The sequence below is a fragment of the Schistocerca piceifrons genome, chromosome 1 (genome assembly GCF_021461385.2).
Source record: "Schistocerca piceifrons isolate TAMUIC-IGC-003096 chromosome 1, iqSchPice1.1, whole genome shotgun sequence".
In the NCBI taxonomy this organism is placed as follows: domain Eukaryota; kingdom Metazoa; phylum Arthropoda; class Insecta; order Orthoptera; family Acrididae; genus Schistocerca; species Schistocerca piceifrons.
In genome coordinates this window covers 25,310,785-25,382,873 of record NC_060138.1, presented here as the reverse complement: position 1 = coordinate 25,382,873, position 72,089 = coordinate 25,310,785, and positions in this window count along the sequence as shown.

The window sequence follows — 72,089 nt, the reverse complement described above, 5'->3', positions numbered from 1 at the left end:
AATAAATGATGTGATGTAAAACATCAGGAACTCCACGTGGCTGTCCGGGAGAGATGCTGTTCAACGCACAAAAGACGCACCGCCGGAAAATTCCGATGAAAAGCAGGACACCCTGCAATCGAAACTTCTTGTAGGCAGTTCACACTCGAAATAAACAAACGTAATGCACTGCGCAAAGTAGCGTTATTACGCGATTACACGACTGTCGATCAATCACAGGAAATAGTAGCCTTTATCTAGAACTAGAGTGGTAAAAAAAGTAGTAAAGCTGCCCACAAACAAAAGATTGGTCTAAGCATCACAACGCTCTAGAAGTAGTGGTCCTGTTGGAGGTGGTGTGTCCTCGTCATTCTTCGACCTGTGAGACGACTTGTCGAGACAGTTATAGAGGCTATATGGTTTCATGTCGACTCCGAATCTTGGAGCTGATTGGAATTTTCACATCGTCAGAGATAAAAGAACTGCGGTTTAAATCTGGACCTTTTCATTATTAGCCGCACTAGTCAAATCCGAACGACGACATAAAACGTGTTCTAGGGAATCATATGGCAGTGAAATTCATCGTAAGAATCCTATGAGTATATAATTTACCCTCGGAAGATGATGCTCACAAAAACCCTCAGCCAATCTATGCATGAGTGCTGCTGGTTAGTGTGACATCGTTACCAAGTACGATTAGTAGAGGAGATAGAAAAGATCAGAGGAAGGATGTCCGATTTCATCACTGGTTCGTTCAGTAAGCAAGAGAACGTTACGGAGATTCTCAGTAGCTTTCATTACAACAACATCGTCATGCACTGCTGGAGAGCGATTGTTCGGAGATCAAACAGATAAAGTATAAGGAAGTTTCATATCAGCGCACACTCCGCTGCAGAGTGAAAATCTTATTCTGGAAACATCCCCCAGGCTGTGGCTAAGCCATGTCTCCGCTATATCCTTTCTTTCAGGAGTGCTAGTTCTGCAAGGTTCGCAGGAAAGCTTCTGTAAAGTTTGGAAGGTAGGAGACTAGATACTGGCAGGAGTAAAGCTGTGAGTACCGGGCGTGAGTCGTGCTTCGGTAGCTCAGTTGGTAGAGCACTTGCCCGCGAAAGGCAAAAGTCCCGAGTTCGAGTCTCGGTCGGGCACACAGTTTTAATCTGCCAGGAAGTTTCATATCAGCGCACACTCCGCTCCAGAGTGAAAATCTCATTCTAGATAAAGTATACTTCGTCAACACACACACATGACACATGTCGCGAAATGACCAGACAAGTAAATCGGAGAAATTCTGGCTCATTAGGAGGACTGCGACGGTCGTTCTTCTGACAAAATATTCGTAAGTGTAATAGGGTAAACGGAAGAGATGACTGTGGTTCGCAAAGCACTCTCCGCCACACGCCACTACATACCTTGCACCTATTCACTGACGGATGAGAAATGCAACACCAAAATAATTAGTGTAGAGTAATGAAATTTCGGGGATACGTTTGTCTAGGTAACATACCGTACTTTAGTGATTAATATTGCAAGGTAGCAGGTTAATGTAAGTGCGAGATAAGCTCTAACACGGAAACTGCAGATAAAATACCTTCTGCACCATCCAGAATTTTCGCCGTTTAATATCCGTTTATGACTTGTACCGTACTTCTGGATCTGAGTCTGTAAGCTTTATTACAGAAAGTACATTTAATATGTTATCGATGTAATAGCGTATTTATTTCTGATTGCATATAATTGATTGTAAATATAATGAAAATAATGTCAATGGCTGGGTATTAGCCAGGCGAACTTTATTTAAATGTATCGACAGCAACGAAGAATTGGCAGTAGCTGTGCCGTCGTTTATCCGTGCTTATGAAGAGACTCTGTCGCTGTGCAAGCAGAGAGGAGCCAGAGCATCTCGAGTGATGAAAGAGCGCGGAAGTGTTGGTTGGGCGCTCCCACAGACGAGCCTGGTACGTTAACCCGCGGCTATTGAGAGCACAGGAGGAGTGGACAGGCGGAGGCAGCTGCAGTTCTTACTGCTGCCTGGCCCGTAAGTATCCGTGGCTCTGGGGACGACTCGTGGTTCTCAGACAGCAGCAGTAGCAGCAACAGCTAGGGGACAGATGACCTCAATAGTTAAGTCCCATGGCGCTCAGAGCTATCTGAACATTGTTTTCAATAAAGAAAAGTAAATTTCTGGTCTTTCTCTAAATTTTGCATCACGTTACACTGAGGTTACTGCATGTCATCTTTCGTACATAACAAAGTTTAAGTTAAGCCAGTCATTTATTTAACCATTGAACTTATTTACTTTACTTTCAAAATTTAGTGTCTCCGAATAAGTAACTGCAAACTTAGTTGTTTCTGATTCATTTATTTTCTCGTGAGCTGTTGCGCCTTCTGTTGCCACGCCAGTGATTATTTGCTCAAATTTCTTTGCCATTAAATTTCTTAAGATTCTGGAGACTCATTGCCCTAGTTAGCTGGCGACCGTTTAATTATCCCCTATTCAGCTAATCAGTACATTTTTGTATTATTAGTATTTTTTTTTATTAAATATTACGAGGTACCCTTTCCCTCATGTGTGGTTCGTGAGTGACTGCACAATATTCCGTCCATTCCAAAATTGTCATCAATATTTAGCTTAAGTTTAGGATAGATTATTCCTTGGGAAAGGTCTGTTGTACACTTTCCTCCAACTAACCGGTGTTATTTTCCTTCGGTAGCGATAGTCTTACTCAATGTAAAATTTCGTTAGACATATGCGATCACGGTCAGTTATATTGCAATCAGTAGGTCGATTAGGGAAAGGGAGGTTACAAAGCCATTCTAAATGTGAAATGTTGGTAAGTTAATAACCGCTGTAAGCGACAGAATGTTGAATTCAGGCAGGCAGCCGTGCATGAATTGTGTTGTACAGGTGCCGCATGCCAGTTTGAGGGATGGAGTTCGACAGATGTTGCACTTGGTCAGCCAATACAGGGACGGTTAAGGCTGTTCGTGGATGACGATGGAAGGCTCGATTGGAGTCGCATCTGGTGATCGAACAGACCAAGACATCATGTAGATACCCTGGAGGCCACGTTGTGCAACAACAGCGGTACTTGAGCGAGTGTTATTCTGTTGGAAAACACTCTCTGGAATGGTGCCCATGAATGGCAGCACAGAAGGTCGAATCACCAGACTTGTAGTGTGCGTACTGCAAGACCTTCGGTACACACACCATCAGATTATTTCACTTGTCGCTCTAACGAGGTAGGCGAGTGTCAGCATTATGTCTCGTGGTCTTATTGTGGCGTGTTCATCTTCCGCCGTTAGGTCAGACGATAGAAATGCCACTTGCACGCTTAGAGTAGCAGATTGACGGTGACCAACTTTAAACAGAACTTGATTAATTTTCACACACATTTATTACAATAGTCACAAGCACAAACCTTACGTAACTTGATTCTGGATGCTATTTACAGTTGACAATCTGAAGTTCCTTTGGTCTTGGTACGTCAATCTTATTCTCACATATCTCTGATACTTGACAAAGTGTCTATACATTTATCTTCATGGCTATGTACAGGAATATGATAATCTTCTTAGGTGCAGGCTGAAACTTGACTATAGACTAGTACCGACTAATCCAGACTGGTATAGACTGGTGCAGACAAATGCAGACTCGTACAGACTAATGCAGACTGACTAATCGGAGGTCTGTACACTCGTTATAATACCTCCCATGTTCAGGTATCACTGTGCGAGTGTGACCCGCGAGGAGAAAAGGTTCTACGTTAGCAGCAATCTCATTGGCAGCGTTACATATTAATACGCGGATCGGCGGAAGCAGAATTTGGTCCGTCTCTAAGACAGCGCCATCTCGTAGTGCGGAGACGGACGAACGGTGCGCCTGCGCTGTTGTGCTTACAAGGGGAGGCCGCCAATTGTGAAATTCAGATTCGATTCATACTGCGTATGATAAAAGCTCATGGCCAGAGGTGTAATGTGGCAAAGCACCAAGATGCACTTCTCACCCGTTGTCGAGAAAATCGACAATTAAAAGAAACCGTTGCGCTGAAATATTCTCTACGATTAATAGTTTTTCTACAGCGTCGTGGCGCAGCGGTAAGCGCTCGGGTTCGTAATCCGAAGGTCGCCGGATCGAATCTCGCGCCATGCAATTTTTTTATTGTTAGTTTTTGTAATTCAAATTCATCCATTCATTCATTTCATTGTTGCCCTTATGGACAGTGTTTGAACTCGAAAATCACATGATGACACAATTTTCACTTCTTTCCGTTCTTCCTCTTCTCTTCCCAAAATCTCATCATCCTTTGGCTGTGCTCCTGTTTCCTTTGCTCTGTCCATAATGTTCCTGTCTTCTTTCTCTCCTTTACAATAAATTTTGCACTCCTAACTTTGTTTCTGAAGTATTTCCTGTCTCCTATCATTTGCCTGTTGATCCCTATCTGCCTTAAGTCTTCTTCTATTTCATGATACCAATTTGTTTTCTTGCTTGAGCTGTTTACTACATCAAAAATTTTCTTTGTAAGTCGGTTGTTGTCCATTCTCTGTATGTGCCCATAGAAAGTTAATCTGCGTTTTCTGATCGCGTCTGTTAGTCTGTCAGTGTGCTGGTACAGCTCTTTGGTAGGTCGCTTCATCCATATGCCATCTCTGTGAATTGGTCCAAATATTTTTCTGAGAATTTTGCGTTCTATTTTTTCTGTGTCTATGATGCCTGATGCTCCAATTGTGGTTGTTTCTGACGCGTACAATGCTTCTGGTAATACAACTGTTTTGTAGTGCCTAAGTTTGGCCTGCCTCGATATGCTTTTCTTATTATAATGTGACCATGTGAGTTTGTATGCCTTCTGGAGTTTCTTCGTTCGTTCCATGTTAGCCGCCTTGTTTGATCCTCCCATTTGTATGTACTCCCCTAAATACTTAAATTTTTCGACTCTTTCTACGGATCCATATACCGTATGCATGGTGTGTACATTGTTGGTCTGTCGTTCCATATATTGTGTCTTCTCGTAAGATACCTGCAGACCTGTTTTGGCAGCTATTTCATGCAAGCATTCCAGTGCTTCCTTTGCCTCCTGTGTATTATTGCTGAGTATGGCTATATCATCTGCAAATGCCAGACATTTTATGATTGTTTTGGTTTCACGTGTTCTTCCCAGCTGTATTCCTTTAACTTGTTCCTCCCACTGCTTGATAATTTTGCCTAACACCATGTTGAACAGGATTGGTGAGAGCCCGTCTCCTTGTCGGACACCTGTGTGTATGTGGAAGGGTTCCGAAATTTCTCCCATGAACTTAATCTTGGAGGTAGTGTCTGTAAGCGTCTGTTGTATAAGTGCCCTGGTTTTTCTGTCGATACCATATTCTTCCAGCACGTCAAAGAGTGTCTGTCTGTCTATGGAATCATATGCTTTTTTAAAGTCCACAAAGGTAACTACAGTGTTTCTTGCCTGTCTGACTTTCAAAAGTGTTCTCAAGTTCCAGATCTGTTCGATGCATGATCTCCCTTTTCTGAAGCCTGCCTGGTATTCCCCAATTTGCAGATCTGCTTGTGGTTCTAGTCTGTTTAATAGCACCTTAGAGAAAATTTTGTATGTAACTGGTACTAGCGAAATGCCTCTGTAATTGTTTGGATCTGACTTATCACCCTTTTTATGTAATGGATGGATCAATGCACATTTCCATTCCTCTGGCACTTTCTCTGTGATCCAAATTTCGGAGATAATCTTATGGATTTTTTTGGTGATGTTTTCATCTTGGAGTTTCCAGATCTCGGCGATAATACCATCTTCTCCGGCAGCTCTGTTATTTTTCATTTGTTTTATGATTTCCTCTACCTCTTCTATTGTGAGTGGATCAGAATCGGCATTAGGTGTGGTCTTTTGGAATGTTAATTTTCCTGTAGGTTTATTGCAATTAAGAAGTTTATCAAAGTAATGTTTGAGAATTTTACAGTTTTCTTTTGTGTTTGTTTCCAGGGATCCATCTGTTCTTCGGAAGCAGAGGCTAGGGGGTTGATAGCCCTTAATATTTTCTTTGAAAGTTCTGTAAAAATTTCTTGTGTTATTTCTTTTGAAATCTTCCTCAATTTCTTTTAGTCTGTTATTGTCATATGCTCGTTTTTCCCTTCTGATTTCCTTCGATGCTAGTTTCTGAACTTCGTGAAATTCTTTCCATGTTTCTGAATTTCTGTAGCTACTGAACTTGTCCCATGCTTGCTTTCTTCTCTCAATGGCTTCATCACAATTTGCGTTCCACCACCTATGTTTGCGTTTTCTAGGTGGTTGTCCCCAGCACATAGTCTTCTGAACTGCCTTCGCCAGATCTGTCCATGTGTCTATTGAATGCCTATTAATTTCTTCAACGATTTTATCCCTGTTTATCTTCAAGTATTCCGGATCAGGTTTGACTATTTTGTTTTGTGCTGTCTGTTTCAGTCTTGGAATTGGCCTAATCTTAACTTGTAGCAAATAATGGTCAGACTCGAAGACTCCTTTACGTGTTCTGACATTTAGAATTTCCCGCGAATTTTTCTTGGATATGGCCACATGATCAATCTGAAATTCTCCCCACACTGTGTTGGGTGCTTTCCATGTTGTAAGTTTTCGTCTTGGTTTTTGAAATTGTGTTGACATGATTTTGAGGTTAAAGTTTTGACAATATTTTATGAGGTGTTCCCCATTTCTGTTCGTGCGAATATGTGCTGAGTATGGGCCTGTTATTTCTCTGAATTTTCTCTCCTTACCAAGCTGCACATTGAAATCACCCATTAGAATTTTCACATGTCTTTCTGGTACTTTGTTAGTTACTTCCTCCATGTCTTCCCAGAAGTCTTCAATTTCTTGTGGCTTCTTTCTGTTATGGTCATTTGTAGGTGCATGTGCGTTGATAATTGTGTATGCTTTATTACCTGATTTGAAGGACAGTGTCGAGATACGTTCTGATATTGAATTGAAGTCTATGATGTTATCCATGACTGATTTGTGTACTGCAAACCCTGTACCAAACAATAATGGTGTTCCTCTTCTGACAGCAGGTTTACCTTTGTAAATCCTGTAATGTTCTGCGTCGAAATGGTTTTCATCTACGAAGCGCGTCTCTTGGATGGCAAGAATTTTGATGTGAAATTTATCTAGCATGTCTGTCAGTTGTTTTAGTTTTCCAAGTTTGAACAGAGTGTTTGCATTGAGAGTGCCAAGGTAGTGCTTGCGAAGAGGCTTTGAGAAGCTCCGACTCTTCTCCTCATGATGTTCCCGGTCCCCCAGAATCCGATGACCAGGAAAGTCCAGTCCGTTGACTGGGGCCTGGGGTAGCGGATTTCTTTCCATTTGTTCCATCATGATTACTTCAAGTTGAAGTTGGTTGTAGTGACCTTTAACAAGGTCACGGTAATTGCAGACTTGATTGTTGAGATCAAGCCATATTTCACTGCCGCACCAACTAGGTAAACAGACGCAGACCACTAGTCGCTGGATACCAGAACAGACACTAATGGATTTCTTGATGTTGTGTGTTTTGTCCGCGAGAGCTATTTTATTTCGCTCAATTCCACCGGCAAGCCGGTGAGGACCCCCCTATCCGCCACCTGGGACGCGCCACGTCGGAGTATCACCTCTCCGCCTCCTTATGCATGTTGGTGAAGGCGGATCGCTCTCCAATTGTACAGCCTCCATTTTTCCGTTTTTTTAACAGGGTGTACCAAAACTCTCCCGTCCGCACTGATTTTCGACGACGTTATAAGTTGCGCTAGGGACCGCATCTACCTTCTTTCGAAGTTCGCAGGCAACTACGCTGTTATGCGGCGGCTCGTTTTGGCCCATTCAACATCTGCCCTACAAGTGTAACGAGCGAACGAGCGAGTAACGGAGTTTATATTTCATACCTGCCACAGCGAATTTGTGTTCGTGGGGTCTCATTTCTAATTCGAACGTTTGACTTACGTTATACGTATTCGTTTCAGAATATCGTTTCTACGTCTTCCGTTAACTATACGTGGTTAACATTATGAGGACAATTAATAACATTTGTGAAATACAACTTTGTTTGCGGAAAACATAATGATGTTCGAAGTCGCCAGTTTTTCCACGACAAACGACTTTCAACAACTTATTATATGCATAATTGTTGCAACTGATTGCCAGGAATATATATATATATATATATATATATATATATACACATCTGAATTACAAAAAACAAATACTAAAAAAAAAAATTGCATGGTGCGAGATTCGATCCGGCGACCTTCGGATGACGAACCCGAGCGCTTGCCGCTGCGCCACGACGCTGTGGAAAATTATTAATCGTTGAGAGTATTTCACCGCAACTGTTTCTTTTAACTGTCGATTTTCTCGACAACGGCTGAGAAGTGCATCTTGGTGCGTTGCCACATTACACATCTGGCCATGAGCTTTTATTATGCGCAGTATGAATCGAATCTGAATTTCACAATTGGCGGCCTCCCCTTGTTAGTGGGGCGCGCTCTGGTGGGAAAGTTGTGTACGCGCTGACTACGCGGAACTATGTACACAACATAGATGTAGCTCTAGAAATAATTGCCGGCCGGTGTGGCCGTACGATTCTAGGCGCTCCAGTCCGGAGCCGCGCTGCTGCTGCGGTCGCAGGTTCGAATCCTGCCTAAGGCATGGGTGTGTGTGATGTCCTTAGGTTAATTAGATTTAAGTAGTTCTAAGTTCTAGGGGACTGATGACCACAGCAGTTGAGTCCCATAGTGCTCAGAGCCATTTGAACCATCTAGAAATAATTGAGAAGGATTCTTCGGCCAGAGTCAGTCTATATCTCTGTTTCCTCAATATGATGGAGCGACATACTGTAAAATAACAACTGTCGCTGAACAAAGCCGACGTTATGGCCTCTGTTGCAGTGGCCTTCGACTGGACCTCCTGGTCGCGATGAAAGTTTTGTGGGAAGTTTGTCTTGCAAAATAATTTATAGTCTTGGCAACCACAGCCATGTTTAGAAATAAAACTGCTTCACCTCTAAAATCATTTTATCCTTAGGCACTACCGGTTTTACAGCACTTAAACGTGCTTCTTTAGGTGTAAAGAGGAAAGCAAATCATTTAGGAAAATAAACAATGTCGAACCTGTGATGACACAGTAACGAAAAATGTACTTACGGTTGTCAAGTAGTGATATACGTACATAGCATGCTACGGGAAAACCCTGTATTCATAGTGAATCCCATGCAATAGATTATCCGCAAAACAGGCGTGTCTCCTACAAGTAAGGAAGATATGGTAGAGAACGCTCCCTCAAAACTAATGGAAAAGAATGAAAAACAATGGATAAGAAGGAGATGTAAGAGGCATATTAGACACATCAGTATGAAGAGTTGAACACCCTCTATCACGTGATATCTACGCTACTGGCCATTAAAATTGCTACACCAAGAAGAAATGCAGATGATAAACGGGTACTCATTGGACAAATATATTATACTACATCTGACATGTGATTACATTTTCACGCAATTTGTGTGCATAGATCCTGAGAAATCGGTACCCAGAACAACCACCTCTGGCCGTAATAACGGCCTTGATACGCCTGGGCATCGAGTCAAACAGAGCTAGGATGGCGTGTATTGGTACAGCTGCCCATGCAGCTTCAACACGATACCACAGCTCATCAAGAATAGTGACTGGCGTATTGTGACGAGCCAGTTGCTCGGCCACCATTTACCAGACGTTTTCACTTGGTGGGAGATCTGGAGACTGTGCTAGCCAGGGAAGCAGTCGAACATTTTCTCTATCAAGAAAGGCCCTTATAGGACCTGCAAAATGCGGTCGTGCATTATCCTACTGAAATGTAGGGCTTCGCAGGGGTCGAACGAAGGGTAGAACCACGGGTCGTAACGCATCTGAAATGTAACGTCCACTGTTCAAAGTGCCGTCAATGCGAGCAAGAGGTGACCGAGACATGTAACCAATGGCACCCCATACCATCACGCCGGGTGATACGCCAGTATGGCGATGACGAATACACGCTTCCAATGTGCGTTCACAGAGATGTCGCCAAACACGGATGCGACCATCATGATGTTGTTAACAGAACCTTGATTCATCCGAAAAAAATGACGTTTTGCCATCCGTGCACCCAGGTTCGTCGTTGAGTACACCATCGCAGGCGCTCCTGTCTGTGATGCAGTGTCAAGGGTAGCCGCAGCCATGGTCTCTGAGCTGATAGTCCATGCTGCTGCAAACGTCGTCGAACTGTTAGTGCAGATGGTTGTTGTCTTGAAAACGTCCCCATCTGTTGACTCAGAGATCTGGACGTGGCTGCACGATCCGTTACAGCCATGCGGATAAGATGCATGTCATCCCGACTGCGAGTAATACGAGGCCGTTGGGATCCAGCACGGCGTTCCGTATTACCCTTCTGAACGCACCGATTCCATATTCTGCTAACAGTCATTGGATGTCGACCAACACGAGCAGCAATGTAGCGATACCATAAACCGCAATCGCGATAGGCTACAATACGACCTTTATCATAGTCGGTAACGTGATGGTACGCATTTCTCCTCCTTACACGAGGCATCACAATAACGTTTCATCAGGCAACGCCGGTCAACTGCTGTTTGTGTATGAGAAATCTGTTGGAAACTTTCCTCATGTCAGCACGTTGTAGGTGTCGCCATCGCCGCCAACCTTGTGTGAATACTCTGAAAAGCTAATCATTTGCATATCACAGCATCTTCTTGCTGTCGGTTAAATTTCGCGTCTGTAGCACGTCATCTTCGTGGTGTAGAAATTTTAATGGCCAGTAGTGTAGGTTTTCTTTGCTTATACGGAAAACGCTAGAATTAGTAATTCCCACTTCACACTTTTAAGGCAGAAATGAAAATGTGTTATGTGCTTTCTTTGCAGTCCAGTACTTGTTCCGTTTAACACACGTTCATGCAAACATTGTTGTTGTTGTTCACAGTGAGTTTTCCCGGCGATGCAGCGTACCGCGACATTTCAGCTGCAGCTTTCGAGTCGTTCCGGTTCGACAGTGAGCGAGAGGATTCCAAACAGTCGACGTCTCAGGTCAGCGTCGCTTCCTCGACTATGTCACTTATGCGTAGATACGGTAGGACGCCACTTTGACTAAATATTATGAATATGAATAGACAAGCAAAATATATCTACTTCGATTATTAACGAAGTGAGCAGACCAACGGTATATCTGAAATTTTCTCGTTTTCTGTCGAGTCGGTCGCTTCCGTAAGAGGGCTGTCTCTCTGAATTGATCTACTGGACTTCTTTCACCTCCCCCTGAAAGTTTGTACCGTCGTCACTGGCACATCATGTCTATGAAGCTGCAGCTTGTAAAACATGAAAAAAATAACGATTACATCTTCAAAGTCCACTGCTTTTACAACGGCTCGAGAATAGAGATGAACTCCTGTCTACTTTTGTATCACATCTGTTTTCCAGTACTGCAACAGTAGAGGTAACGAGCGAGGTGCACAGTGGTCAACATGTGGAAAGTCAGCAGTTCGAATCCCCATCCAGACTTAGGTCTTAGAGGCATATTCCAGGATTTCACCTCAGGAAAGGTCGCGGCTTATTTTCTTCACCGATCTGAGCTTTTGCAGTTGTTGTATACGACTTCGAACACAAGTGTGGAGGATGTGAGCAACAGAGTGCTGTGGCAATTGTCCTCGTATTGAAGCTGCAGACGAACATAAATTGTTGGCGAACAAGTTGGCACAGCAAACAGAAGATTTACTTAACTTTTATCTCTCCAAGCGAACAAAGGCTCATTACAGATTATGCAGCAGGAAACGGAGTCCAACTGTCATAATGTCAACTAAGACGAAGCCCGAACGAAGGTGTTGTAGCGTAGTGCCAACGAGCGCAGGTGCGCTGTGTGGCTGCCGCCAGCAGGGGTCACTCGCAGTACAGAGCTGCTGGGGGTACGGCTCAGCGGGCACGCACCACTGGGTCTGCCAGATCCTGTACGACTGCTATTGATTTTAGGCCGAAACTTAATGGTCATTTACGAGCCTTGATACGCTGCGGGTTAGTATCGATACAACATATCACAGCTGCGTTTCTAATGACCTTGTCGTCGACGGGACGTTAAACACCACCATCCTAAAGAAGAGCAGACTGCACTGGTTAAGATACTAGACTCCCACCCCCATTTGGGAAACTTCGTTCCCCTAAATAACTTCATCTGATGCCGCTGTAATTCTGACATCAATCGCGCAATAGATTCCGTCTGCCGTCCAGCACAGCGTCGCTGCGACGACATTGACCCAGAATCCTCTCCTAGCTGCCGTCCCGCGACAGACACAGTCGGGAGGCGCAGAGACCCTCAGTCCAGGAGTGTGGCTGGGGTCTGGTCGCCGTGCTGCGCTCACGTGTTTCCGGTTTCTGCCGATGGGACCTCGTGACGGCTCCCAAATACCGGTTCGCTCAGTCTCAGAACGAGGCAATAAGCTGTGGGGGCCGCAATTTCTGCTGGCAGGTGTTTTGCTAGTCGAGGTCGTTCTCGTTCTCTCACCAGGTGGCTACGCGGACTTTCTACTACCGTATTGTAATTCCCTGTAGGATGTGTGTAGTGGAGAACCAAGAACGACGTTTCACTGCCGAGGCCTAATCATCATCATCATCATCATCATCATCATCATCATCATCATAGACATTAGCTGTTTGACGTGCACTGCTGCATGAAGCCTTCCTTCAGACTTCAGCGACGCCCGTCTGGGTCGGACCACACGACATTTTGCAATGTTATCTACACACCTTAAAGTAGTTTGATGTTCTTGTCGCCATTCTGAACAGCGGTCGAGTGATTTTTGGGAACTCTCTCATTAAAAGTCCGTGTTTCACTGTCGTAAATAAAAACTGGACACTGCTTGTTTTACTTTTCAGACATATTGTAAACTTGATGTGCATCTTCACGTTTTAGTGGCACAGCAGTTGATCCATTTCTTTTCGGAAGTGCAGCCGTGTAAATTCTATTTCTACTTCTTCTAATATGTCAGCCCTACACCTTTCCGCCAACTTCTGAGTGAGCCGACAAACGAAGACTACAGCATTCGTTGCGTCGTTCTAAATCACAGACACACAAGCAGAGACGTTGATCGGCGGCAAAGAGTATGCATAAATAGAATGTATGGGTACGCGACCGATCCGTGCTGGGATGTCGATGTATCGTTATTAGCTGCACTATAGCGGCGTCTTTGCGAGTTTATTAAAGGAAGTGTCTGATTCCTCGAGTCGTCTATGCTACGGCGTAAAGTCAAGCGCCGGCACGCCAGTCGGGAACGATAGTGAAAATATGGCTGTGAGGAGACGCCAACCAATCGCACGCTGACCGACCCGTCTCCAGGACGACAACGCTGCAGCAGCTGTCCCTAGGGGAAGAACCTATAAGCTCCGCGCCCGACTGGTCGCGGCCCAGCTGAATAAGGCGCTTGTATAGCAACGACTTAGGATTTTTTGTACTGAAGAACATTGCTTGCTTTGTATGTCGCCCTTTACTAGCGACACATCTGTGTAACTGACAAAGATAAGTTTGGTAATCTTTCCCTTTTGTAATAAAACTCGTTAATACGATTTGCTTGAATGTTGTCTAGCTTTCCGAGAAAACAGGTTTCCTATACACACCATATTTGACGACTAGGCTGGATTTAACAGTCTGACTGTTAAATAACTTCTCCGCCAAACATAATCGAAGGCGCTTCCTTCAGGAACGACTCCCAAACAGAAGAAGTCGACGCTAGAATTTCAACATTTTCATACCTCGTCGAGTGACTGGTGTGGAAGCAGTGTTGTGCTACAGCCTATTTATTCAGCTGTAAAATCTAGCTGGTTAATTGGGAGTGGGGACCAAACAGCGAGGTAATCGGTCCCATCGGATTAGGGTAGGATGGAGAAGGAAGTGGGACAGCATTTGTCTGTTGCGATTTACGGAAATCACGGAAAACCTAAATCAGGATGTCCGGACGCGGGTTTGAACCGTCGTCCTCCCGAATGCGAATCCAGTGTGCTAACCATTGCGCCACCTCGCTCGGTGGGTGTGGTATGTTCCATTCATCTTCCATGGACTGTAAGAGTCATCTGTCTGATGTACGAAAGGCCACACTCGCAGGAGGTCTTGTAAGTTGTGGAGTATCGAGTCACCCTTGACGGAAGCCAAAAGTACTGCTGCCTTAGGTGGAGGGCGCAAAATCACTTCAATCTGGTGTTCAGTGAGATCCGACCTGTTTTCGGCGACAACTTTCACACATATGGCACGAAAGACACGGATTCAAATCTCTCAATCTTATTTCTCGTTCCTTACATCCACCTAATGTCTTATTTGTCTGTAGGGAGGACAGATTGACGACAAATCCACAGATTCAGTTTGTGCATTTACCCCAGTCACCATCTCTGGCGTTTCGGTACCTGTGGTTTAAAACGACGGAACTAGTGCTGTAATCTTTAGTCAGTCTGCTCACACTGAAGATGACCGGAAGGTACATGAGCGGATTATTAGAAGAAGAAAAAGAGAGAGTTTTTGAGGCTGCACTCTCGCAGTGTAGTGGATCAAACTGGAAACTTCCTTTGAAACTTCTGTTTATTTTGGCTAAAGTAGTAGAGGCTATTTTACCCCGTCTTTATTTTGTTTGCTGTGTATCCCGTAACTGCATTCAACGGTGCTCAAAATTTCAGCAACTGGGTTTGTGACTTCGATGGGAATTTATGAAATATTATTTTGTATGAGTTCACTCTACATTATTTTTGACTGACTATAATTGAGTTTCAATTCGTTTAATAGCACTACAGGTAACTATTTCCATGTCGTCATCAAAGTGACATGTTTTCTGCTTCATTTTGGCAATTTAAGGTTTTCGGGAATTGCTCTGTGGCTTGTGAGAATAATTTTGATGAGAGTCCTTGTACGATAGTTACAGCTACATCTTCATACATTCTGTGCAAGATACCGCTCGGTGCGTAGTGGGCGCTACCTTTTACTGCTGCTAGTCATTTCATTTCGTGCTCCACTCTCAAATGGAACGAGGGAAAAACGGCAGTTTATATGCCTACATACGAGCCCTAATCTCTCTTATCTTCGCTGTCCTTCCGCGAAATGTACTACGGTGGCACTATAAACGTTCTGCAGTGGCCTCAGATGCCGATTTTCTAAATTATTCAATAGTGCTCCTCAAACAGAACGTCGTCTTCCATCAAAAGATTCCCTTTCGAGTTCACAGTTGCCTTTTGAGTTCACGGAGCATTACCTTAATACTCGCGCTTTGATCGAACCTGCGGGCAATCTAGCAGCCCGCCCTTGAATTTCTTTGAATTCTTCCTTTAATCCGACGTATTAGGAATCCCAAGCACTCCAGCAGTATTCAAGAATGGGTCGCATTAGTGTTCTGCATGTAGTCTCCTTTACAGATGAGCCATACTCTCCTAAAATTATACCAAAAAATCTTTGTCGACCATTTGATTTCCCTCCTACCGTCCTTATGTGCTCGTTCCATTTCGTCTCGCCTTGCAACGTTACGCTTACAAGGGGAGGCATCGACGTTGGGATCACAGATTTGCTTAAAACTTTGCACACCTTTAGTAGACCATTAAAACAACGTAATGTACACGTAGTAAGGTGCGCTACTCTGGCAATTCAGAGAAAATCGCGAGAGATGGTTTACGCGTCTATTATACGGCTTATGCATCTATGCGTAGGCGTCGGACCTTAAAAAGAGTCCATCGTGGTCAAGTAAATAGCATTCGAGCTTCGTAAGACGAACGTGTATGAGGCGGCGTTTCGACTCACCTTCAATTTTAATTATTAATTTATTTTTTGATCACTAGTCATTATTTAATTCATATGACTTTGGAGAGGTAATATGATGAAAAGAAAAAAAAGGCGCGTATTTGTATCAAGTATTTGCATGAAGTTTCAGTTTATGTTTTCCATGTCTGTCTGACAAATAACGTGCTGCAATGTGTTATGTCGAGAGCACATCCGAAGAGTAATTGTAGATTACTCTTGTGGTATGGCACACTGTGACTTACTGTCTTATTGATTGTGAATAACGTCACTTGCATCATTGTTTGAGGTTTGACTTTGGCTTTACAAGCCTGTCCCTCGTCCTTGAAAATTTAGTTACAAATACTGAATAATCAAATAACATATGAAATTCACTAAAACTTCATGAAGATGCACGTGGTTTTTTTCATTACATTGCCTCTCAAATGCCATATAAATTAAATAATGTGACCAATGATGAAAAAAATAGCTTAAAAAGTAAGTGATTCGAAAGGTCCACGAGTCACTTGCGAAGCGCGAACGCTAACCACATAACAACATTGATACTTACAGCCACCACATTCGTGCAGGTACATCACGTACGTAGTAGTCGGGTGAGCCTTCTCTTGCGATTTTTTCGGAACTGCCAGAAGAGTGCACCCGACTGCTTGCACATTACGTTCTTTTAATGGCCTACCGAAGGTGTGCAAAGTTTGAAGTAAATCTGTGAGCCCAACGTCGCGGTCCTCCCCTTGTTAGACATTTAATGGAGGTGACTGTGTCAAGCGGTACACTGCTACCTCTGTATTCAAACTTCACTGGGTAATTTTTCCTACTAATCTGCACAGGAAACAAAATCCAACTCCTCGAAAGACTTGACATAGCAGCTCCATACTTCCGTGACATACTTGAGAGAAGGCACTGGTGGTAATTATTCAGTGTGCTGTGGTGTCGATGGAAGTACTGCATCTGTCTAGATGGAAGACTAGTCTGAATTCTTGAGGATCGTGCTCTTTGAGGAAAAAGAGCTTATAACACCTAATGGCGCCTGTGGACAAAATGGTTCAAATGGCTCTGAGCACTTTGGGACTCAACATCTGAGGTCATCAGTCCCCTAGAACTTAGACTTACTTGAACCTAACTAACCTAAGGACATCAAACACATCCATGCCAGAGGCAGGATTCGAACCTGCGACCGTAGCGGCCTCGCGGTTCCAGATTGAAGTGCCTAGAACCGCTCGGCCACTCCGGCCGGCGCCTGTGGACACAGACTGCGCAATTAACTGGATTTTGTCGCGATTGTGTTGCACTCCGACGGCGGCTGGACGATGGTGGGATTCGCGAGGTTTCAGCGGTGTACGCCCGCTGCTGTTGATCCAGGTGGTCGAGACAAGACGCGCTTGCTGGTTCACGCTTGAACCGCCAAGTCGCGAGTTCGCAGCGGGACGCCGCAGTAGCTGATTGGATTGTGTCAAACGGGCATATCTGATTACTGTGCATCCTGGCAGTTGTTTTTATTCTTGAATCACACACTTCATGTGTGCAATTTCCAGTTGGTTCACTTGGGATATGGAGACCATTAAGATCTCAAATTGGTATTCCAGTGAAGAAAGCCATTTAATGGAAAGAGGCATTTATTCAGTGACTAGTTTCCAATATTCGGTACGGCAGGGCAGGCAGATGAAACGGTCAACCCGGCGAGTATATCGTCTTGGAGGTCACAGTCGGAGGGCTATAACTGGCGAGGAAAATGCGTAATGCATAATGTCTCTGCACAGACATCCCCTGCGAGGTTGAGGTCACCTGGTATCTCGAAATAATGCTATCTATGACAACTAATTACAGTATGATAAACCACATAATTTTTGTGCTGCTCAAGATGCTCTTCGTCAACACAAGATTTAGACTAGTTTCCAATATTCGGTACGGCAGGGCAGGCAGATGAAACGGTCAACCCGGCGAGTATATCGTCTTGGAGGTCACAGTCGGAGGGCTATAACTGGCGAGGAAAATGCGTAATGCATAATGTCTCTGCACAGACATCCCCTGCGAGGTTGAGGTCACCTGGTATCTCGAAATAATGCTATCTATGACAACTAATTACAGTATGATAAACCACATAATTTTTGTGCTGCTCAAGATGCCCTTCGTCAACACAAGATTTAGAAAAAATTGCTAAAATTGTTGGTGAATAACGGAACAAACCTTGTGGCTTGCGCTAGAGATCATCAAATGTACAGAGAGGAATGTGAAATCAGGATAGGGACAAAAGAAAACAGCGGGAAAGGGACTTCTCGCCGTACTGCAGCTGCTTCCGTCGAAACTTGCTGTGCGATTATGCTGGGACAACAAACAGTTAGAAGAATTCTTAAAGTGATGCAGCTACATGCTGCAACAAGAATGAAATTTGAGGCCTCCTTCCCATTATGGGAGAAACTAATCCACAGTATCCGATTGTAAGTGAAAATAGCGGTTGCACGAGAACAGGAGAAAGGAATACAGCAGAAGGAGAATGGACAGCTTTGAGAGATGAAATTATGAAGGCAGCAGAGGATCAAGGGCTAGCAGAAATCCTTAGTTAACACAGGAGTTATTGAATGTAACCGATGAAAGGAAAAAATATAAAAATGCAGTAAAAGAAGAAGGTGGAAGAGAATAGAAACGTCTAAAAAACGAGACTGACAGAAGGTGCGAAGTGGCTAAGGAATAATATCTAGAGAACAAATGTAGGGATTTAGAAGCATACTGCAAATCACCATGAGAAAGATGGATACCACCTATAGGAAAATTACAAAGGACTTTGGAGAAAGGGAAACAACCAGTATGAATAGCAAGAGCTCTGACGAAAACTTGTCCTAAGGAAAGTAGAAAAGCTGAAACCTGGAAGGACTATATAGAATTTGATAGAGCACTGAAAGAGTCTAAAAAGGGCCCCGGGAACAGACAACATTCCGTTAGAAATACTCACAGCGTTGGGAGAGCCAGCCATTACACAGTTCTTCCATTTGATGAGGAAGATGTATGAGACAGTCGAAATACCCTCAGACTTCAAGAAGAATATAAGAATTCCAATTCCAAATAAAGTAGATGCTCACATTTGTTAAAATTACCGATCACTTTGGATGCCGGAGAAATGTAGGAATACACAATGCAATACTGGCCCTGCGAATTCTCACAGAAGATAGGTTAAAGAGATGCAAATCTACATTTGCAGCATTTCTAGACTTAGAGAAAACTTTTGACAATGTTGACTGGAATACTATCAAATTTTAAAGGTAGCAAGTTCCGCATTATAAGTTATCCCAGGATGCGAAATTTTATGTATTCTATTCTCTACAACATTTTGTAGTTTGTCGCTTACAACGAGCAAAGCTTCAGCAACACTTTGAAAACATTTAGAATTTTGCCATGTTGAATACGCTGCAATAAACTGTGAAACCTTATTTCTTAGTTTATGTGATACTTTCCGCTGTCAGCCATTGGAAGGACTGATTTCCTCTCACAACCGAAAAAGCAATCTTATATCCCTGTCTGCCGTTTGTGTCAAGTGAACTGGTTTTACGTATTCCACTGTCCTGATGGAAGAGGCACAGTTCTGAGTTGTATGGTGCGTATTACTGGTAGACCGTGATGAAGGTAAAGTCTGTGAGGCAAGGCAGACGACAATTTTTGCTCACTGCGTGTTCGCCTTTCCCTCACGTTGTTCGAGAGTGGAACGGTAGAGAAATAGATATAAGATGGTTCGATGAACTCTCTGCCTTGCATTTAATTGTAAAATGTAGAGGAATCTTGTAGATGTAGATAAACACAATTAAATTTTTTAGTGTTTATGAAGGTATTAAGTAGTTCATGTGAAGGCATTGCTTTACTAACCCGCCAAGCAAGCTGTAGTTTCTTGTAAGCTATCGTCTCAGACTGCTATTGCCATACGATTAAAAGAGTCCTTACCAGAAGCTTTTATAGAATATTGTAACCACGTTACAAACATCTTAAATTCTACCCACGTTTTACCCTAGAACACTGGGGGCGGGGGGCAATATGTCACATTGTTACAAAAACCATAGTAAATTTTACTATTACATTCTTTATTCAAAGAAAGTCATAATTTATAGTTTATGCACAAGTTAATTATAATTATAAGGTCTCCAACGGTATGTCACCTACAAAATGAGTACAAAATGTCCTATTTTACATACAATAGCAGACTGGCGGCAATCGCAAATTGGTATCAACTGCAATAGTAAATTTTACAAGCGTTTAATAATTTAGGGTAAGGTAGAAGGATGGCCATAATTTTTTTGTGTTCACTGCCTGTACGGAACGCTAACCGGAGTCATTCGGAGAAGACTGTCGATCTCAAGCACGCTGTGAGACTGTAATTTTAATGATCCCAACGCACTTGTGCTGTCATCACAGAGCAGTGTATATTTTTATCGTCACAGTACAGTCCAACTGATCTTCTCTAGGTCGACCATATGCTTCTGAATTCAAGGAGCGATAATCCGTTCAATTATCTCGCATCTTCGACAAAAAAAATTGCGAAACTGCGTGTCAGAGGTTTATTTGTTGGACCGGTCAAGCTAGGATGGGAACACTGTGCCAACCTAGTAGTACATATTTCAAGTAGCACACTATCACTTTCTTCCGTATTATGCCAAAGTTCAAATGATGCTACGCTGTGCAGTGGTACAAAAATTGAAGAACGACAATTCTGATTTATCCTTGTTGACTAGAAATATCGTTGCCTTGAACCTTCCAATTAAGCTCCCGACTGTGCAGCGACAGCTCTCCACATTACCAGGCCAGAAAGGCTACGCGAGTGGGGTGATGACTCAGCAAGGCGGGGTAGTTGAGCGGTAAAAAGTGAGGTGTTTCTTTTTTTCGTATCGAGCAGGTGAGGTTCGAGAATAAGGTGCAGACGTCAGCCGCACATTCATAAAGCGCCAGAAACATGGCACACGGTAAGCATTAATTGTTGTTTATGATGACTACTTTAACAGAAAACTTTGTTGATATCCGTACTGCATCAGGCTTTAGAAATGAAGGAATGACAAATGAAGGTGAGTTAGCTCGATGTATTACAAAGCAATGCACGTGTATTTATTTACATGTAATACAAGAACGTACCATCAGTATACGTACCCTCATTCGTCACTAAAACATTTGTGCCTCTAAGGTTCTGGTGGAAAGTCTTCCTTCGAACTCGCTCTCTTGCATTCTCTTTGTTTCAGTTTCGAGAGGGAACTTGAGGAGTAATGGATTAGTTTTGAGTGTGGTCGTCCACGAGACTATCACAAACATTCTGCTGCCGTTACCCAAGTAGTTTCACGGAACAGGGAGCGGGAAGTTCATTCAGTAATGAGGCGCATCTATAATTCATGTGCGTCCAGCAACCCTACTTGTGCTTCTGTATACGTATAGTTCTCTTCGTACAGGGAGTTTTCGTGATGACGATAAGAACCTTCAGATACTGAACCCTGGTCTGGAGACGACTGAGTTGATCGCTAACAAGTATCCACTGCTGGTCACAACAATGAGAGTACAATTTTACGACGTTTCATGTAACAGGCGAAATTTATGCATCATTATTACTTATTCTGTTCAGGCTTGCAAACACACGATAGTTTCCGCCGTAGTTAGTAGCCGTTTACGTATCTACACTCCTGGAAATGGAAAAAAGAACATATTGACACCGGTGTGTCAGACCCACCATACTTGCTCCGGACACTGCGAGAGGGCTGTACAAGCAATGATCACACGCACGGCACAGCGGACACACCAGGAACCGCGGTGTTGGCCGTCGAATGGCGCTAGCTGCGCAGCATTTGTGCACCGCCGTCGTCAGTGTCAGTCAGTTTGCCGTGGCATACGGAGCTCCATCGCAGTCTTTAACACTGGTAGCATGCCGCGACAGCGTGGACGTGAACCGTATGTGCAGTTGACGGACTTTGAGCGAGGGCGTATAGTGGGCATGCGGGAGGCCGGGTGGACGTACCGCCGAATTGCTCAACACGTGGGGCGTGAGGTCTCCACAGTACATCGATGTTGTCGCCAGTGGTCGGCGGAAGGTGCACGTGCCCGTCGACCTGGGACCGGACCGCAGCGACGCACGGATGCACGCCAAGACCGTAGGATCCTACGCAGTGCCGTAGGGGACCGCACCGCCACTTCCCAGCAAATTAGGGACACTGTTGCTCCTGGGGTATCGGCGAGGACCATTCGCAACCGTCTCCATGAAGCTGGGCTACGGTCCCGCACGCCGTTAGGCCGTCTTCCGCTCACGCCCCAACATCGTGCAGCCCGCCTCCAGTGGTGTCGCGACAGGCGTGAATGGAGGGACGAATGGAGACGTGTCGTCTTCAGCGATGAGAGTCGCTTCTGCCTTGGTGCCAATGATGGTCGTATGCGTGTTTGGCGCCGTGCAGGTGAGCGCCACAATCAGGACTGCATACGACCGAGGCACACAGGGCCAACACCCGGCATCATGGTGTGGGGAGCGATCTCCTACACTGGCCGTACACTACTGGTGATCGTCGAGGGGACACTGAATAGTGCACGGTACATCCAAACCGTCATCGAACCCATCGTTCTACCATTCCTAGACCGGCAAGGGAACTTGCTGTTCCAACAGGACAATGCACGTCCGCATGTATCCCGTGCCACCCAACGTGCTCTAGAAGGTGTAAGTCAACTACCCTGGCCAGCAAGATCTCCGGATCTGTCCCCCATTGAGCATGTTTGGGACTGGATGAAGCGTCGCCTCACGCGGTCTGCACGTCCAGCACGAACGCTGGTCCAACTGAGGCGCCAGGTGGAAATGGCATGGCAAGCCATTCCACAGGACTACATCCAGCATCTCTACGATCGTCTCCATGGGAGAATAGCAGCCTGCATTGCTGCGAAAGGTGGATATACACTGTACTAGTGCCGACATTGTGCATGCTCTGTTGCCTGTGTCTATGTGCCTGTGGTTCTGTCAGTGTGATCATGTGATGTATCTGACCCCAGGAATGTGTCAATAAAGTTTCCCCTTCCTGGGACAATGAATTCACGGTGTTCTTATTTCAATTTCCAGGAGTGTAGAAGCGCTCAGCCGATAGTTTCATATCACGTGTTCGTGAGAACGAGAATCCCAGGAGGTGATGCTATGGCAGACATTGTAACTTTAGTTGTTATGAATGCCAATAAGCAGACTAGGATAATCCTTGCAAATCGCGTGTCACTTTGCGTAAGCAGACGCACTAAATGATACTATCAATACATGATAATCACGCCATCGACAGGTACAGTTATTCGCCAGTGTACCGTTTTATCCGGTTAGGAGAATGCGGTGTTAGTGATTTCGGTTTGTTAATAGACAATGCTTCGTACAAGACCTTGATTTTCATGTGGCTCTGAGTACTATCGGACTTAACATCTGAGGTCATCAGTCTCCTAGAACTTAGAACTACTTGAACCTAACTAACCTAAGGATATCACACACATCCATGCCCTAGGCAGGATTCGAACTTGCGACCGTAGCGGTTGCGCGGTTCCAGACTATAGCGCCTAGTACCGCTCGGCCATTCCGGACGGCTTGATTTTCATACAGTGATAAAATCCACTTGTAACAGTCACACCCTTATTTGTTTTATAATTAAATGTTATGAGGTTAAATCGTTTATATTAGTAAGAATACGTTGTCTGAGATCACTAAAAGAGCACTGAAAGAACTGAGTCGAAACGAGGCCCCGATATCTACTATGAACTACTGAGATTCTCGAGAGCCAGCTACGACAAAATTAATCCACCTGGTTTGTAAGATATATGAGACACGAGAAATGGCTTCACACTTCAACAAGAATGTAATAATTCCAATTCCAAAAAAGACTGGTGCTGAAAGGTGCGATCAAACATCAGTTTAATAAGTCATGGCTGCAGTTGTTTATATAAGAATGAAAAAACTGGTAGAATCCGACATCGGGGAACATCTGTGTGACGTTCGGAGAAATGGAGGAAATACGCGAGGCAATCCCGAGCCCGAGACTCATCTTAGAAGTTAGGTTGAAAAATGACAAACCAACAATTATATCTTTTGTAGACTGACAGAAACCTTTTGACTCTCTTTTAAAATCTGGAGGCAGAAGAGATAGAGTGCAGGGAGTGAAAAGCTTTCTAAAACTTGAATAGGAAAAAAGACTGCAGTTATAGGAATGAAACTCAGTAGTTGAGAAGTGCGTGAGACAGAGTTACGATCTTTCCCCGACGTTATTCGATCTGAACGGTGAATGAAACAAGGCTAATAGAATGAAGTCGAATTAAAAGCAGTCGATCACTTCTGCTATTTCAGCAGCAAAACAACATTATCGCTGAATTACTGGAAATCAACTGACGGAAAAAGAATGCAGCACCAAAAAAAAATTAACATAAAATAATGAAATTTCGCAAATGCATTTATCTAGGTGATATAGTCAAGTGATTAACATTGCAAGATCACTGGTTAATGTAAGCGCTAGATAAGTCATTACAAATGTGAAATTCTGATATATTAATAACCGATTTTAGAGCCAGAATATTGAATGTAAGCATGCAAACGTGCATTCATTGTGTTGGGAAGGTGCCGGATTTTGGGTTGGAATTCGAGGTCTGTAACATTTGGTAGGTCAGTGCTAGGACGGTTAATGCTGTTTGTGCTGACGCAGGAGTTGTCGTCCGATGGTGTCCCAAATGTGCTCGATAGGAGACGTATTTGATGATCCAGTACGCCAAGGCAACTCGTCGAAAATCTGTAGAGCGCGTTGGGTTATAACAGCGATATGTGGGAGAGCGTTAGTGGCGGACGGCAGCCCGATGACTTTCATAACCCCACCAACTGAGCCCTGGGATGGAAATACTGTACCCACCCATTTGCGTCTAGAGTTACCCATGCGCAAGACGTGGGACCAACCCACGAATCATCTAGAGGTATATAGAAATGGCCTAAAAATCATATACAGGCTGGCCAGCACATTTATTTATTTATTTATCGTAGACCACTGTCTTCATTACAACAATGGACCGTTACAAACAGAACTACATGTGTGTGAACTTTCATGATAATCTACTTATTTTCTCATCTCCCCCTTTTTTTTTGTTTAGAATATGAATTAGTTCTACATTGTCTATAATACGATTTTTCCCTTATTTTTTCTGCTAGTATCAATCTCTCATTTATATGGCTACCAATCGTTTCCTTGTGGCACCTCTGTTCACCCTTGGGCCTTCCTTTACTGTGAGCGATAATTTTTCGTTATTTAAAATTAACTTGAGAAATTTGCACTTATTACTGTATCTACTGCTATTACTACTGTTACAAGGCCGTGTCCTACTTCCACAATGACACAATGTTACTCTTACAGTTTCAGGCAGCAGCAGCCGTCCGAAACAGGCGCAGCAACAGGGAAGTAACGATTTTTACGAGTTCCTAACCAGGAACGAATTTTATAATATCATCTGGGTGCTTTAATAGTTTAGTTTATTGAGTTTCTGCATGTTAATTTAACATCTAATAGCCATACTTCTTGCGCTTCCGTTTGCGTCAGAAAGCAAACCTATTTTGTGATATACAGTATTAAAAGTTCCTTATCACGGGCGAATTATTTAGTTTCACATGAGTGCTTTGGTAGTCAAGTTTTTGAATCTCTGCGATTTAATCTAATTTATCAGACACAATTCCTGCGTTGCCGTCAGTGTCTGCAGTAGAGGTCCGCAGTACGTGCCGTTAGTCCGTTTATCTGGGTATCTTAGTTTGCTACTGTCTTTAGTGTGGATAGGGACTGTGATTGTTGTGTGCAAATGAGAAATGAGTTGGTGACACTTCGCTCTCAGGTTCACGCTGTGATGGCTTCGGTTACACAGCTTGAGGCTGCAGTGCATGGGGACCACTGTTGCGGGCCGGCCGTGGGGATCCAACGGACGCCCAGCGCGTCCGAGTCCCCCGATCGGTCCTCACCGCTGGCCAGCCGAGTTACTGCTGGCACTGAGGCTGACCCCTCACCTGTGGTCGAGTGGGAGGTTGCCCCGGGGCGAAGCAGGAGGCGAAAGACTTCCCAGGCGGCTGCCCGTAAGGCCTCCCCGGTTTGTCTGACAAACAGGTTCCAGGTGCTGTCTGTGGCTGACGCTGTCGCTGAGCCGGATTCTGTCGCCTGTCCTGTTTCAGAGGAAACCACTCAGCCTGCAAGATCCGGGCAATCCGAGAGGGTGGGACTATTGATAGTTAGGAGCTCCAACGTTAGACGCTTTATGAGGCCTCTTAGGGACATGGCTGCCAAGAAGGGGAATAAACCCAATGTGCACCTGGGTGCATACCGGGTGGAGTCATTCCACACGTGGAACAGGTCCTCCCAGATGCCATGAAGAGCACAGGGTGCAGCGAACTCCAGGTGGTGGCTCACGTCGGTACCAATGATGTGTGTCACTTAGGAGCTGAAGAGATTCTCTCTGGTTTCGAGCGGCTAACAGAAGTGGTAAAGGCTGCCAGTCTTTCTTGAGTGCTGACCATTTGCAGCATAGTCGACAGGACCAACTGCGGACCTTTGGTAGAGAGCCGAGGGTCCGAATCAGATGCTCAGGCAGTTCTGCGGCTGCAGATTCCTCGACTTGCGCCAAAGGGTGGTTGGCTTTCGGGTTCCGCTAAATAGATCAGGGGTCCACTATACGTAGGAGGCGGCTGCAAGGATAGCAGGGGCTGTGTGGCGTGGACTGGTTCGATTTTTTAAGTTAGAGAGTCTCGGGAAAATACAAAAAGGGTTTCAATCACAAAGGGTGCGAGCCGAACACAGGAAGAACGTAGATACAGTAACCATCGGTATAACAGTTGTAAATTGTCGTACCTGTGTTGGGAAGGTAACAGAGCTCCAAGCTGTAATAGAATGATGCACATATCGTTACAGGCACTGAAAGCTGGCTAAAGCCGGAGACAAGTTCAGCCGAAATTTTTGCGAAGAACCTAACGGTGCTCCGAAAGGATAGGCCAAACACCGTTGGCGATGGCCTGTTTGGTGCTGTCTGAAGTAGTGCATCTTGCCGCGATATTGGAGTGAGTTAGTATGGACAGAGGTCAGTGTTGGCAACCGGAACAAAATAATAATTGGATCCTTTTACCGACCTCCCAGTTCAGATGATACAATTGCTGAAAGGTTTAAAGAAAAATTGAGTCTGACTTCAAATAGATGTCGGACTCATACGATTATGGTTCATGGTGACTTTAATTTACCCTCGATATGTTGGCGAAAATATATGTTTAATTCCGGAGGTACGCATAAAATATCACCCGAAATTGTCCTAAACGCATTCTCTGAAAATTATTTCGAGCAGTTAGTTCATGAGACCAGGCAAATAGTAAACAGTTGACCTCTTAACAACAAATAATCCTGAGTTAATAACGAGCATCAAAAAAGGATACAGGGATTAGTGAGCACAGGGTTCTCGTAGTGAGACTGAATATTGTAACCCCCCAATCCTCCAAGAATAAACAAACCTTCCTGAGAGACAATCTCTGCTCCTTCCAAATTTACAATATAAGTGCAGACCAGATGTGGCTTGAATTCAAAGAAATAATATCGGCAGCAACTGAGAGATTTATACCAAATAAATTAAAGAAATGACGGAGCTGATCCTCCTTGGTACACAAAAAGGGCTAGAACACTGTTACGGAAACAACGAAACAAACATGCCAAATATAAACAGACGCAAAATCCCCAAGACTGGCCATCTTTTGTAGAAGCTCGGACTTCAATGCAAGATGCTTGTAATAGTACCCACAACGAAACTTTTGTCTCGAAACCCGGCAGAAAATCCAAAGAGATTCTCGTCGTATGTTGAAGTATTTTAGTGGCAAGAAACAATCAATGCCTTCTCTGCGGGATAGCAATGGAGATACGATCCAATACAGTGCTGCCAAAGCAGAGTTACTCAACACAGCCTTCCTAAATGCACTCACAAAAGAAGACGAAGTAAATATTCCAGAATTCGAATCGAGAACAACTGCCAACATGAGTAACGTAGAAGTAAATATCCTCGGAGTAGTGAAGCAACTTAAATCACTTAATAAAAGCAAGTGTTCTGGTGCAGACTGTATACCAATTAGGTTCCTTTCAGAGTATGCTGATGCATTAGCTCCATACGTAACAATCATACCCAACCGTTCGCTTGATGAAAGATCCGTACCGAATGACTGGAAAGTTGCACAGGTCATACCAGTATTCAAGAAAGGTAGTAGGAGTAATCCACTAAATTACAGGCCCATATCATTAACGTCGATGTGCAGCAAGATTTTGGAACATATATTGAGTTCAAATATTATGAATTACCTCGAAGAAAACGGTCTATCGACACACACTCAACATGGATTTAGAAAACATCATTCATGTGAAACACAAGCACCTCTTTACTCGCACGAAGTGTTGAGTGCTATTGACAAGGGATTTCAAATTGATTCTGGATTTCTGGATTTGCAGAAGGCTTTTGACACTGTACCCCGCAAGCAGCATGTAGTAAAATTGCGTGCTTATGGAACATCATGTCAGTTATGTGACTGGATTCGAAATTTCCTGTCAGAGAGGTCATACAGTTCGTAGTAATTGACGGAAAGCCATCGAGTAAATCAAAAGTGATTTCTGGCGTTCCCCAAGACAGCGTTTTAGGCCCTTTGCTGTTCCTTATCCATATAAACGATTTGGGAGACAATCTTAGGTTTTTTGCAAATGACTGTGTCGTTTATCAACTAATAAAGGCACCAGAAAATGAAAACAAAGTGCAAAACGATTTAGAAAAGATACCTGTATGGTGTGAAAATTGGCAGTTGACCCTAAATAATGAAAAGTGAGGTGTCATCCACATGAGTGCTACAAGGAACTCGTTAAACTTCGGTTACACGATAAATCAGTCTAATCTAAAGGCCGTAAATTCTGCTAAATACCTGAGAATTACAATTACGAATAACTTAATTTGGAAGGAATACGTGGACAATGTTGTAGGGAAGGCTAATCAAAGTCTGCGTTTTGTTGGCAGGACACATAGAAAATGTAACAGATCTACTAAGGAGACTGCCTACACTACGCTTGTTGTCCTCTATTAGAATACTGCTGCTCGGTGTGGGATCCTTACTAGGTAGGACTGACGGAGTAAATCGAAAAAGTTCAAAGAAGAGCAGCACGTTTTGTATTATTGCGAAATAGGGGAGTTAGTGTCACTGAAATGATACAGGATTTTGGGTGGACATCATTAGAACAAAGGCGTTTTTCGTTGCGGAGGAATCTTCTCACGAAATTCCAATCACCAGCTTTCTCCTCCGTTTGCGAAACTATTTAATTGACACCGACCTACATAGGGAAAAACGATCAGCATGATAAACTAAGAGAAATCAGACCCTCCACAGAAAGATATAGGTGTTGGTTCTTTCCGCGCGCTATACGAGATTGGAATAATAGAGAATTGTGTAGGTGATTCGATGAACCATCTACCAGGCACCTAAATGTGATTTGCAGAGCATCCGTGTAGATGTAGATGTTTCCACCACTTAGATTTTTAAGCAAATGCTACTACTACTGAAAATTATAAAAATAATAATATTTCGATACGTCTACTATGATTACGAATGATCACTATTTGTGTTATTATAGTCTGAAATGGACACGCATACAATTTAGTACTCCCTATGGTCCGTACCTGACTGGCCAAGCTGTCGAGTCCAGCAATATTTTACTGTCTCCAGACAACATGGCGACGGATCAGTGTGTATCTCTTATATGTCTCTGATCCCTCTCGGTCTTCTCGCATACAGTTGTGACCACCTCCGTTCCCTCATTCCATTACAGCGACACGAGATCGTAGAGCTATCGGGCATCGTTCACGTTCCCTAGTATCGTATACAGGGCTTATTCATTTTTGCCTTGTTTTTGTGAGACAGCATCAGCTGGCCGGCTGGAGTGGCCGAGCGGTTCTAGGCGCTACAGTCTGGAACCGCGCTACAGCTACGGTCGCAGGTTCGAATCCTGCCTCGGGCATGGATGTGTGTGATGTCCTTAGGTTAGTTAGGTTTAAGTAGTTCTAAGTTCTTGGGGACTGATGACCTCAGATGTTAAGTCCCATAGTCCTCAGAACCATTTAAACAGCATCAGCTACAAGATTTAAGGTATCAAAGTGCTCTTTCACTCTCATTTCGTCATAAACAGTTTTACCTCTTGAAGGGTAGATATCAGTCCCAGGCTACGTCTCGAAGTAGGGGACGTTGCCGTAGCACATGTCTGACGTGCCGATTTCGACACAGTCGCAGCTGGTCGTTGCCTTTTACCAACTCTTCTCAGACATGAAGGATGTGGCCCACGCCCGTAAGGCAGTGAGCGAGTGCTCTGCTTGGTTCAAAATGTGTCATCTGAAGCCCTTCAATTGATACTGGAACAGACTGAAAGGTTCATCTTCCAGTTCCTGATGAGTTGCATCTCAGCTGCCATTATGCAAATATTAAATTCCTTACTGCTTTTTATTTGTTGCTGGTTCTCCGAGAATTCCGTTACAGTTTCTACGGTATCGGGCAAAGATCGCAGCGCCACGCGAAAGACTGCAGTGCACATCGATACCACAAATGTTAGCGAGGCTTCGCTGCAGTCTGCAACGACGAATGGAAGGCGCTGCTCAAGACCACGCCCCCTGCCCTCACACAGAGGTACATACAGAGCCGAGCCTGCAAGTGCTCTGCCCAGTCCTTGGCCCCAGCTGCAGCAGGCAACAAGTAGGACTAATGTATCATTCGAGTAACTGGCGGAAATGTACGTTTGTAAATGTTGAACATTGTACTTTGTTGTGGACTGACAAGACAGCCAGTCCACAGTGACGGGTAACCGAAAGGCACGCGTTTAAACTCCCGCAGGCTGGCATGAGGTCTGAAACAGGATACGTAATGAATGCTATAAAGAAAAGTACGTAGCTTCTGGAATACTTTCATCCACATTTGTAGAACATCGCTCTTGATGATACATGTTATAACCACTATATGTATAGCAAAGGATTATGGCGCCTTGCTAGGTCGTAGCAATTGTAGCTGAAGGCTATGCTAACTATCGTCTCGGCAAATGAGAGCGTATTTGTCAGTGAACCATTGCTATGAACGTCGGCTGTACAACAGGGGCGAGTGCCAGTACGTCTCTCTAGACCTGCCGTGTGGCGGCGCTCGGTCTGCAATCACTGATAGTGGCGACACGCGGGTCCGACGTATACTAGCGGACCGCGGCCGATTTAAAAGGCTACCACCTAGCAAGTGTGGTGTCTGGCGGTGACACCACATACTTCATGAGGAGAGTTTGTTAATAAATACATCAAGTGATGGCTCAATAGTTAGTTGAAGTGACTGTTGTATCTTATCAAGCACTGCTGTGGCAAAGGATTGCATAAAGTTATGTAAAACTTTTTATCATTCATGTAACAAAGTGAAGTAATGTTTCACATACAAGGTGAACAGTAATAAAACCGACAAACTGCAGGGATGGATTACTAACTAGAACTGGAGAGAAAAAGATCATGTTAAGTCCGAAAATGCATCGTCGTCGTAGTAGGCGGCGCTAAAGAATGCAAGTTCCTTTGACCATGTGCCATGTATTCTTGTGTGTTGCAAGATGCGCGATTGACGCAGCGTACGGTAAGCAGCAGAATGGTCCAGTATTCATATTGCTAACAAGCCGACATGGTGTTTATGTATGGCCAAGCAAATGGAAACGGTAAAGAGGCTGAGCGTGGCGCTCCAAATCTCATGTACGCACACTCTGCCGCCTCCCTGCACGTTCATCTGTGTGAAAGGTCCCACGATCACACAAACTCCCAAAAAGGGCTCGAAATTTTGTGTGTTGTTGTCTGTGAGGATACTTTTTCGGAATGGCCGTGCTGCCTCTCGACCATTCCCAACTGCTCAGCAGTACATAGACATCATCTCGGCTTGTTCCCGACACGACTGCCGGACTATTCTCCTGCTTGCAGTGCGCTGCGTCAATCACACAGCCTGCAACACACTAGAAACACACGCCCCGTGCTCAGAGGAACTTTCATTCGTCAGCGCCATCTACCGTGGCGCCATCTGCAGTGGCAATGATGCTTTTCCCGACACATGATCACAGGACCTTTTTTTTCTCCATTTCCAGTGGGTAATCCGTCCCTGCAGTTTGTTGGTTTTGCTAATGTTGACCCTGTACTGTAATTCAGATGAGCCATCTCCCAGAAGAATGCACATTTATGGCCGGACGCTTGTAGTTTCATCAGGTGATAACAGTTTCTTCTTAAGTCAATAGAGAGCAGCCGCTTTTCTTATTTGTAGGATGTAGATGTCATACGCCTCTTAATACAGTTAGGAGGTCTGTAGATGTGATGCTGAAGACGCTGCAGCGTCGTAGAAGAATTTCTTGCTATACTTTCTTATTCCAGCGACAGATTTGAACAGCTGTAACCTGTTTGTCCAAAGCCTGACACCATAGACCACAATTGCAGCTGATATAGACTCGGTGTAACAGCACTCAGGGGCAAACTAACCTCCTATATCCCAAAAAATGGCTCTGAGCACTATGGGACTTAACTGCTGTGGTCATAAGTCCCCTAGAACTTAGAACTACTTAAACCTAACTAGACTAAGGACATCACACACATCCATGCCCGAGGCAAGATTCGAACCTGCGACCGTAGCGGTCACGCGGTTCCAGACTGTAGCGCCCAGAACCGCACGGCCACTCCGGCCGGCTCCCTATGTCCGAAGTTAATAATTTTACTCACTACAGAATTACTTTTCCTTGATACAGTTTCTGTGTGGGTATTGAATGTCGAGCACACCGGTCCTCGTAGTTAGCCCGCCTGTCGGACTCGATACATGAAAGGCGCGGCTCCCCAAACCCCAGAAGCGGGGTGCTAACGCGCGCAGCTATCCGGCTGAATCAGTAGCCTCAACTTTAGGATAAAGTAATTACGCTGCGAGTGGTGTTTCGTTTTGGACACAGGAGGTGTCGTGTATGAGGGAGTAAACTGTAAAAGGCACAGAAGTTTGTTTTGAGTGCAGCATCCTCTCGACAAGGGGGCCCATTCGCGATGCAGCACTCGCAAGATTTGGACAAGAGAGGGGAATAATCTTCGTTAGGGCCTTTCCAAATGAAATGTCATAGCCTCAGTTACTGATTTTGGGTAAAAATCAGACACAAATCTGAGATTTGTTGTGTTTGGTTTTTAAAGATCCTCCCTGTGGTATCACATATAGATACCACCGAACGATCGTTGCCTGGTTTGTAACAGAACAGCAAGTTTTCTTCAGATGCCGACAGCTATCGTGCGGGATCCGGCGGACCCAATGAAGCACGCCCACTGAGCCACGCCCCCAGCAGCTCCGTACCATGAGTGCCCTCCGCCGCCATGGTATAGAACAGCCGGTTTCACCAGCTCAACCACACTTGCACTGGGAGCCACTGTGCTACGACATTTTCGTTTGTGTATCGTCCTTGTTGAAATAGACATAGCTGGACTCTGTTTCTTGCTACATTATTTGTAATGAGACTTTTTGTTGTGTTATGTTGATCGCTAAGCACTTCTGCTCCTGCCCTGCTTTCCTATGACGACAGTTGTTGCACCACTCAGTAGCCCACCTGTCCTTACTGTCGTATACGAAGTGGCACACAACTCTCGCCTTTCCTGCTCCTTCTAGTGCACCAGTGTACCCATCTTGCTAAAGCACTGTGGGAACAAATGAGCCCTTTATTGATATTAGTAACTTCCAGTATTAGTTATCGGAAGCGCTACTGAGTCGTAAGTTGTTAGCTCAAACTAGAAACACCTCCCTTGTCCTGATTCCACAGGTCTACTTTTTTTCAGGTCAATAAATAAGGCACTATAGATAATTTCCTAGCTGTAACAATTATGTTTGCCTTCCGATTTTTGCCTGCACAAGACTCACTAGTCTGTGTTTTGATTCTTGCGATTCGCATGCGGTACTGAAAAAAATGTTTTTCTTAGCGGGAAACGTTGTTAATTAGAATGTACACCTGCCTGCAAAACGATTTCCCCTTGTTGTTGGCCGGCCGGTGTGGCGCTTCAGTCTGGAACCACGTGACCGCTACGGTCGCAGGTTCGAATCCTGTCTCGGGCATGGATGTGTGTGATGTCCTTAGGTTAATTAGGTTTAAGTAGTTCTAAGTTCTAGGGGACTGATGACCACACATGTTGTCCCATAGTGCTCAGATCCATTTTTTGAACCCCTTGTTGTTCTCGGATAAACAAGAATTCAGACTAGCACATACATTCTATCCTTGTCAGACAGATCATTTGCACACTAAGTTGGTTGGGTGACTAAGGGAGGGGGTCCGCAGCTCGAGGTTTAGTGGCTAGCATTGCTGCCTCTGAATCATGGGGTTCCGGGTTCGATTCCCGATCGGGTGGGAGATTTCCTCCGCTCTGGGACTGGGTATTTGTGTTGTCATCATCTCATCATCATTCAGGCAGTGGCGAGACTGGAAATGCAAAGATTGGAACTTGTAAGGGTCTGATGACCACGAAGTTGAGCGAGCCACAAGCCAACATCATCATCTGCAGAATTGGGGCAGGGGACCAAACGGCGAGGTCATCGGTCACATCGGATTAGCAAAGGATGGGAAAGGAAGTCAGCCGTGCCCTTACAAAAAAACCCTCCGAGGATTTCCCTGAAGCGCTTTAGGGAAACGGAAAACCTAAATCAGGATGGCCGGACGCGGGTTTGAACCGTCGTCCTGATTGCGAATCCACTGTGCGCCACCTCGCTCGGCTGCATACTAGTTCACGCGATGTATTTGTTCCGACCGTCTAAAACCTCGACATCGTGGGCTCCGAAGGTAGGAAGCTCTGCTCGTCACGGAAAGAACGCTCCCGCCACGATAGTTACACTGCGGGAGAAATTAATCGGAATGAGGCGAACCGCGGAGAAGCGGGTCAGGGTCTGCCCGCCGTCAACGGTCGCCCGTCGTGGCGACTTCGTCAGTGCGCGGAGAACCCGTAAACACGCCGAAGGCTGGGCCGGGCCGCGACTCGCAGGGGGGCCGCTCCGGTGATCGGCTCCGTTATGAAACGGAGCTGGCGTGGAAAGTTTCCAGTCTCCTTCATCAACGCCAGCGCCCACTTTCCCAATTCATCCGTGGAATTCTGTGCGTCGTTTCGAGAGCCAACCGGTTTCGTACTCAGCACAAACAGATGGATCACTAACATTTTTAATGCTGTGACGCCTGAAACCCTCTAGTGCTGAAGAGTCCTTCGTGATATTTAGGGAGATTTCATGGAACATTAATGTAGTTGACCTGGAAATCCTCAGACGCTGATAAGATTATGATAGTGCTTTTTGACGTGACGTCTGTGCACAACTGTGTCAGAGTATTTTGTTTGCCCGTTTCGCGACAACGTATTAAGAAATATCTCCAGTGGCTCGGAATATATACACATTTACATTCCTATAACGCGTTTTCCATTTACATATTCTGACCTAGGTTGGAAACCAGTTGTGACACTGTCCCGACCTGGCGTAACACTGAGTTATTGTGGCATTCAGGAGCGTTGGAGAAGGTGAAATGTATAAATTTCAGTTGACGACCTCTGTTTCTGAAACGAATGATCCTAATGTTAGGAATCTGAAAGTGTTACAGGATAACCCTGATGCTAAATTTGTGAAGATCCTTAGTGATTTCAGCCCAAGTTTTATTATTTACGAGGGACGTTCCAAAAGTAAGTTTCGTCATTGTTTTTGAAAGACAACATGGTGACACAAGATGAGGCAAACAACACCCGTAGCTGGTTCAAACCCGAAAGGAACATCAACAGAGGAGGAATGGCGCATGCGCAGAGTGCCGAAGAAGATTGGGTAGCGGCAGACCGGAGTGCTCGAATCTATTCGATTACACATCAGTCACATCACAGTGGCAGACGAAAGTGCACCGACAACGTGGCCACCATTGCAAAGTGCGTGCTTTTATCGGGTATGAACGGGCATGTGGGACCTGTGTATCCATCATCTGTGAAAGCCTAGAGTCCCTGTAACCCAACTCTTCATAAGAGATCAACACATACGCTGGTGTTGTACGTTCGGAGAATGACGACAGACTGTGCTAGAGTACAGGACATAGCGTTTGCGGACACGCGCGTAACTATGTCAGGCGTGGTGTCCAAACTGGGTATTGGCCGTGCTTAGACCCATTGCATGCTCCGTGATGTGTTGGGTTACCGAAAAACGTCTGCAAGATGGGTGCCGAGACATTTTACCCGGGTCACATGAGTGCAGCAACGGGAATCAGCCTCGATCACTTGATGCGGTACGTACAAGAGGGAAATGGGTTTCCATTGAGAATCTTCACAGGCGATGAGATATGGGTGTACCCTAGAATCCAAGGCCGCCTCAATGATGTGGAATCATTCCAGTTCACCAGCCAGGAAAGAAAATGAAAGTGTCAATCCTGCACAGGAGGTTATGGCCACAGTGCACTTCGACGTGAAAGGTTTCATTCTCCCTGATTTCCTCCAGCAAGGAACCATCAGTGCGGCACGCTACTGCGACTCCCTCACCAAACGGAGGTCCGCCATTCAAAGAAAGAGTTGAGGGCCCTTCAATGTAGGTGTCGTGTTCTTCGACGACAGCGCAATAATCACACACAGCAAGTCTCACAAAGAATCAGATTCGTCACTACACCCCGATCGTGCGCTATCGGACTTTCACCTTTCCCCTGCACTGAAAGCTGCCCTCTTGGGACGTCACTTCCAAAGCAGTGCTGAGGTGGAGCAGGTTGTGCGCCATTTCCTTGCATCGTAGGGCACCGAGGTTTACCACAGTGGCTTCTTCAGTTGACTACACTCCACGACAAATATCTCAGTGTCGGTGGCGAATAAGTCGTAAAATAGTGCAAGGTATACAGTTCATGATGCCATGGTGTATTTGTTTTTGGCAATAAAGTTTCCGTCCGAAAAACATTGATGAAACTTACTTTCGGAAAGTTCTTGCTGATATCATACAACATATGAAATCTCACGCACCTGTATGTTAGTGGGAGATGGTCGTGACGCGTGAGAACGGTGACGTGACTAGGAGGAGTATCGTCTTGCGGCGTATAGAGTGAGTGAGTGAGTGAGCGAGAGAGAGAGAGAGAGAGAGAGAGAGAGAGACAGAGTCAGAGACAGGTGATTTACCTATTGAACTTTGCGTCAGGCGCATAACGTTGATGTTTACATTTGTTGTGTTGATGTTTGTCCAGAGTTCCAACTATGCTGATGGCATCCACATTTTCGGTTTTCTAATTATAATTTCAGTAACATTAAATTGACGCTCAGAGCTTAATTAAAGATTTCAGTTAACGATGCGAATTACTGGCGGACTTAACCGAACAATCTTGAGCACCCCCAGAGCGGACAGACACGAAACAGGCTAGCACACCATTTAGTCTTCGATTAGTATTCGGATACGTATGTTCCGTGTGCGGTTCCTAAGGTCACCAAAATGTAATTATATCATGGAACTGCCACGGAAAACGTTTCTGTACGATACTACACAGTCATCAAACGCGTAAGAAGATATTTTTGTGAGCATTCATGTTGCTCGATAAGCAATAATCCCAATGGATATATTGCTTCTAGACTGGCTCGCTAGTGATTTATCATCAAAACAATTTATTTTCCTACCTTTGAAATAAGAAATAAAAACTTTGAGGTTCGCCGATGACATTGTAATTCTGTCAGACAGCAGAGGACTTAGAAGAGCAGTTGAACAGAATGGATAGTATCTTAAAAGGAGGATATAAGATGAACATCAAGAAAAGGAAAACGAGGATAATGGAATGTAGTGGAGTTAACTGTGGTGATGCTGAGGGAATTAGATTAGGAAATGAGAGATTTAAAGGAGTTTTGTTATTTGGGGAGCAAAATAACTGATGATGCTCGAAGTAGAGAGGATATAAAATGTAGACTGGCAATGGCAAGGAAAGCTTTTCTGAAGAAGAGAAATTTGTTAACATCGAGTATAGATTTAAGTGTCAGGAAGTCGTTTCTGAAAGTATTTGTATGGAGTGTAGCCATGTATGGAAGTGAAACGTGGACGATAACTAGTTTGGACAAGAACAGAATAGAAGCTTCCGAAACGTGGTGCTACAGAAGAATGCTGAAGATTAGATCGGTAGATCACATAACTAATGAGGAGGTATTGAACAGAATTGGGGAGAAGAGAAGTTTGTGGCACAACTTGACTAGAAGAAGGGATCGGTTGGTAGGGCATATTCTGAGGCATCAAGGGATCACCAATTTAGTACTGGAGGGCAGCGTGGAGGGTAAAAATCGTAGAGGGAGACCAAGAGATGAATACACTAAGCAGATTCAGAAGGATGTAGGTTGCAGTAGGTACTTGGAGATGAAGAAGCTTGCACAGAATAGAGTAGCATGGAGAGCTGCATCAAACCAGTCTCAGGACTGAAGACCACAACAAGAACAACAACACTGAAATTGAGAGCAATAAAATCTGGAGGCATCGCTATGTTTTGACACTTTCATTGTAGCGGCGTCCGCCCAGATAGCTGAGTGGTCAGCGTGACGGATCGCCGTCCTACGGGCGCTGGTTCGATTCCCGGCTGGGTCGGGGATTTTCCTCCGCTTAGGGACTGGGTATTCTGTTGTCTTCATCCTCATTTCGTCCTCATCCGGCGGGCAGGTCGCCCAGTGTGGCGTCGGATGTAATAAGACCTGCACCAAGGCGGCCGGACCTGCCCCGTAAGGGGTCTCCCGGCCAATGACGCCAAACGCTCATTTCTATTTCCATTGTAGCGGTGCTGAGGTATTGGAAAGTGCCGTTTCATTATTCACTGTTCATTGTTCACATGTTAGAGGAGAAAACCGACGTGGACGTAGAGACAAGTTTGTAGAAGTCACGAGATAATTAAATCGCCTCCTGTTCAGCTTGCGAGGATTTTATAGAGGACTGCACGGGCAACAATTCGCGAAGAACAGCTTGCGCTGTAATGATATCCGACACGCTGTCGTGTCACGCGAGAACATTCCATACCTTACCCTAATTAATTAACTAATTAGGATAGGGGTACAGTAATATTTGCTACGATAGTCATTGACTGATTTATGCCGACGGAAACAGAAAAAGTTACAGCATGAACACCATGACCAAACTGACACTCCACTATTCCCATGCCTATGGGGTACGTTGATCAAAATTCCGTTCTTATTTTTAGTACAGAAAGAGGTCATTCCTACAGATGAATGTACGAGGGTTGACCAGAAAGTAATATACGGCGGTTTCTTTTCTCGACTGAAAACAATGCGACGAATGCAAAACTTTAGATATGTATTATCTGAAGTCTCCTGAGCGATCGCGAAAAGTTTCCATCACTTCCGGCAGATAGCGTAGCTGCAGGACAGTTTCAAAATGGCTTCTGTAGGTGATGTACGCGTGTCGTCATCGAGTTTCTCACTGCAGGAAAGAAACTGGGGGGAATATTCATAAATGCTTGTACAAAGTCTATGGAACATCTGCTGTCGACTGAAGTACAGTTAGTCTCTGGGCTCGGAGGGTGAGGTCATCAGAGGGCGGTTCGGCGGAGCTGCACGATTTGCAGCGGTCGGGGAGACTATCCACGGCTGTCACACCTGACATGTTGCAGCGAGCTGGTGTCATTTGCGAGGACAGACGCGCTACGACTCAGCATTTGGCGCTGAATCTGTCAATCAGCAAAGAAAGTCTTGATGCAATTATCCGCAGTCTTGCACATTCAAGTGTGTGTGGAAGATGGGTCCCGCTTTGTCACAAATCGCACAGAAAAACATTTCTCTTGACTTGTTGCAACGTTTTTAAGTTGCGGGGGAGGCCTTCTTGTCTCTGATGTTGACAGGTGACGAAACCTGGGTTCACCGTTTTCAGACCGACACAAAACGACAGTCGATGGAATGGCGCTGCCGGCCGGAGTGGCCATGCGGTTCTAGGCGCTACAGTCTGGAGCCGAGCGACCGCTACGGTCGCAGGTTCGAATCCTGCTTCGGGCATGGATGTGTGTGATGTCCTTAGGTTAGTTAGGTTTAATTAGTTCTAAGTTCTAGGAGACTGATGACCTCAGAAGTGCTCAGAGCCATTTGAATCATTTTTTTTTGGAATGGCGCTATTCCCACTCCCCACAGAAGAAAATATCCGAAGCAACTGCGTTCGCGCGCCGGCCGGAGTGTCCGAGCGGTTCTAGACGCTTCCGTCTGGAACCGCGCGACCGCTACGGTCGCAGGTTCGAATCCTGCCTAGGGCATGAATGTGAGTGTCGTCATTAGGTTAGTTAGGTTTAAGTAGTTCTAAGTTCTAGGGGACTGATGACTTCAGATGTTGAGTCCCATAGTGCTCAGAGCCATTTGAACCATTTTTGAACTGCTTTCGCCAGTAAGGTCATGATCACTGTGTTCTGGGACTATGTAGGTGTGATTCTCATTGATATGATGCCAACAGGTGGTACCATTAATTCAGAAGCATAAGTCAATACATTAACAAAACTCAAGACGCGCTTCCGGCGGCTTTGGCGCCACAGCAACCCAGGAGAAGTTTTGCTGCAACACGACAATGCTCGGCCCCATACAACTCTGAGGACTCTTGAACACTTCGCAAAACACCGTTGGAGAGCGTTACCCCATTCACTCTACAGCCCTGACCTAGTCCCCTCGAACTTCCACTTGTTTGGGCCACTGAAGGATGCCATTCGTAGATGCATTTTGAGACAGATGAGGAGGAGATTCACACAGTGAAGCACCGGCACCGCCGCCAGGACAAGGATTGGTATCGACAGGGCACACACGCCCTTGTTTCGCGCTGGAGGAAGACGATAGAAAGGGATGGAGTTTACGTGGAAAACTAGAGTGTGTAGATAGAACACCATTCTTCCGTGTGTGTAATTTTTATTATGTTCAATAAAGAATCGTTGAAGAAAAAAGTGCGGTGCATGACTATGTCAGCAATCCTCGTACATCTGCCTTTTGGGATTCTCTAACGTCACTTGGACTCATCAGCCGGAGATGACAACAAGCCATGCTGAGAGGACGCGTACGTGCAGTTATCACATCTGCCAGTGTTGCGAATGATCGCATCACTGGCATGAGGGACATGCAGCAATATACCGATAGATGGCATGCGCCGCTCTCTGTACTGTAGTGACTACTTGTGGCGATGAGGTGGACTCAGGACAACAAGGCGTCGTCAAGGGCGGCACCACGAGAAGATCGTACAGACTCCTCGCAGATGGTACACTTACCTGCAATCAACTACTGTCTGAAGAACACTGCTAAAATATCCATACCGAGCTTGATAAGATTTCAAAGTGGTGCAAAGACTGGCAGCTTGCTTGAAATGATCAAAAATGTAAATCTGTGCACTACAGAAAATGAGAACACGTCTTATTCAATGGCTACATTATCAACAAGCCACAACTGGAATCAGGCAGCTCTTACAAGTTCCTGAACTGAACAGCTGGTCGGCATGTGCCCATGATATACAGGGTGGTCCATTGATAGTGACCGGGCCAAATATCTCACGAAATAAGCGTCAAACGAAAAAAACTACAAAGAACAAAACTCGTCTAGCTTGAAGGGGAAATCAAGATGGCGCTATGGTTGGCCCGATAGATGGCGCTGCCATAGGTCAAACGGATATCAACTGCGTTTTTGTAAACAGGAACCCCCATTCTTTATTAAATATTCGTGTAGTACGTAAAGAAACATGAATGTTTTAGGTGGACCACTTTTTTCGCTTTGTGATAGATGGCGCTGTAATAGTCGCAAACGTATAAGTACGTGGTATCACGTGACATTCCGCCAGTGCGGACGGTATTTTCTTCGTGATACTTTACCCGTGTTAAAATGGACCGTTTACAATTTGCGGAAAAGGTCGATATCATGTTGATGTATGGCTATTGTGATCAAAATGCCCAACGGGCGTGTGCTATGTATGCAGCTCGATACCCTGCACGACATCATCCAAATGTCTGGACCGTTCGCTATATAGTTACGTTATTTAAGGAAACAGCAAGTGTTCAGCTACATGTGAAACGTCAACGACGACCTGCAACAAATGATGATGCCCAACTTGGTGTTTTAGCTGCTGTCGCGGCTAATCCGCGTATCAGTAACAGAAAAATTGAGCGAGAATCGGGAATCTCAAAAACGTCGGTGTTGAGAATGCTACATTAACATCGATTGCACCCGTACCATATTTCTATGCGCCAGGAATTGCATGGCGACGACTTTGAACGTTGTGTACAGTTCTGCCATTGGGCACAAGAGAAATTACTGGCCGATGACAGATTTTTTACACGCGTTCTATTTAGCGACGAAGCGTCATTCACCAACAGCGGTAACGTAAACCGGCATAATATGCACTATTGGGCAACGGAAAATCGATGATGGCTGCGACAAGTGGAACATCAGCGACCTTGGCGGATTAATGTATAGTGCGGCATTATGGGAGGAAGGATAATTCGCCCCGTTTTATCGATGGCAATCTAAATGCTGCAATGTATGCTGATTTCCTACGTAATGTTCAATCGATGTTACTACAAGATGTTTCACTGCATGACAGAATGGCGATGTACTTCCAACATGATGGATGTCCGGCAAATAGCTCGTGTGCGGTTGAATGGGTATTGAATATCATGGCCCGCACGTTCACCAGATCTGATGCCTCCGGGTTTCTTTCTGCGGGGAAAGTTGAAGCATATTTGCTATCGTGGTCCACCGACAACGCATGACAACATGCGTTAGGGCATTGTCAATGCATGTGCGAACATTACGGAAGGCGAACTACTCGCTGTTGAGAGGAATGTCGTTATACGTATTGCCAGATGCATTGAGGTTGACGGACATGATTTTGAGCATTTATTGCATTAATGTGGTATTTACAGGTAATCACGCTGTAACGGCATGCGTTTTCAGAATTAATAAGTTCACAAAGGTACATGTACCACATTGGAACAACCGAAATAAGATGTTGAAACGTACCTATGTTCTGTATTTTAATTTAAAAAACCTACCTGTTACCAACTGTTCGTGTATAATTGTGAGCCATATGTTTGTGACTATTACAGCGCCATCTATCACAAAGCGATGTGGTCCAACTAAAACATTCATATTTCTTTACGTACTACACGAATATGTAATAAAAAATGGGGGTTCCTATTTTAAAAAACGCAGTTGATATCCGTTTGACCTATGGCAGCGCCATCTAGCGGGCCAACGATAGCGCCATCTGGTTTCCCCCTTCAGGCTAACATTCTTTGCAGTTTTTTCGTTTGACGCTTATTTCGTGAGATATTTGGCGCGGTCACGATCAATGGACCTCCCTGTAGACTCTATTGTACATAAACTAGGTGGCAGACTGCGGTTCAGTGGTAGAATAATACGGAAATGGAACCAGTCTGCAAACGAGATTACTTAGAAAACACTCGTGCGACCCGTAATAGAATATTGCTCAAGTATGCGAGATCTGTACTAATTATGACTACTATGGGATATTGAACGTGTACAGGAAGGGGCAGCATTGTTGGATCCTTGGGAGAGTGTCACGAAAATGCTGAAGGAAATCATCTGGCAGGCGCTTGAAGATAGACACAAACTATCCCGAAAAAGCCTACTTACGACGATTCGAGAAGTAAATGCAAATAATTATTCAGAAAATGTACTACAAGCCTGCGTATCACTCCAGCAGGGATCACGAGGACGAGATCAACGCACAGAGGTGTTTAAACGTCCCCCTTTGCTTCGCACGCGAGAGGAATGTGATGATGATGATGGTGGTGGTGATGGTGATGATGATGTTTCGTTCGTGGGGCGGTCAACTGCAGGGTCATCAGCGCCCATACAAAGTCCCAGTCTTTACACAGTCCAATCTATCCACTTTCACGAATGGTGATGAAACGATGAGGATAGCACGAAAAGTGGGTGTGATGAAGCCCCCAAACTGGAATGTACCCTCTGTCATGCACTTCACGGTGGTTTGAACCGTATGGAGTAGTAGCAGTGGTAGTAGTAGTAACAGCAGTAGTACTAGTGGTAACAAAATTTGATACATATCAGACTGGTGCCTCGTAGAGTGGCTCTTTCCATTTCCTATACGTTGTATCTATACTTTTCCTGCCTAACTGCACCAATTTACATTGCTTTCCTGTTTTCGTGAGAGACATACCCCCTACCCATAGTCAATAAAGTTGTCAGAATGTAATAACTGTAGAGAGGAATGGTCACCAGACGGCTTATTCAATTCGAAAGTCAATAACAAACTAACGAACTGTTCTGTACAATTATTACATTGCTGTGAATCTAATTGACTATAGTTACACTGCAAGAGTAACTTGTTCACATCACGTCATAACATTCCTGCCAGTTATGCCTGCTAAGCTTGGAAATGGTCTATGATCGAAACTAGTAGCACTGTGCAAACTAAAAGACAGCTGAAGGTTTTCATCATTAATTTGCAAGATTCTTTAGGACCCTGTTTTTCCCGCTTATATGCATACATATACACTTTCCGCATTATTGGAAGATACCCCACTTGATTTTCGTGCACATATATGTGGTTTCAACATGACGGAGACTCGGTTCATCTTGCACAATTTGCTCGCGAACACTTCCTTCATACGTCCCCTGAAAGGTGCTGTACATCTCGTTCACCTGTACAGACCTCAAATGATTTCTTCTAGTCGAATCACGCGAAAAGTCTTCTGTACAACACCCTTCCGAGGACCTGCTGGGATAAAGCCGCGCTGACTGCAGCACTGTTCGAAGAACACCAGCGTTTGTCCGCTTATAACTTTGAAATCAGTAGTTTCCGCATCAAGGTTCCCTACCTGAGTTTGACACCTTTGTTGTTCTCCAGCGCACCTGTAATTTGAGCCAAGAGTGTGCGAGAGACAACTTAACAGCAGTCGAGGTGCGAATTCTCAAATTTGAAAATGCAAGGAATTAGTGTTAGCATAAATTTTAGGTTCGGTGAGTGGATGTCAATAGCGGTGTGAAACAGCATTCTTTATACCGAAAGTTTGGGTGACATTTCGATATGGATCTGAAGCCATGAGTGCTGCAACGAACCTGAAATAAGAACTTCAGTGACAGACATCAGTGCACGGAGAGACAACACCGTTGTGATCTTGTGGATTCGGCACTGGGGGATGAATGAGTCGTAAGGTACTAAGTTATCAGACATTATTGCAAACGGGTTCCCCCACGAGTTCTCGCTGCTTTCTCAAGCGTAGCGACTGCGTTATATAACTCCCACCGATTACGTATAAGTCTGAATACGGTGTAATCGTTACAGAAGTCTATGCACATGGTAGCCGATCTACAAGATTTTCTACCTTTTAATATCGGTAGACGTCGAGTCTGCCACCGATGCCTAAGCTGTAAAATTAAGATAGGCAGAAAGAGAGAGAACGAGAGAGAGAGAGAGAGAGAGAGAGAGAGAGAGAGAGACATCTGTCTTGAGAGTGAGGTATACCCAGAGTAATATGCTATTTTCTTTTTGGGCGCTATTCCTTCTCAAACGAAGTGAGGAAGAAAAAGGAATTCTGAAATGTTTTCGCCTGCAATATGTAGCACTGTTAGGCTCTGTTTTCGGACATATGTGCGTTGTTTCTCGTGTAGTGGTTGCGCGTAAAAATCTGCGACTTATTTTATGGATTTTACTCACTACCTGATTTTCGGGACTGACCACCAGATGTCACGAAAGGCGGACACGCCCATATAAAAGGAAGCGGAGGGTACTGTGTCGCCAGACGAGAAGCAGCGACAGCAGAAGGATTCCGTCGGGAGAGTTGAGTGTCTTTGAACGTGAACAGGTCAGTGGACGTCATATGAGTAACAGCGGCGGCATTTCAACCCTTATCAAGCTGCCCAAGTCGACTGCTGATGATACTGCGAAGTGGACACGCCGAGGAACAAGCACAGCTAAACCAAGTGCAGGCAAAGCTCGTGTATTAATGGACAGGCATCGTTGAGCACGGCTAAGAATGGCTGTGTAAAATCGCCTGAAATCAGTGGAACAGATTTCCAGCGGTCCAGCTACCACATTGACTGTGTGCAGGGAGTTAAAAAATACGGGGTACTGTGGTCGAGTAGCTGCTCGTCATACACACACATCTGTGGCCAGTGGTGAGCGACGCCCGAGGCGGTGTAAAGAGAGACGACAGTGGGCGATGGATGGCATGGAGAATACCAGGAGAGCGCTGCCTGCCGTCCTGTGTAGTGGCAGCACTGAAGCAAGGGGGGAGGGGGGCGGTCTTACCGTATGGGGATGTTTTTCCTGGGTGGCGTGTGGTCCCCCTATTGCACTTAAGAAAATTCTAAAAACGAAAGGATACGAACACATTTTTACGGCACTGTGTGCTACCTAAAGTTTGGAGACACTGACTGATTCCTTCAGCGTGATAAGGCACCCTGTCATAAAGCAGTGTGATGTTAGGAAGAACTCCGTTCATACATGGTAAAATTGTTATTTATTACATCTACATACATACTCGGCAATCCACCATATGGTGCGTGGTGGAGGGTACCTCGTACCACAACAAGCATCTTCTCTCCCTGTTCCACTCCCAAACAGAACGAGGGAAAAATGACTGCCTATATGCCTCTGTACGAGCCCTGATCTCTCTTACCTTTGTGGTCTTTCCGCTAAATGTAAGTTGGTCGCAGTAAAATTGTACTGCAGTCAGCCTCAATTGCTGGTTCTCTAAATTTCCTCAGTAGCGATTCACGAAAAGAACGCCTTCTTTGCTCCAGAGACTCCCACCCGAGTTCCTGAAGCATTTCCGAAACACTCGCGTGATGGACGAACCTACCAGTAACGAATCTAGCAGCCCGCCTCTGAATTGCTTCTATGTCCTCCCTCAATCCGACCTGATATGGATCCCAAACGCTCGAGCAGTACTCAAGAATAGGTCGTATTAGTGTTTTATAGGCGGTCTCCTTTACAGATGAACCACATCTTCCCAAAATTCTACCAATGAAACGAAGACGACTATCCGCCTTCCCCACAACTGCCATTACATGCTTGTCCCACGTCATATGGCTCTGCAATGTTACACCCAAATATTTAATCGACGTGACTGTGTCAAGCGCTGCACTACTAATGGAGTATTCAAACATTACAGGAATCTTTTTCCTATTCATCTGCATTAATTTACATTTATCTATACAGTTAGCTGCCATTCTTTACACCAATCACAAATCCTGTCCAACTCATCTTGTATCGTCCTAGTCACTCAACGAACGGTTTCGTGACTCTAAGCCGCATAACATCAGGTGAACCTACGTGCTAAGAGGCAAAGTACAGTGTCACCGCTTTTTACGAATATCAAAATGCCTAAAATGCACTCACAATGTTAAAAGATCACAGACATACTCATCGCTGCTAGTCAGAAGCTACTGTTCAGAGAATATCGTCGATATTATTGCGAGCGAAAGGTAAAGAAGAAGTGCCCCACGCTTCCAAATTTGCCTGCATCTAAAAAGAGAAAAGGAAATATTTTGTAGTGAGCGGTCATAATTTATTTTTTTAAATGAGGCCAGATTGCGGATAAATAATTGTCTAGTGATGCTGAGGGAATTAGATTAGGAAATGAGACACTTAAACTAGTAAATGAGTTTTGCTGTTTGGGGAGCAAAATAAATGATGATGGTCGAAGTAGAGAGGATATAAAATATAGAGTGGCAATGGCAAGGAATGTGTTTCTGAAGAAGAGAAATTTGTTAACATCGAGTATAGATTTAAGTGTCAGGAAGTCTTTTCTGAAAGTATTTGTATGGAGTGTAGCCATGTATGGAAGTGAAACGTGGGCGATAAATAGTTTAGACAAAAAGAGAATAGAAGCTTTCGAAATGTGGTGCTACATAAGAATGCTGAAGATTAGATGGGTAGATCACATGAGGAAGTATTGAATAGGATTGGGGAGAAGAGAAGTTTGTGGCACAACTTGACTAGAAGAAGGGATCGCTTGGTCGGACATGTTCTGAGGCATCAAGGGATCACCAATTTAGTACTGGAGGGCAGCGTGGAGAGTAAAAATCGTAGATGGAGACGAAGAGATGATTACACTAAGCAGATTCAGAAGGATGTAGGTTGCAGTAGGTACTTGGAGAGGAAGAATCTTGCACAGGATAGAGTAGCATGGGGAGCTGCATCTAACCAGTCTCAGGACTGAAGACCACAACAACAACTAAACGATTAGTCGCGGCACACGCAAATCTCAATGAGGAAAGAATCAGGTGGCAGTGTCTTACCAGTATGACAGGGGGGCAGCTCAGTGCAGAGCAGGACTCTCTTTATATGCAGGCAAATTTTAAAGAACGAGCTACTTCTTCTTTACCTTTCGCTCGCCATAATATTGACGATATTCCTGAACAGTAATTTTGACTAGGAGCGGTGGGTATGCCCATGATCATTTAACATTGTGAGCATATTTTAGACATTGCTTTACTAATTTCAATATCCGTAAAAAGTGGTGACACTGTACTTTGCTTTTTACCACGAAGGTACACCTGATGATGCGGCTTAAAGCCGCGAAAGCGATCGTGTGTTAGTAAACAACGATTTTACCAACAATCAGTGGAATTCTTCTTAACATCATGCCTTTCAACAGCTCCGAATATAAATAGTTTGTGATGAAGCAGTGAGTGTGTGAGTCAGTGGTTTCTGGACAATAGCACTCCTGAAATGGACTGTCCTACCAAGAATCCCCAGGTGAACCCACTGGAACACCTTCGCCATCAGGTAGAACTTCTACTTCGCTACAGACCCAGTGCCCGACATTATTACCTTCTCTGTTTCCGGCTGTTGTGAATCATGGGCTACCATTCCTCCACAGACGTTCACACACCTCACTGAAAGTGTCCCCATCTGAGTTCAAGCGGTCAGGAAGGCAAAGACTGGGCGCAGACCATATTAACGTACACTAATAGGTCTCCGTATAGTGCATGCTGGTCAGCTGTCAAACTGTGTCGTGGAAAACTCGTTGGTGAAATTTGCACACGGATCTACGTTACGACAGTTGCGTGGAGATCGCTGGCCGGCGTATCTTTGGAGCCTGGCAGCCTAGCGAAGGACAAGAAGCAGGTCGACAGACGGGAACGACCGTGGATGGAGTGCGCCAAGAGGTGGTGTGGCGTGTGCACTGTGTACAAAGGAAACGCGACGCCTCCACGGAGTGTCTAAGCCGCGGCGATCAACCATCCTGCGGAACGGAGGGCTTGTCTGTTCGCTAACTATAGTTAACAGCGAATACAAATGCTCGAACACAGGTTCTAGATGAAGAAACTGGTACCGAGAGTCTGCCTTACGCAAGACACGGTTGATTTATTTTTTTTCCTCCGATACAAGTTTCAGCGTATTGTGTCCTATCTTCAGTGGACTTTGATTTGTAGGTCAATAAATTTTGTCACTGGATTTCAGCCTTTGAAGGTAATTTGTATAAATAAGACTTAGTATTACTTAATGCGTACATGAATAATGTGTCCTTGGAGTCTTTGACGGTGTCATGCTTCAGTGTCACTGTGGTCCTGAACAACGAAGACTAACGCCTGAAGATGACACATAAGGAAAGGTTAATCGTGATCTAACACAGCCATCGTCAAAAAGACAAGGAAGTTACTAAAGAACTCCTATACGCCATAATAGACGACGAAGAAATTAATGCCACGTGCCGCAAAACCTCCCAGGCTTTACGGATTCCAGAGATTCCAGGAAAATATTCCTGTAACGTGTACAGCTAGTGCAATGTGTCCGTCCACCCACAGACAGATAAAACTTCTGACAGGGTTATTAGCGCACAAAGTGTTACACTGCGAACATCACGTTGTTAACATGCAGTCATTCGTTGGCACCCCAAGAAAATAAAGATAGACAAAAGTGACATAAAGGTCAGTCTAGAGATTGTATCACTTTTTAGGAGAGTGCTGGTACAAGACACGCTGGATCGCTATTGCAACTATTTTCGTCTGAGATCCTCACGCTATTGCGTCATGCCTTAATGACAATGTACGAGGTGCATTCAAGTTCTAAGGCCTCCGATTTTTTTTCTAATTAACTACTCACCCGAAATCGATGAAACTGACGTTACTTCTCGACGTAATCGCCCTGCAGACGTACACATTTTGCACAACGCTGACGCCATGATTCCATGGCAGCGGCGAAGGCTTCTTCAGGAGTCTGTTTTGACCACTGGAAAATCGCTGAGGCAATAGCACCGCGGCTAGTGAATGTGCGGCCACGGAGAGTGTCTTTCATTGTTGGAAAAACCCAAAAGTCACTAGGAGCCAGGTCAGGTGAGTAGGGAGCATAAGGAATCACTTCAAAGTTGTTATCACGAAGAAACTGTTGCATAACGTTAGCTCGATGTGCGGGTGCGTTGTCTCGGTGAAACAGCACACGCGCAGCCATTCCCGGACGTTTTTGTTGCAGTGCGGGAAGGAATTTGTTCTTCAAAACATTTTCGTAGGATGCACCTGTTACCGTAGTGCCCTTTGGAACGCAATGGGTAAGGATTACGCCCTCGCTGTCCCAGAACATGGACACCATCATTTTTTCAGCACTGGCGGTTACCCGAAATTTTTTTGGTGGCGGTGAATCTGTGTGCTTCCATTGAGCTGACTGGCGCTTTGTTTCTGGATTGAAAAATGGCATCCACGTCTCATCCATTGTCACAACCGACGAAAATAAAGTTCCATTCGTGCTGTCGTTGCGCGTCAACATTGCTTGGCAACATGCCACACGGGCAGCCGTGTGGTCGTCCGTCAGCATTCGTGGCACCCACCTGGATGACACTTTTCGCATTTTCAGGTCGCCATGCAGAATTGTGTGCACAGAACCCACAGAAATGCCAACTCTGGAGGCAATCTGTTGAACAGTCATTCGGCGATCCCCCAAAACGATTCTCTCCACTTTCTCGATCATGTCGTCAGACCGGCTTGTGCTAGTCCGAGGTTGTTTCGTTTTGTTGTCACACGATGTTCTGCCTTCATTAAACTGTCGCACCCACGAACGCACTTTCAACACATCCATAACTCCATCACCACATGTATCCTTCAACTGTCGATGAATTTCAATTGGTTTCACACCACGCAAATTCAGAAAACGAATGATTGCACGCTGTTCAAGTAAGGAAAACGTCGCCATTTTAAGTATTTAAAACAATTCTCATTCTCGCCGCTGGCGGTAAAATTCCATCTGCCGTACGGTGCTGCCATCTCTGGGACGTATTGACAATGAACGCGGCCTCATTTTAAAACAATGCGCATGTTTCTATCTCTTTCCAGTCCAGAGAAAAAAAATCGGAGGCCTTAGAACTTGAATGCACCTCGTACTTCCTGTACCGCAACGAATGTTTTGAGATGACGGACGGCGCAACGATAGGATACGCAGTGTCTCCAGCTTTTGCAACTTTTTCATGGAGCACTTCGAGTGCAAGGTCTGAACTCTGAGAGGTTGCGTCCGTCTTTGGTTACTACAGTACGTTAACGACACCTCCTCCATATGGCCTCATGGTGAAAGTTCACTCTAGCAGTTCGTCCACCGCATGAGCGGTGTCCATCCCTACATTAAATTTACTTTCGATCTGGGGACGGATGGTAGGATTCCATTCTTGGATATTTTAGTCGAACAGAATTGGGAGGCAGAAGTCCGGTTTGGTCATTCAGTGTACAGAAAATCTACGCACAATGACTGATAGTTGAACACCAACAGTTTTCACCACCGTGTAGACAAGAAAGCGGTCCTGAACACGTTAGTACACAAGGTAAAAATCATTTCTGACGGCGATTACCTACAGTCTGAATTTCAGCATCTGACTCGCATGTTCACAGGAAATGCTTACAGCGAGGCGGAAATTTCAAAAGCTTTCAGTTGCCATCGACGTAAGACACCTCGTGAATAGGCGGAAGAGGCCAAATCAGCTACATTCCTTCCAGACAGTGGAGCCACTATTATCAAGGTAGCACGCGTGCTGAATAGACATGTACTGATTCCAGTGTTCTGGCCCGCCTACATGGTGAGATATGTGTTACACCCCGTTAAAGAAAACATAGGACTTCAAGTTACTGGCGTGTGTGGTGTCCCCTGTGAATGTGGTAACATTTACATCGGTGAAATTATTTGCACTGTTACTGAGCACTGTGCAGAGGATTCACGGTATATTAAACAAAGGGCACGTGAGAAGTTGGCCGTGGCTGAACATTGCCTAGTAAAAGGGCCTAAAATACAATTTAACACGCCGAGAGCTGTGGATCAAACTCGATCATACTGAGGTTCTGTTATAAAAGAAGCGGAGGAAATTAGAATAAACAGAGACAACTTCTTTTGTAAACCCTCGTCGCCGGTTTTGGAAAGGTCTCGTCGCTACTGCAGTGGAAACTGGGTTGCCACTGTTGTTAGGGTAGTTCGGGTTTGTGAGTTCGTGAAACGGCTTCTGGTGCAGTGGCGCTGAGACAGTTTCTCCCTGTCTTTATTACACAGCTATGCCCCAGGGCCAGGTAACAGGACAGGAGAATGAAGGTTCAACAAGACTCCAACAAATTACTAAGAAAGTCACACAAATGAGTTAAGGGGGGTAGGACGTCAAACGGGCCGACTTGAAGCAGGAGAGTCACCACAGGAAATTTTAATTTCCACTGTCTATACATTTACGAATAAATTAATAAAACTGTGTCACCATGACCAGGAATGATTGTGGACTGACACTCATCGCAGTGGAAGTTCAAAAACTTAGCAAAATACCTTTTTTTGCATGTGAAATTTCATCATTTTTTCACTTATTACTGGCTGCATTTGTTGTTATAGGTACACTTTTCTTCATAAGTTAGAGAGATTTTTCGATGAATTTTTCATAGCATATAAACAGTAGTTACAGGTGTATGAAACTCCAGAATTTTCCAAGACTATTAAAAAACTGTGCTAAAAATTGAGATAATTAACTATAAAACTTGAGTTTTTTCTAAACATGAAGTTTAAAATGTAACAGTTCATTCATTTTTTCATAAATTAAGTAACTTGTAGAGTTTCGTACACCTGTAACTATGGTTTGTATGCTGTGCAAAAGTCATCGAAGAATCTCTCATACTTAGGAAGAAAAGTGTACCTATAGCAACAAATGCAGCCAGTAGTAAGTGAAAAAATGATGAAATTTCACATGTAAAAAAATGTGTTCCGTTACGTTTTTGAGCTTCCACTGCTATGAGTATGAATTCTTAATCCTTCCTTGTCATGCTGTTAAAGTTTTATGAATTTATAGTCAGTGGAAATTAAAATGTCCTGTGGTGCCTCTCCTGCTCCAAGTCGGCCCGTTTGACGTCCTACCACCCTTAACGGGTTTACTTCTCTTTGTGACTTGTCGAATAATGAATTCTGCAATACTGCTTGTAACAGAACACTAAAAAGGCCGTCAATGCCTAAGTGTAAATGATCGTAGGTAAACTTCCCAGTACATAGCAAATGAAATTTACAGCAACTGTTTGTTCACTTCTATGAGTTCACTAAAGGACGTTCCCTGTTTACGTCAGCCCTGGGCGATGATCTATAACCAAGTGGGCGAGAGCTGCTATCTTCCGAGTAGGCTTCTGTCCGTTGTCATCCGGTCATCGGCTGATTGTACTCGGCAGGCAACTGACCGAGGCGAAGTCGATGTCTTCATCCTCAGTGCCGCCCGTGGCGCTGATGGAGCTCGCGCACGTGGCGAGTCTCTATAGCACTGGCGCCAGCTCGCATCTTTGTGCCTGTGGTGCTTCCTCCCTGGCTGTGTCTTGTTCGGACGACACAGCAATTTTAACAGAGGCCAGGGGTACACACTACGGCACAGGGCGGGGCTTTGGGCATCGAGCGAAAGCGAAGACTTAGGCTCCATGCTTGGAGGGAGGCGGCAGCTATCTGACGTCACTCAGTCCCGCGCGGGGCGCGAGAGAAAAAACGGCCCCACAACGAACTTGTGACGTCACACTAGTCGGCTTGTCCACCTCAGCCGCCCGAAGTGGCCGAGCGGTCCTAGGCGCTACAGTCTGGAACCGCGTGACTGCTACGGTCGCACGTTCGAATCCTGCCTCGGGCATGGATGTGTGTGATGTCCTTAGGTTGGTTAGGTTTAAGTAGTTCTAAGTTCTAGGGGACTGATGACCTCAGGAGTTAAGTCCCATTGTGCTCAGAGCCATTTGAACCATTTGTCCGCCTCACATCGCGAACGATCGGCTCTGTGCATGGCCCACAGGAAATCAGTATACACTACTGGCCACTAAAATTGCTACACGAAGAAGAAATGCAGATGATAAACGGGTAATCATTGGACAAATATATTATACTAGAACTGACATGTGATTACATTTTCACGCAATTTGGGTGCATAGATCCTGAGAAATCAGTACATCTGGCCGTAATAACGGCCTTGATACGCCTGGGCATTGAGCCAAACAGAGTTTGGATGGCGTGTACAGGTACAGCTGCCCTTGCAGCTTCAACACGATACCATAGTTCATCAAGAATAGTGACTGGCGTATTGTGACGAGCCAGTTGCTCGGCTACCATTGACCAGACGTTTTCAATTGGTGAGAGATCTGGAGAATGTGCTGGCCAGGGCAGCAGTCGAACATTTTCTGTATCCAGAAAGGTCCGTATAGGACCTGCAACATGCGGTCGTGCATTATCTTTCTAAAATGTAGGGTTTCGCAGGGATCGAATGAAGGGTAGAGCCACGGGTCGTAACACATCTGAAATGTAACGTCCGCTGTCCAAAGTGCCGTCAATGCGGACAAGAGGTGATCGAGACGTGTAACGAATGGCACCCCATACCTTCATGCCGGGTGATACGCCAGTATGGCGATGACGAATGCACGCTTCCAGTGTGCGTTCACCGCGATGTCGCCAAACACGCAAGCGACCATTATGATGCTGTAAACAGAACCTGGATTCATCCGAAAAAACGACATTTTGCCATTCGTGCACCCAGGTTCGTCGTTGAGTACACCATCGCAGGTGCTCCTGTCTGTGATGCAGCGTGAAGCGTAACCGCAGCCATGGTCTCCCAGCTGATAGACCATGCTGCTGCAGATGGTTGTTGTCTTGCAAACGTCCCCATCTGTTGACTCAGGGATCGAGACGTGGCTGCACGATCCGTTACAGCCATGCGGATAAGATGCCTGTCATCGCGACCGATAGTGATACGAGGCCGTTGGGATCCAGCACGGCGTTCCGTATTACCCTCCTGAACCCACCGTTTCCATATTCTGCTAACAGTCATTGGATGTCGACCAACGCGAGCAGCAATGTCGCGATACGATAAACCGCAATCGCGATAGGCTACAATCCGACCTTTATCAAAGTCGGAAACGTGATGGAACGCATTTCTCCTCCTTACACGAGGCATCACAGTAACGTTTCACCAGGCAACGCCGGTGAACTGCTGTTTGTGTATGAGAAATCGGTTGGAAACTTTCCTCATGTCAGCACGTTGTAGCTGTCGCCACCGGCGCCAACCTTGTGTGAATGCTCTGAAAAGCTAATAATTTGTATTTCACGGCATCTTCTTCCTGTCGATTAAATTTCGCGTCTGTAGCACGTTATCTTCGTGGTGTAGCAATTTTAATGGCCAGTAGTGTATAATCAGCATATACCTGCTAACAGTCTTAACTTTGTCGTGTGCTATCGCGAGCTTGCATCCGTTTAAACAGTCAGTCAGGAATCATTGAACTCGTCGGAAACAATTACTCGCTCCCCGCCAGAGACGGTTGCTGACAGTGGCACTCGTAAGACGTACAGTGTCACGTGCTGTGATGTACGAGACCCGGCCTTTCTTTCTCGTGGGAATCGGTTCCTCAGCGGGATGTAGCTGCTATGAGCTGCCCATTCTTGCCTTCCGCGCATGCGTCTCTCTGGCCCTCTCCGGATAACTCGACGACCGCAGAGCCAGCTATCGAAAGGTCGAGGATTTTTATACTACGTGACGCTCCTTGTAAAGCGAGATGATTTTATCAATACTTGAATAATGATTGTAGTTTAAGACAGAATAAGCTGTGCAAAATTTACACTCAACAGTAAAGTTTGTCACGACAATTAGGAACCTAAAACATTTTCTGAAATAAAAGAATAAACAGTAGCAGTTGGCTTGCATGAAAGTAACTAGCTTTGGTTGACAGCATATTTCGATATAGATGGTGTTTAACAATTTATAATATACACTTCAAGAGGTCAAAGATAACGGCTCCTGAGACTGCAAATGTGTGTGTACACAGGGTGATTCCGTAATGATTTTATAAACTTTCTAGGATTACGGAGAGGGATAAATGGATTCATTTGAGGTAAGGATCCCTGTACTGGAAACGAACTAGTTCTGATACCCCTGACAATGGGATTTATGTTCTAGTGCTGTTGTAGCAAATATTATAGGTGTTCCGGCGTAACCACAGGCGACGGCACCAAGATGAAGAACGCAGGAGTAGAGAAGGCTGTGAGACGACGTCACCCGATAGCCCGCTGACTAGGACCGCACCACGACAGTAGCGGCCTCTACAAGAAGAAAATATAATAGGGTGAGTCAAATGAAAACGTTAAATTACTAATAACAAATCGAAATTTCAAGCTGTTATCCTGTAAGTTGGTAAGCGTGCTACAAACAGCGAGCAGAATGGCCTGTAGGTGGCAGCATAGTGCAGATGCGCACATACGGTCGCAGTATCAGTATGAAGTTGGCCGCCCCACTTGCGAATTGCACCAGGGAAGAAAAGCGTTCTGTTATTCGGTTTTTGCGTAGTGAAGGTGTGAAACCTATTGAAATTCATCGACGAGTGAAGGTTCAATACGGTGACGCTTGTTTGTCACAGCAGCAAGTCTACGAATGGAGTAGGAAGTTCGCAAATGGTGTGACTTCAGTGGAAGATGCTCCTCGTCCAGGTCAGGCACAACGAGACGTGACTACACAGAACACTGCAGCAGCTGAAGCCACAGTGAAAGAAAACCGCCGAGTGGCACTGAATGACATTGAAGCATGTTTACAGATTAGTCATCGGTCAGCACACCACAATGTGCATGATGTGCTCCCACAAAGTGTCTGCAAGATGAGCGCCACGGCAGCTGACTCCTGAAATGGAAGAACGACGTGTTGATGCTTGTGAAGAACGTCTGTGGTGATGGATTCCTTGCAAGAATCGTTACTGGGGACGAAACATCACTTCCACCAACCGGAAACGAAGAGAGCGAGCAAGGAATGGCGCCATTCCTCATCACCAAAACCAAAGAAGTTTCGAACAGAACCATCAGCAGGGGAGATTATTCTGACTCTCTTTTGGGACGAAAAAGGCGTCATTTTGGAGCATTACATGCCTATAGGGATCACTGTCACCAGCGCATCATACACAGATCTCCTAAAACATCTGCGGCCTGCAATCAAATCAAAGCGACGTTGATTGCTGTCAGCAGGTGTCCTTTTGCAACAAGACAATGCAAGGCCCCACACTGCCCGTACAACAGTTGCAACAATCACAGACATGCATTCTGAGTGTCTTCCTCATCCACCATACTCACCACACCTTGCCCCAAATGAGTTCCATATGTTTGGACCACTCAAAGACGCAATGGGAGGAAAGAAGTTCCGTTCTGATGAAGAGGTACGCCACGCGGTGCATGAGTGGTTGCGCGGACTACGAAAATAATTTTTTTTCTAAAGGAATTTATGTACTTTGTAAGTGCGGGAGGACTTGCATTGAGCGTGAGGGAGATTATGTCAAAAACTGATAGAGCTTTGTACCACTTCTGCACAATAAATAAAATAAAAAAAATTTAAGGTTTTCATTTGACTCACCCTCGTAAGCACCGCTCGTGCCAACCTCTGTCGCACAGTACTATACCGGCGCTAGCAGTGAACTACGACAGCAGTTATTAGTGATCCAAATCCATTGCTTGTAGGGACAGTACATAGAGAAAAACACTGACCGTTTGCCTGTCGCCCATCGCTTGCGACACGTTCTTGTAATATAAAGTTAAGTATTGTGTATCTTCTTTAATCTAGTAAAAAGTATTAATGTGATTTGCTTGAATTGTTGTATAGCATTCTGAGAACGCAGCCTCCTTTAGTCACCCTATACAAGACGAGTGGGTAGGACCCCACAATAGGGAAGGAAGTTTTAGAGGTAGTAGTACGTCCCAAAACAAGAAAAAATATCCGGTAAATTTGAGCTCTAAAATGCAGTTATTCGATTGAAAAGACGTGTTTCACAGTAGCGAAGATGAACGAGTGCTCATTGCTCTTCAGGTATGCATTTTAGATCCCGTGTTATCTTCACCTTTTTCCTTACTTTTGTCCGTACTAGCACCCCTGGAAGTTGCCTACCCTACAGTCTTAGCAACAACAGTACCACTACATGTATTGCACTGTCAGAGGCTTTAGAACTATTTTCGCTTGTAACTTTAGACTCGTTCGACTCCGAACCAGGGTCTCTTACCTCAAATTGATACATTCATCCCCCTCCATCATCACCTTGAATGTTTATGACATCACCACGGAATCCCCCTGTGTATACATACATTTGCACGGGTCGGTACCTGTAACTTCGACGCTCTGTTGCGTCGTTGGACTTGGGTTCGCTTGTTCAACTTGATTTATTAAGTCTCCTCTACAACCTCTACAAGATTTTAATATGGATTGTAAGACACTGTGTATAGTTCTACAGCTTACCATCAGCAGCAGCAAATGATGCTTTTCACTGACGGCGTGGCTACTCGCAAATAACTAAAAATAATCTTGGTCAGTGGATGCGATATTATTGTCTTTTCCATCACGGAAACGCATAAATAAAACTTCTTGAGTACAGATTAGTCTATGTATTAGCTTCATCACCTGTTTCGAGCGTTTCATTGTAGGAGTTTTGTCGCATTTTAACAAGTTTTTGCGAAGCTTCAGTATACCATACACATCACAGAACACATTGCCCGGACGGGTACACAAACCAATTCAGTTGTCATCCATTGGCAGCTAAATTTCAGTATCACTCCTGTAATACACATCGTGAAACTGACAATTAATAGTAGTGAGCTTTGCAGCATGATTTATTGTAAGTTGTAGAAAAGAAAGTCAGAGGATTAACTCAAAACCAAACGCGGACTTCATTAAGTAACGGAAATAAAAAAAAAAACCAAAAGGCTCTTCTTCCAGTAATTTTTTGGGTTTGCAGCCGGATCCCATCAACATTCTCTTTCCAGTTACAGCAGTAGCAAAAGCAGACGGAGAGTGAAGGGTCAGCTCTTCGACATCACTTTCGTTGGAAATGAAACATCATTTAGTTGGAAGAGGGACAGAATATGATTTGGCGGAGTTGCTGTTACACTGGCACTACCGATGTCTCATTCAGTTTCAAGGTATCATAGATCAACATGTGTTATGAGCAGTGGCGCCGACTTGGGGAGGGGGGGTCAAGGTACTTTGTGCCCCCCTCCCCCAATAGTTAAAAGTAGGGGCCTCGCCCCCCCCCCCCCACCCCTCCAGTATTCAAACATGCATTTCTCAAAGCTCTCTGCTCCTTCCTCATCCTTTACTGGGAAATTTGTTAAAACTTGCACATACATTTTTGCATAATAGTATGTAATGATTATGTACGAAAAAAAAACCGATTTTACGAGCTATTGCGTATTCCTTTCTGCTACTCCTCCAACCTTTGCATATGAGGAATTGTCGTGACAGGGTTTGTCCCCTGCATCTGTACTATTCGCACAGTTTTTGTGTACGGAGGTATGCGGGGAACGAAAGCTCACCATGAACTCGCAGCGCTTTGGCTGCTAGGACGAGCTCCACTTTCTCCCACAGCAGCCTGCTGGCAGCTTATGAAAGAAACTAATGAGCAATAGTGACACCGAATTTGATGGCAATCGCTAGAAGGACTGGAATGTCGAAATGCATTGAATGTTATGAAGGACTTAATACATTTTGTGAGAGATTTACCTAAAACATTAGATCTTTTTGCTCACCTGAAGTCAGATGCCACTCTGTCCTAGAAGATGGGCCGTAAGATACTTGGCAATGCCTTCAGTTTTGTCCAATTATACAGAACTTCAGGAATTTTTTCTAAATGTTTCAAGAAATGACAGTTTAGACACTGGTGCCAAAGCAAACGGCTTTTTGATTAATATGCAGACATATGATTTGTTTTACATGTTATCATTTTTGGTAAAACTGTTTGGTCATTGATACCATAAACATACAACTACAGAGGAAATCCCTACACTTCGAGGAGGCCAATAAGATGATTTCCACTCTTGTAACTTCTATTAAATTTATGAGAAACAATTTTGAATCATTCTGGGGTGAAGTAACTTCAAAATGTCAAGATATGAATGTTGATTCCCCAAAATTACCCCGTAGAAGAAAAGTCCATAAGAAATACGATGACTCCATCAATTCATCTGTAGAAACATTCACTGAAGTATGTGACAAATATAGAAGATTGTATTATGAAACAATGGATACATCCATCAGCTTCTTGGAATCACTGTTCAAAACTCAATCGTTCATGTTTGTAAATCAAATTGAACAATTTCTTCTTGGTGATAACAAACATTCATTCGATATTTTCTCTTTCTACGAATCAGATATAGACAAAGAACGCTTGCTTCTCCACCGAAGCATGCTTCATGAGATTATCCAGAGTAGTGATTCTGCGAATATTAGTTCGTTGGATGACTTAGAGAAATACCTAAAACAGGAAAACCACCTGTTTGACCTACTGCCTGAACTAGTGAAATTCATACGTGTAGTGCTGACGATTCCGGTAGCGTCCTGCACCGCTGAGCGATCGTTTTCTTGTCTGCAGAGGGTGAAAACGTATCTTCGTTCTATAATGAGGCAGGATTGTCTTAATGCCATCGCCCTTCTCAACGCCCATAGAGATGAATCGATGAAACTCGACCTTGATGCCGTATGTGACGAGTTCATATGCAGGAATGATCTGAGGAGGAGTACATTTGCCATCAAAAATTAAGGTATGTTTCTTCAACTTTATTTATGTATTTCTTTTGTACCACTACTGACCTATACTCCGACTGAAGTGACATTGTGTTTGACGTTTCAGCGGGTCGAGGGGTACATCTACATCTACATCCACATCCATACTCCGCAAGCCACCTGACGGTGTGTGGCGCAGGGTACCTTGAGTACCTCTATCGGTTCTCCCTTCTATTCCAGTCTCGTATTGATCGTGGAAAGAAACATTGTCAGTATGCCTCTGTGTGGGCTCTAATCTCTCTGATTTTATCCTCATGATCTCTTCGCGAGATATACGTAGGAGGGAGCAATATACTGCTTGACTCTTCGGTGAAGATATGTTCTCGAAACTTTAACAAAAGCCCGTACCGAGCCACTGAGCGTGTCTCCTGCAGAGTCTTCCACTGGAGTTTATCTATCATCTCCGTAACGCTTTCGCGATTACTAAATGATCCTGTAACGAAGCGCGCTGCTCTCCGTTGGATCTTCTCTATCTCTTCTATCAACCCTATCTGGTACGGATCCCACACTGATGAGCAGTATTCAAGCAGTGGGCGAACAAGCGTACTGTAACCTACTTCTTTTGTTTTCGGATTGTATTTCCTTAGGATTCTTCCAATGAATCTGTCTGGCATCTGCTTTACCGACGATCATCATTTTTTTTCCATTTTAAATCACTCCTAATGCGTACTCCCAGATAATTTATGGAATTAACTGCTTCCAGTTGCTGACCTGCTATTTTGTAGCTAAATGATAAGGGATCTATCTTTCTATGTATTCGCAGCACATTACACTTGTCTACATTGAGATTCAATTGCCATTCCCTGCACCATGCGTCAATTCGCTGTACATCCTCCTGCGTTTCAGTACAATTTTCCATTGATACAACCTCTCGATACACCACAGCATCATCTGCAAAAAGCCTCAGTGACCTTCCGATGTCATCCACCATGTCATTTATGTATATTGTGAATAGCAACGGTCCTACGACACTCCCCTGCGGCACACCTGAAATTACTCTTACTTCGGAAGACTTCTCTCCATTGAGAATGACATGCTGCGTTCTGTTATCTAGGAACTCCTCAATCCAATCACACAATTGGTCTGATAGTCCATATGCTCTTACTTTGTTCATTAAACGACTGTGGGAACTGTATCGAACGCCTTGCGGAAGTTAAGAAACAGGGCATCTACCTGTGAACCCGTGTCTATGGCCCTCTGAGTCTCGTGGACGAATAGCGCGAGCTGGGTTTCACATGACCGTCTTTTTCGAAACCCATGCTGATTCCTACAGAGTAGATTTCTAGTCTCCAGAAAAGTCATTATACTCGAACATAATACGTGTTCCAAAATTCTACAACTGATCGACGTTAGAGATATAGGTCTATAGTTCTGCACATCTGTTCGACGTCCCTTCTTGAAAACGGGGATGACCTGTGCCCTTTTCCAATCCTTTGGAACGCTACGCTCTTCTAGAGACCTACGGTACACTGCTGCAAGAAGGGGGGTAAGTTCCTTCGCGTACTCTGTGCAAAATCGAACTGGTATCCCATCAGGTCCAGAGGCCTTTCCTCTTTTGAGCGATTTTAATTGTTTCTCTATCCCTCTGTCGTCTATTTCGATATCTACCATTTTGTCATCTGTGCGACAATCTAGAGAAGGAACTACAGTGCAGTCTTCCTCTGTGAAACAACTTTGAAAAAAGACATTTAGTATTTCTTCCTTTAGTCTGTCATCCTCTGCTTCAGTACCATTTTGGTCACAGAGTGTCTGGACATGTTGCTTTGATCCACCTACCGCTTTGACATAAGACCAAAATTTCTTAGGATTTTCTGCCAAGTCAGTACATAGAACTTTACCTTCGAATTCAATGAACGCCTCTCGCATAGCTCTCCTCACACTACATTTCGCTTCGCGTAATTTTTGTTTGTCTGCAAGGCTTTGGCTATGTTTATGTTTGCTGTGAAGTTGCCTTTGCTTCCGCAGCAGTTTTCTAACTCGGTTGTTGTACCACGGTGGCTCTTTTCCATGTCTTACGATCTTGCTTGGCACATACTCATCTAACGCATAATGTACGATGGTTTTGAACTTTGTCCACTGATCCTCAACTCTATCTGTACTTGAGACAAAACTTTTGTGTTGAGCCATAAGGTACTCTGAAATCTGCTTTTTGTCACTTTTGCTAAACAGAAAAATCTTCCTACCCTTTTTAATATTTCTATTTACGGCTGAAATCATCGATGCCGTAACCGGTTTATGATCGCTGATTCCCTGTTCTGCGTTAACTGTTTCAAATAATTCGGGTCTGTTTGTCACCAGAAGGTCTAATATGTTATCGTCACGAGTCGGTTCTCTGTTTAACTGCTCAAGGTAGTTTTCAGATAAGGCACTTAAAAAAATTTCACTGGATTCTTTGTCCCTGCCACCCGTTATGAACGTTTGAGTCTGCCAGTCTATATCTGGCAAATTAAAATCTCCACCCAGAACTATAAGATGGTGGGGAAATCTACTTGAAACATTTTCCAAATTATCCTTCAGGTGCTCAGCCACAACAGCTGCTGAGCCAGGGGGCCTATAGAGACATCCAATTACCATGTCTGAGCCTGCTTTAACCGTGACTTTCACCCAAATCATTTCACATTTCGGATCTCCGTCAATTTCCTTCGATACTATTGCACTTCTTATCGCTACAAACACGCCTCCCCCTTCACTGTCCAGCCTGTCTCTGCGGTATACATTCCAATCTGAGTTTAAGATTTCATTACCGTTTACGTCTGGTTTCAGCCAACTTTCTGTCCCTAGTACTATATGGGCGTTGCGACAGTTTATTAATGAGAGCAGTTCTGGGACCTTTCTATAGACGCTCCTGCAGTTTACTATTAGCACATTAATATTGTTATTCCCTGTTGCATTTTGCCTACTCCTACCTTACCGCGTCGCAGGAGGCGTCTTGTCGGGCCTAGGGAGGGAATTCTCTAACCTAAAATACCCCCATGTGCACTCCACACTTAATCCGCTACCCTTGTTGCCGCTTCCGGCGTGTAGTGCACGCCTGACCTATTCAGGGGGACCCTACATTTCTCCACCCGATAGCGTAAGTCGAGAAATTTGCACCCCAGATCTCCGCAGAATCTTCTGAGCCTCTGGTTTAAGCCTTCCACTCGGCTCCAAGCCAGAGGACCGCGATCGGTTCTGGGAACGATACTACAAATAGTTAGCTCTGATTCCACCCCGCGAGCGAGGCTTTCCGCCTTCACCAATTCCGCCAACCGCCTGTACGAACTGAGGATGACCTGTGAACCCAGACGGGAGGAGTCATTGGTGCCGACATGAGCAACAATTTGCAGTCGGGTGCACCCTGTGCTCTCTATCGCCGCCGGTAGGGCCTCCTCCACACCTCGGATGAGACCCCCCGGCAAGCAGACAGAGTGAACACTGGCCTTCTTCCCCGACCTTTCCGCTATTTCCCTAAGGGGCTCCATCACCCGCCTAACGTTGGTGCTCCCAATAACTAATAAACCCCTCCCCCCGTGTGCCTGCTCGGACCTTGCTGAAGGAGCGGCCACATGTCCACTCACAGGCAGAGCTGGCGATGCCACACGGCCAGCCTCCACATTGACCCTCCGCCTCGTGCGCCGCGAACGCCGCTGAAACCGCCACTCCCCTTGGGGAGAGGGTGGCCCAACCGCGCCCGGTACCCGCGAAGATGTCTCGACAGCAGGGACAGTGGGTGAAGCATGTAACACCTGGGGTGTACCACGCGACGCACCAGACTCCCCGCTGCCGCTACACTCAGAGGCAGCAGCCTGAAGACGGCTGACCGCGGCCATCAACACGTTCAGCTGTTCGCGAACAGTGGCCAGCTCCTGCTGCGTCCGTACACAGCAGTCGGACATCCTATCCATCCTAAGAAATCAACAATTCACTGTAGAGAGCTAGTCAACTTTTAACAAGACTGCTAATTCAGTAAAGGCGGCTGATAGCTGACTAAGCTGTGGTTACTGGACACTTCTTGTTGGAAACAACGAAAATAAGCACTGACTGTCTCTGGACTGTATTCAAAACAAGCACGAAATCTATGGAACACTGTTAATAGCACTCGACAATTAAAGCTTCCTAAAAGCAAAAACACACGGAAGAAGAAGTGACAAGTAAGAAAAATACAGTTAATACTTAAATTAAGGTAGCTCGCTGCACAGCAGACGTGAAGCAGACGGCGGTTAGGACGACACTGACACTACTGGCTAGTCGGCAGCCAACTGTAGTTTGCATGATTTTCAGCTGTTTGCATTTTTCATTATCCTCACAATCTTTTTTTGTTTCTTGAAAGTTGTTATGCTGTGAGGGGAATTTCCCAAGAATATGATGTCATAACTCAAAAGTATGCGTGCATAGTACACCTCTCTCCTTCAGCGCTTGTGTTGTTCCATACAATTCTCACTGCATAGGTCATTTTAGATAGCTTAGAATTTAAGAATGTGATGTGGGAATTCCATTTCAGATTTTCGTGGAAGTAAATAAAGTAATTTTGTTTCAGTGACATTTAATTTTTTGGTTTTCCAAAGAAATATTTGGTTTTAATCGATTTTTAAGTTTGCTGTGTGTGGAATTGTATAGTGGCGTTTTTTTCTTTTTTTTAAGGGTTAATCAGTAGCTTATTCCTCACAAACCACTCTGAAATCTTTTCATTTGTGACTTCAGCATACAACCTAAGAGCCTTTCTATTTTCACCTTCAATCAATACACTGGTGTCATCTGCAAATAGGACTGCTTTGGAGTGTCGAACATGTAGATGGAAACGCAAAGTTATCTGTCAAATGTAGTACCTAATAAAATGATTTTTGTCCTCCCAAAACATTTTCAAGACGGCGCCTCTGGTTAAGAGTTCTGTCCTCCCCCCCCCCTCCTCCTCCTCCCCAACTCCTGAAAAATAAATAACATTCTCGGTGTCACAATGCCTCCTCTTACCTTTCACCATTCATCAACATCCCAACAGCACCTAAGCAACACCTTTTTTTGCACGACTTGTTCATCTCAGGCGATCGTGTCAAGTTCACCAAATAAGTTCCCTTTGTACGCGGTTCAAGTAGTTCCTGTTTATCTGTTAGCAAATTAATTAAAATTCCATGTCTCACTAATATAAGCGAACGAGGTTGCGGCGTCACTGAGATAACGGACCCGCGTTTCAGACGAGGGGGCTCTCAGTCGCTGTCCTGATGTTCCGGATGTCTGTTACTTCCCTAAATAGTTTGCCAGGGTGCTCCAAGGATCGCCGCCAAGACCCATCCCAACCCGACCCTGGGCCAATTCGGTAACTGCTCAGTGTCAGGGGACGCTAATCTCTTATCTTCTGTCCTTCATCTGTGTCACTAAAATAGTAAAAATTGTATTGGTATTAACAATTATTCGTCGCAGTTGTACATTTCCTAGGTAAAGATCCATTCGAAAGACAATAGACCTGTTACCCAGTCAATGATTGTGGCCATCTCAATGGAGAGTTAAACAACACAGCAAGAGAACAGAGAAAGCTTTTGTAGTCCTGCATGGTACATTTCAATGGGGTATCGACTTATTCATCAACACAGTCGACAATTACTGTGTTACGTGATAAACTAAAGTTGAGGTGACTCTCAAAGCTGTCGGTGTAACTATTGACAGTAGTATTGTAGATCCAAAATGTTTTGGTTATAAATAGAAAAGAAGCTCACTGTGACTGAATACTCTGTATTATTGCTGCTTTTTTTTTCTGTCCGATTAGAAATTTCGATTGCATGCGAAAGTCGCCACTTCATCTTCATTTTTATTAGGCATATATTGGAATAGATACGATACACACTTGTTTGCTTCAGTCCTTCGTTTGACTCTTCCAGTTATTCTTTTATTTGTTCATAATTCTACAAATCCGCAACCTTTTGCATCTAAGGCAGATCGTAATATACATTAATTGCATTCAATGCTGCACTACAAATAAGTTACGTACACTGTAACCAAATAATAAATAAAAAAATAAACATAATAACGCAAATGATCACAGTTAATTAGGAAGAATGGAAATGACAATAATTGGTTAATAAGTATAAAAGCTCTCGATATTCTTGTCCCGTCAAATTAGAGCAACAGCTCGAATTTTCTACTGGTCTTATTTTTAGTGACCTTACCCTTTATCCCGCGACGACTTTCTAGATTTACTCAATATGCGGTCATTTCAGTTTTACATAAATTTTGACAATCATTTTAAATTACGAGGGTTGGAACTTATGTTAACCAGGGACCTAGAAACGACGGAGAGGCTCCGTCCCCGCCGCAGCCGCAGTGGTCCACAACCCCACAACGACTGCCGCAGTCTGCTTCACCCCTCCGCCGCCCCACACCGAACCAAGGGTTATTCTGCGGTTCAGCCTCCGGTGGAGCCGCCAGGGAACGTCTCACACCAGACGAGTGTAACCAATATGTTTGCGTGGTAGGGTAATGGTGGTGTACGCGTACGTGGAGAACTTGTTTGGGCAGCAATCGCCGACACAGTGTAGCTGAGGCGGAATAAGGGGAACCAGCCCGCATTTGCCGAGGCAGATGGAAAACCGCCTAAAAACCATCCACAGACTGGCCGGCTCACCAGACCTCGATACTAATCCGCCGGGTGGATTCGTGTCGGGGACCAGGCGCTCCTTCCCGCCCGGAAAGCCGTGCGGTCTAACGGACGGGCTGGATAGTGGCAACTATTTATTCACAACCGATACAAAAGAGTCACATGTTTGCACCTGTTACTGTCCTTCAAAGTAGTCACCAGCGTTGTGTAGAACCCGTTGTCAGCGATAGGGAAGGCGTAGTATACCGCTAGCAGAGCCTGTTCTGTTCGTGGTGCGAATCGAGCGCACGATTGTGATGGTGTTAACCTAACGCCTACGTTCCCCTACGGCAGACCGTCGCTGCACAGTATTACTGTTAGTTTTTGGAGCATCACCTGCGACCAGCTTTGCGAAAGAAGCGGCGACGCTTTCTGCGCAACCCACCCATCATTTTGCACGACTATGCACCGGCGCATTACAGCGCAAGCTGTGATTGCCCTTTTCGGTCGATGGGATTGGGAAGTACTGTACCATCAACCATACTACCTAGACTTCAGTCCTTGTGACTGCGATTTGATTCCGAAGATGAAGGAAACACTTCGTGGCATTCACTTCAGAACTGCTCCAGAGATTCGACAGGGAATAGACCGCTCCATTCGCACCATCAACAGAACAGGCTCTGCTAACGGTATACTACGCCTTCCATATCGCTGGCAACGGGTTCTACACAACGCTGGTGACTACTTTGAAGGACAGTAACAGGTGCAAACATGTGACTCTTTTGTATCGGTTGTGAATAAATAGTTGCCACTATTTAAGTTTCAACTCTCGTATTTTCAGGAATGTTAAAACCCTGTTTAGCCCACTTTTCGCTGCATTACCGCTTGGGATATATTCGTATAGGCGTGAAGTGCCCAATATACAGGACAGCGCGTGATATAGTTTTATTAATGAAAAAATGCTGACTAAAATCATAGTTTTGCAACCTTGGAAACCGCGAAATGACGCTAGAACCCTTGCCACTACGTCAGTTAAGACTGTATTTACGCCTTACACTGGATGTTACGTGCATATTTTACATGCATAAGTAGGGTAAACTTGAACTCCTGGATCTCGGTAAGGTATAATGATATCGAAAGAGGTTTCAGGGTTCTCCGAGAACATAATCTTAAGAACATATAATAAACATGTAGGTGATTTGTCATGGATAGAAATTATAGAAGTAACCGTCCCCCGTCCCCCCCCCCCCCCCCTCACACAATTGATACTTTTGGTATCCGAAAATCATGGTGTCTCGGCTGTATCTTGATAACGGATACAGATTTTGGTAATCATGAAAATGGTGTTATTAGATGAGTATCTAAAGAAAGTTCAGTTAAAATTGGAGCCCTTTGTTAGGGTTGGTTACTTAATTGTGGCTCGTGGTACAAAAAGGGATAAAACCGGTTATTGCTGTTTTTTTGGTAAGTACTGTAACTCTGAACCTCTGAACCTCGGAACCTCGGTAACGGATGCTGATATCCGTGAAATTTTCGAAATTCCCCGAGAATTTCATCTTAAGAAGATATAGTTAAAATGTTGACGCTCTTTCATGAACAGAAATTACAGAACTGACCATCCCCACAATAGGTATTCTTCGTACCCAAAAATCATAGTTTTCCGGAGTTTTTGTAGGAACCACCCATGAACAAAAACTGCTTTCGTAAACTGCCTAAGGTTCAGCCTAGATGCAAAATAATCAACTGATTTTCTCAATTTGCCTGGTGTTGAGCAAGTGTGTAATGTTTAAATTTTGTCCCTTTAAAATGGTTCAAATGGCTCTGAACACTATGAGACTTAATATCTATGGTCATCAGTCCCCTAGAACTTAGAACTACTTAAACCTAACTAACCTAAGGACAGCACACAACACCCAGCCATCACGAGGCAGAGAAAATCTCTGACCCCGCCGGGAATCGTACCCGGGAACCCTGGCGTGGTTTGTCTCTTTAGTGCAGAACAGCTACAGTATATGCTTTCTTACGATAGGTATATAAATAGTCGTTAGGCAAAGGGCTATCCAAAACACTTGACCCCTTATCTCTATGATTAATAGAACCCAAGATATAACCCCCTGGAAAATTGCATTTTCGTTGGGCGGATGGGGGGGGGGGGGGGGTGTCTGCTAGATTTCTCCAGCCTGTGGCAGTCTGTATCTTCTTTAAATCGAGTTCTGAAATTTCTGGCTGTTTGGCCTGCGTCATATTTGTTGCACTGGCTACAGGTAAGTTTGTAAATGCCAAATGCGTCAAGATACCTATCTGGCGGTTTTATATTGTGAGTGATTCTCTTACATAGGTTGTTGACGCTGAAGCTGGTTTCCACATTTGTGTTTTTGAATAAGCTGTCTATTTTATCAGACATTGTAACAAGGTACGATACTTGTACATTTTGAACTGTTTGGGTGCTGCCAGTTTCAACTGTAGTGCGCTGCTGTTTGTTTGGTTTATTTTTTATCTGTATTAATGAGTGAAGGTTCATATCTGCTGTTTACTGCGGTACATTTTATGGTTTCTATGTCTTGTTGGAGTTCTGTACGTTGAAGTGGAAATTTGTGAGTTCTGTATAGCATTTATCTAAATGCAGATTTTATTAGGCAGTCGAATGTGTAGGAGAATTTGTGATAGCTGTGTCTGTACCAGTAGGTTTACTGTCAACAGTGACAGACACCTGCTCGTTCTGTTTTGATATGTTCGTGTCAAGAAAAATTGTAGTGTCGTTCTTTTCACACAAAACTGGTCAGATTTATTTTGGCTTCACTGCATTATTTCTACAGCAGGTTCCCCCAAGTCTCTAACTCTGTGATAACGTTAGCGACAGAAACAGCGGGACCCGTTCCTTTATTGGTGTCTGCCAAGCTCCATGTAGGTGGAATGATCGCATCAGATTTTCTTCGTAAGCCGGCCGGAGTGGCCTAGCGGTTGTAGGCGCTACAGTCTGGAACCGCGCGACCGCTGCGGTCGTAGTTTCGCCTCGGGCATGGATGTGTGTGATGTCCTTAGGTTAGTTAGGTTTACGTAGTTCTAAGTTCTAGGGGACTGATGACCTCAGATGTTAAGTCCCATAGTGGTCAGAGCCATTTGAACCATTTTTTTTGTCTTCGTAACCGATCATGACTACCTGAAAAAACAAGAAAAACTTTTGATGGCCCTCCACAACAATGTCGGTAACATTACACTTACAGCCTCGGGTCTCATTGATGATGTGTTATAACACTGGAAATTAGTGATTTCGTTACTTTCTCTGGACTACGGACTGGAATACCTCAGATATGGTAACAACATTCTTATGTGTTATGTAAAGAAAAAGGGAATATTGAAAACACGGACAGCTGTCGGACTCACTGCTGCCTCGCCTCCAAAAGATCGTCTTGTGTCACCTGCCACTGCATGCTTCAGGAAGAGAAAAGGAAATATTTAGCTCCTAAATCTGAAATTTGGTAATCTTAATCTCACTACCTGAATTAATCCCTATGCTTCTCGTGTGTTCTTTAAATTTGGTAAATTTAGCGTAATTCAGATCCGCGCTGTAGACTTTTCTTAACTGAAGAAAGACATTCGTCGTTTCCTGTGGATTCATTGCCGGTGCAACAAGTTTCAGGTTCTCTTCGTAGCACGACGCAGATAAAGACGTTTGACTAGATTAATGAGTAAAGGAGAACGGGAACTAATACAGATTAAGGTTATCAAGAAATCGTGACAGAGGTGAGAAATAAAATCATAAACTGCGAAAAATAATTGTTATTAATCCGTTAAGGGGGGTGTGCAAAGCAGCTTTTGATCTAATCCCCTAGGGATCGAGGGCCAGGCGTAGTTTGTTATGTAAACAAGTTTCCTATCGCGAGCCGCGTGAGTGGGCGTGGGGCCAACGGGAACGCGTTATGTAATCAGCCAGAACACCGCTTCTGGTGCACAAGGTGTGCACTAGTGCTACGTAGGCCGCAGAGCAGTGTATGAAGCTTTGTCGCAGGGTAGTCCCGGCGCGCAGTCTCCAGGTGACGTAACGATGTGTTTGGGCACGGGAGAACAACAGAGCCTTCCAGTCGTCTTGCCCTCATGTGGATTTGTTCTTTTAGTCAGTTTTGGTGAGCGCATAAGCGGCTCCTGCCACGTGACATTTTCTTCTCTGCCACAGTTACAGTTAATACTCCGACTTCAACCACATCTTCTGCAATCTGGCAATGAAATGGAAACCTACGAAAAAAAGTGAGGTGGAAACTACGTAATGAAAAAAAAAGTCCACTGACCTTTCGCTCTGTGCCTCATTTTAGATGCCTGAACTTGGCTTACATTACAGAACGAATCTTCTACTCTGCCAGTTCTTTGCAGTTGTGGCACTGTTAGTTAGATAAGCCCGTCCACCACGGTAAGGTCGTACGCCATCGGATGTGAAAAATCGGTTTTTAATTTTCCTGAGGCCAAAAACCGCGTAAGAAGCAAAATGGCACCATTTTTAATTGACCTGTGGCCTAAAAATGCATAAAAGGCAAAGTAATGAAGGTTTGTAATTCAACTGGAGCCATGAACGGCATAAAAAACAAAATTAGATCGGTTTGTGATTGCCGCGAGACTCGCGCAGCGCGTTCAATATGCTGTTCACGGTTCACTGCTGCAAGCTGAAATCGAGAAACATTATACATCATCTTCCACAGCAAATAGGAGTGTTTCAGAGTCATGTTCAGAATGTGTTGAGCAGTGCACGCCTTCAATTCAACTACGTTCGTGTTTGGAGCACAGAACACAACATCCACCGACCGG